The sequence below is a fragment of the Mastacembelus armatus genome, chromosome 21 (genome assembly GCF_900324485.2).
Source record: "Mastacembelus armatus chromosome 21, fMasArm1.2, whole genome shotgun sequence".
Lineage (NCBI taxonomy): Eukaryota > Metazoa > Chordata > Actinopteri > Synbranchiformes > Mastacembelidae > Mastacembelus > Mastacembelus armatus.
Window position 1 is genome coordinate 24,571,837 of NC_046653.1, and position 71,850 is coordinate 24,643,686.

Consider the following 71,850-nt stretch of genomic DNA (forward strand, 5'->3'; position numbering starts at 1 on the left):
GGTGCTGTTGTTTTTGGGTTCATCTCAGTGGGGAAAGTGTGGGCTGCCACCAACTCCAGAACTGTCTTGGTATAAACATAAATAAAAAGGTTCTTGACAGAAGCACAAATATCGTCTGTCTCTGTGTGTCAGGCCACCAGCCATCTCTCTGTAGCTGGAGAGAGATATTACTGTGCCGTGTAAGAAGGAAAGACCCAAACAAAGGCTGAAACACACACACACACACACACACACACACACACACACACACACACACACACGTTGGTACCTCCTTCCCGGCTTCAACATCCTACTTAAAAGGACGAGAGAGACCCTCACACACTTCTGAGAGAGAGAGAGCGGCGAGGTCAGAGACAGCTGTGCTGAGCAGCATGTGCATGGAAGCAGGAGGACGATGTCTGACCAGCAGGTAAACACACACAGAGATACAGAACCTCGTCCTCCTGTGGCGTCAGGGCACCATGGGCTCCCTCTGCTCGGCTCTGGACAGGAAGGTGGTGGTGGTGACGGTGGCGCCACATGAGGAGTCTGCGGTTCAGACAGTGACAGGTCAGATAGTCATTTTCTGCTGCTAATTTATTTTAAAAGAAAGAATTTGAGCTTTTCCTTTAAAGACTATTAAAGGCCCCCTCACATTCATAGTTGTGTTTGGCCTATTGCTGCTTCAGATGTTCTGTTTGTATGGTTCTCTGCAGGATCGATGACGTCATGACTAGTTCCTAACCAATCACAGTGCCGTCTGAAACTTTTCAGTGAAGTAGCACATCTTAAAAATCATATCAGACACGAATGATTATGACAAACCGATTTATTTAATGTGTCCAAAACAGAGGGATTGTCATGGTCTGTGTTTTAAAGATAAACATGGTGCCTCTCAGCTCTGCTCGTGTTGTTCTACTTGTTGCCTCAAAAGCCTTTTGACAAACAAAGACCTGAATATATTACTGAAACACACACTGTGCTCCAACCGCCCACGCAGTCGTCTTTAATTTGTCTCTTCAGTGTTGCTGCTGATTATTAAGAACCAATTAACAGTCAATTAGTCAGCTGACCAATCAGGCACTTCACGTGTCGCTGTGTGTTTACGACCACAAGAGTTATTCTGCTGGAGTCACGTGGACCAACATGCTGCTAATCCTGGCTCTCATCCTGAGGGAAACAACCAAAGCTCTCAGCAATCAGACAGGAGCTGCTTCTGGTCTCTTAACATCTTTCATGGTCCTTTGGTCTCTTCGTGTTGTCACCGCCCAGGGTGGGCCCCTCACAGATCGGGAAACGTCAACATGGAGGAGGGAGACATTTATGGAGAAGCTTCTGATGGAGCCAAACTGGAAGGAACATATGGGAACCCAGCAGCTTTGGAGGAAACTGTCCACAAATGATGTTGTTGTTCACATGTCAGTTCAGTCTGTGCATGGTGGCAGTTTAGGAGCTCAGGGGGTTCACACCGGAGCCTGATACATGTTGCTGTCAGAGTTGAACACTGAAGCCTGGGATGTGTCTTCTGGTCTCTGTTCTGGTCGTTTCTAGTCACGTTCAGTCTCTGTCCAGGTCACTTTTAGTCCGTACTATCTTCTGGGCTCTTCTGGTCTGTGGACTGATCTCTTGTTGGGTCTCTTCTGGTTTCTTTTGTTTTCTGGTCTGATCTTCTCTAGTCTCCATCATGGATTGTTCTGGCAGTTTTGTCAGTCTCATGTAGTCTGTATGGTCTTATGTCTTTTCTAATTTCTTCTGGTCTCTTAGCTGGTCTAGTCAGTTCTAGACTCTTACTTATTGGAGTCTATTTTATTCGAGTCACAAATAGTCTGATCTGGTCTTATATGGTGTTTTCAACTCTCTTCTAGTCTCTTGACAATGATAATCTGATCTATGCTTTATCTGGTCTCTAGTTTCTTTTCTGGACACTCTTTGAGTCTCTTCTGGTCTCTGAGCTGGTATGTTCTAGTCTGTGTGGGACTCTTTAAGTTGTTTATGGTGTTCTCTTCTCTTTATGGTTTACACAGTGTGATCCAGATTGACCCAGGTGAACCCAGATGTGGATCCTTGTTAATCCAGGTAAACCCAAGTTAGACCATTTAAAAAAACAAGTTCTTCCAGACTGACCCAGGATAAACCAGGTAGGACAGTGTGAATCTGGGTCATATAACAGTTTAACATCGACCAGCAGAGGGAGACACATTCTCACTAAACACACACACTTTGTTTTTTAGGTGAGGAATGAATGTTGGAACTGGAATCATCACATTTGATCCTTACTCACAACACTCAACCTCAGTGAGCTGAGTCAAATTCAGAACTAAAATAATTCCAGCACCAGATTAACATATGTTTTTGCCTGTTTTCAGTCTGCAGTGGGTCCTTTGTTGGGGTTCTCCTTCAGTCCTAAAGTCCTGTGATTTCATTAAAGAGGAGAGATGGACTTAAACGCACACATCTCAGTGGTAAAACAGCTCGGTAGCTGAAACTGTGAAACAACTTGTCCTTCCTCTCCCTCCTTTAGGTGGCTCTTTACAGCCAATCAAAACTCTGACTAGGCTGCCACATGCAATCAGGCCCAGGTGGAGCTTTGGGAGGTGTGCGTGTGGACCCAATCACAACTGTACCATGGAAAACCCCAAAATCTGGTAAGAAGTTCACCAGAGCACTGCAAAACTGTACTCAAGTAAAATGCTCTTTATCTCAGGGCCTAAAGATGTAGCAGGATTACTCTGCAGTGTGTTGGCAATATGGGATCTTAGTCAGAACAGACCTGTAGTTGGTTTGTTGTTTGCAGCTCGTGTGTCTTCAGGGTTCAGGTTCGGCTCTTAACTCTGCGATTTGTTGGTGACTTGATAAAGTCAGGCCCATAGTTTGTGGCAGATGTTTTGTGGAGGTTCTTCTTGGGTTTGTTTGTCCTTTCCCTTTGCCCTGTAATCAGCTCACATGCAGCTTTAGGGGTGGCTGATAAAGGACTGATACCACGTCTGTTCTTGAAAGGGGTCGGTTGTGGTCAAAATGAATCAATTAAGGAAGGCTACTTGTATTATTAGATTTTGATGAAGCATGTTAACCTGAGCAGCACCCAGAGTTTGGTGTTTCTGCTGAAACAAAATCGCAGCCATTGTTGAAACAGTTGAGAGTCCAGGATTTTCACATTGTGGTTGTGATGACCACTGCAGCCTGCAGGGGGCGCCAGCAGGCCTTTCCACTGAGACGCTGGGTCTGTCACTTGACAGGAGAGGTTGGTTGACTCTCATTTTCAGGAACATTACATCATCATCGTCTAAAAACCACACACACACACACACACACACACACACAGAGCTCACAGTGTCAGAGGCAGCAGCTGAGCGAGGGGAAGGTGCTTGTTTGTTGTTTACATGTGAACAGTAAAGTTATGTGTGTTTTGAATGTGGGGGGGTCGTGAAGAGGCGGAGGGGGAGCTGTCGGCTGCAGGATTCCATCACTCTTAGCAACCGTTGTTGAGTTACCACGGAAACGCTCTGCTTCTCCTTTGTCCTCCTCCATCGCTCTCCTCCTTCCTCTCTCTCGCTCTGGCTCCATCCAGGCTTTACTGCTGATCGACTTCCTGTGCGTTGCTACGGCGATGCTCTGGGACATTCGGCTGGATCAGTTTGCCGCCGCAGTGCTGGGGAGCAGAGCTGAACACTGGCACTGTCAGGCTGTTCCTGCTCTTCAACTTTCTTAAAAACAACAACACATGTGACCTTTAACCTCTGGACTCCCCTTCAGACATCGTTGCTTTGGATTGGCTGGGCTGACAGGTGACATCACAGGAAGTTGGATGAAGTTTTATTGAACCCAAACGGCCTCACTTGGTGTCGATGTTTTCACAACTCCATCGGTCTGAGGGACGTCGGGACGCTGCTCCGTGAGCACAACAACTAATCAAACACATAAAAACAAAAGCCACCTCCTTCTCCTCCTCCACCACGCTGACATGAACGAGGAGGTGGAGGAGTTGCAACTGTCCGAGGAGGTGCTGGAGGCTGAGGAGCAGGAGGAGCAAGAAGCGAAGGAGGCGCAGCAACAAGAGGGAGAACAGGACGAAGTGAAGGAGGTAGTGCAGCTACAGGAGATGCAACAGGAGGACGAGGTCCAGGGAAAAGAGGGAGAGCAGCAGGAGGAGGAGGAGCAGCAAAAGCAGATGCAGCAGGAGGAGGAGGAAGTACAGCAACAGGAGATGCAACAGGAGCAGGTAGTGCAGCAGGAAGAGGAGGTCCTACAGAAAGAATTAGGGGTGCATCAACAAGAGGGAGAAGAGGAGGGGGAGGCAGAGAATGAGGAGTTGCAACAGGAAGAGGAGGTGCTACAGAAAGAAGAGGTGCTGCAGGAGCAAGAGGAGTTGCAGCAGCCGGAGGAGGTACAGACTGAGGAGGTGAGGCAAAGTGAGGTAGTAGAGCCAGAGGAGGAGGTGCAGCAGAGTCAACTGGAGCAGCACATTGAGGAGCTGCAGCAGACTGAGGAGGAGGAGCAGCGGGAGGAGGTGCAGACTGAGGAGATGTCACAGATTGAGGAGCAGCCAGAGGAGGCGCAGCAGACTGAGGAGACACAGGACTTTGTGGACACTCTGGAGCAGAACCACAACCACCAGGTCCTGATCCGACTGAGAGGAATGTGAGTAAACACAGTCAGCTGGCTGATGATGTAATGTTGATGATGATGATGATGTGCAATAGCACTATTGATGATCTGTGATGATGATGTGAGGATCAATTGATCGCTGCCGGCTTTGGAATCAGACCGACAACCTCGGGGGATGGCATCGTGTGGTGGCCGGGTTGCCGTGGTGATATTGGCATGTACCGAGAATGGAGGGAAGATGAATGACAGAAAAGGAGTAGAAAACTGTGGGCGTGCGACATCCCTAAACATAAAAGAGAGAGAGAGGTGTGTGTGTGCGTGTGCGTGTGTGTGTGTGTGTGTGTGTGTGTTCGATCCGTCTGTCAGATTTTTTCACAGCAGCTAATGAGCTCATGTTGCAGCAGGAACATTGCAGCGTCTTTCTGAATTTCAGGCTGCAGCAGCAGATGTGAAAAAATAAAACAGCATGTCTTTTTGTGCTCCATAGTTTCCATGGTAACGGCAGAGCGTTGCGATGCAGCAAACTCTGCAAAGATCAGCAGCGAGATGGAGAGAGAGAGAGAGAGAGAGAGAGAGAGAGAGCAGGGAAAAAGACTCAAACTGAGCATCAAAATGTTGGATTTGACGTCCTGTGGATGATGCACATGTGCACGTCCATCAGTCCACACTGAACACACACACACACACACACACACACACACACACACACACACACGTCTGCACTGGATCTGAGCAGGAGAGCAGAGACGCCCATGAACAACATGTAATAACATTAAATCAAGGGGTAAACATCTCAGGAGAAATGCTGCTGGGGGAGGATGAGAGGCCAATTAGCTTAGCTTAGCATAAAGAGCAGAGACAGGGGAAGCGGCCGTCCTGGCTCACTCACTGATCACCATCCTATAGATTGTTTGTTTATTCAAAAAGCAACGTGTAAAAAAGAACAGTCTGTGGTTTTATGCTGGTGTTGTGTGCTGGCCAGATTCATACACCCACACACTGTTTTCTATCTGATTGCTTTGAGTCTCTTTATGGACGTTTTGTGTCTCTTGACAATTCAGAGGAAAAACCAAATACCAGAGTGAGATAGATGGAAATAAAGCTGAACACCTTCACATACGTCTGGTCTCAAACCTCAGTTTGGGAACCAGTGTCATGGCTGACGCACAGAATATCCTCGGGATCATTTACACACTAAAACAATATTCCTGGCACCAACAAAACAAAACATGAGTGTGGACAAACAAACAAGGTGTTTCACAGTCAACCATCATCCTCTGTGAGGATCCACCCCACGTTCTTCATTTTGCTGTAATTCTATAAGGAAACAGACAATATGGGCAAAAATGTATGGACACACAGATTTGGTGTAGTGAAAGTCTGGTCTGGGGCTGGTTCCCATGAAGACCAGTCATAAAGGTGCTGGGCAGTACTTCCACATATCTGACAAACATTGTATAACAACCTTGAGTGTCCCCAGGTGGAGCTGTGTGAAGGCAGGAAGACACACCTGAATACTCAGCTGAACTGGCAGGGGCCGGGTTGCATTGCATTGTGGGTAATGTAGTCGCCAGATTAAGACCAGCAAGGAGAATGTGTGTCAGCATGAATGTGTGCTGTGCCTGTTGCAGTAGCACCAGTCTGTGTATAAGCTGTTTCTGTGAAGATCCCAAACATCAACTGACACTGAAGCAAAGGATCTGGCTCTAGACGTCCACATGTACAATCAGACGCGTGTAGACATTTACGTCTTCATTGAATTAGCTTATCTTCACCTGGCACCAGCAGTGATTGACGTAATGAAAGTCTCTGCAGCAGATGTGAGAGAAGCAGTGAAACGAAATGTGTGTTATCGTTTCCGTAAAACATAACAAATACAAATTCGTGCCCTTTGGCAACTGCTGCTGTTTAACAGACCCTACTCGCTATAGAGCATCTTGTATTAGTAACCAGTTGGCAACAGAACAAAAGCTCCCAGGAAAAAAAAAACAACAAAAAAACAGAAATTTACCAGCAGCATGTTGGTTGGTTGGTGTGTTGGTTGAAGAAGTTGGTGCCAAGAGAAGTGTTTGATTTTTGCCAAATCCTGTAATAACTATTGGCAAGTGAATGTGTTATGTGTCAGCAGTGATTCAAAGCGAGAGAAACACCGAAGGTGCAAAAATAAAAACTCGACGCAGAAGAAATTCTACTAACCTGACATAACAGTGGTCAGAGGAAGTTTAGGGGGAACTCCCAGTCGCTGGGCGCCGTTTCACCGAGGCTCAAATCGTTTGAGCCGATAATCAATCAGCCAATTGACTGGGAAGGATCCAGTCCCTTAGAGTCCTGGTGAAAGGCAGGCAGGTCAACAGGCAGAAAAACAGGCAGGATGCAAATCAGGCACAAAGGCAGCAAAGCACATTACACATTTTTATTAGAGCTCCAACATGAGACAGATGCAGACAGATGCAGACAGATGCAGACAGATGCAGACAGATGCAGACAGATGCAGACAGATGCAGACAGATGCAGACAGATGCAGACAGATGCAGACAGATGCAGAGCTATATTCAACAGGACTCTGAGTGTTTGGTTGAGGGTGAATGTTTCTTTGAGTAGATCTGTTACGTTTTATCCAGATTAAAGAAAATGTGCGTTTAAAAGCAAAATGAGCTGCTCCACACTTTATTTTTCCCATCTGATTGTATTTTAAATCTGTTTATCTTATCTGTCTGTTGGTTCAGGTCTGTGTGGTTTGCAGGGAGAAGAAATAAGTATAGAGAGTTGTTGTTGTTTTTTTTTTTTTTTTTTTTTTGTTCATCCTCCCTAGTTTCCGTGGTAACAGCAGAGCATTTTGATGCAGCAAACTCTCCGCTGAGGCGAGAGAAAAAAGAGAATAGGGAGACTTTTATTATTTTATTTCTTGGTTAATGTGTATCGTGACACATATTCTCGCTACTTCATTTTGTATTCATTGTCTGTCTTTTCATTAACCTTAATTGTTTATTGTGATGCTTTGGTGAGAGAGTGAAAAGAGAAAATGTGCACCACAGAGTTCATCAGACTGTTTTGTGAAGTGGAAAATAGAAATCAGGTGCAGCTGTTCAGCCACTGCAATAACAATCACAATTAGAGCCAGAGCAGCTTGTTTTTTCATGTCCAGACACTAGACAAGACAAAATGCACTAAAATCAATATGTGCAGGTCAGTTTGTCCAGTTCAACCACAGCAGAAAGCAGTTTAATGCATCCGGTCCCAAATGATGAAACAAGGTCCTGGTCTGCAGCCTTGTTTCTGTTCTAATGCATTTATATGAGTGTGTATGAGTATTTAGCCGATTTATTTGCGTGTATTTATATACGCTGTGTTTGTGTGTATGCGCACTGCGGTTGGTTTATTATCAAGCTGCTTCATTTTAATGGCTGCTCTTCGGGGCCCGGGTGCTCGGTCTCGACGTAGGCGGTGTAACCTCTTAAAAAGCCCATCCTGCTGTGGTGCATCAAAACAGAGTCAGAGAAACGAGCCTTCTAAGAATAAATTAGACTCCACATCCTCAATATAAAGAAAACTTTTGAGGTGAAAGTATAAAACATATAAGGAGAGAGAGGCAGCGGGAGAAAACCAGGACAAAGAAAATGGTAATTGTCCCTGGAAAAGTCTTGGCAGAGCGGTGACTCATTCTCCAGAAACTCTCTGTTCTCACCTGCCAGTGCTGCAGCATGCCTTTGTTTTTGGACCAACAAGCGAACGCAGCAACCCGCTGCTGTTGCTGCTGCTCGCCGCACTGTCCCCTGCTGTCCCCTGCTGTCTAATTCAGAGCTGCTCCACCCACACAGGCCAGTGTACAATTACCAGTCGACCGTGAAATAACAGGTTCCTGCTGCCACTTTTCAAAGCTGAGACGTGTCAGAGCTGTGATTAGCCGTCGGGGTCACATCCCAGAGCTGTGACTGGATAATTTCAGACCAAATGAAGTGCTCAGATGCTTGTCATCAAATTGTGAGGTTTAAATCTGGTGCACGTATTCACATCCTGGAGCCTTTTCCAGTCCACATCAGTGAGCCGTGACCACACATGTCATAACTCTTGTGTTTTGTTGCTGCAGAATTTGAGGTCCCACAGACTCCACTGCTACACAACATATGTAAACTAACAATATTGTTATTTATGGCAGCGGACTCAAAAAACACATGTACAGCACCAGGCAAGACTTTGGATTCACCTTCTCATTCAGTGGTTTGTCATAAAGAATCACTGTGTGTAAGCAAGAAGCATGGAGACAAAACAAGATCCTACATATTTGAAAGCTGTGATCAAAAAGTGTTTACTTCTAAACAAATTTTACTTTTACACACTTTTACTTCTTCATGGCCGTTTCTGTGTGTGTGTGTGTGTGTGTGTGTCTGAACACATTCAGAACTGGTCCTACAAAACCAAATGTGGCTACTATGCAAAACTTTCTGTGTATTTCACCTTGACTCAGTTCATTCAAGTGACTCTGTCTTTGTTTTTGTTTACAGGCAGAAATATAAAAGTACATCGCAGAGGTAAGACACACACACACACACACACACACACACACACAGGAAGCTCTCAGTCTGAAGTACTGCACTGAAGAGGCTCTCACTCCTCCTACACACACCTGGCCTGCCGCCCGTCTCCCTACCTGTCTCTTTGTGTGTTTTAGTGCAGACAGTGTCTGTCTCACTGTCCTCACTGCTGCTCTGACTGTGTCCACGTGTGGTTTTGGTGGAAAACTGTGGTGCTTCTCTTTTATTACAAACTCTTTCAAACTCCAACACAGTCTGTCAAACACTCACACCCCTGTGACATCTGTCACGTCAATCCTGTCCCGTTTTTATCCAACATTTCACCGTCTCCTCGTCTACAAGCGAACCAAACCTTCTTTAAAGCAGAGAAATGTGTAGGTGTCAAGAAAACTCAAACGCCAACATGGTGACAAGCTGCCAGTCATTGTCTGAACCTCCAAATCAGCAGTGGGCTGTAATGGTACATTTACTCATGTACTGAGGTACTTATACTTTATACTCTTTTAAGAGTACAGTACAGTAGTTTATGAGAATGATTTTAGTTTTTTAGTTTTCTCCAGTTTCACACTGCTCCAGTCTGAATGAAGCTTCACATGAGAAGATGAAGGTCCATGTTTATCTTGGCTCAGAGCACGAGCACAAACTTTCTGGCACCGTATGGACATGAAGTGTACGAAGTCCAGAACACAACATGTTTATTTCCTAAAAGAGACTCCTGTTACTTACTGTGGGCGTCGGCTGATTGACAGCAGGCGAATGTGCCATGTGACCATCTGGAGGAAACAGATTTTCATGTTGTGGTTGTGCGATGCGGACAGGACAGCAGCTGTGTGGGTGCAAAAAATGAAGATGGGCACTTCGGTCTGTCAGGTAGCAGGTGTCTGAAGCCTGTGGGGAGGACTCCTGAGGAGGTTTCAGTGGATAACAGCACCGTGGAGTAGAATTCACAGCACACAACAACACTGTGCGGCAGATTTTCTACCTTATGGCTGAACCACAAGTTCACATTATCTGTGGTAACTTCAGCACCTGGAGGGTTTCTGTGGAATTCATGGTCCTAATGGATGAATCTTGCTTCATCGGGAGGATGTGGGTGTGACAGGATCACATTTGATTTGTCTCGTAACTTTAAATGTCATTAGCTTTTATTCTCAGGAAATTAAATAATGGCCACGTTTTTTCAGCTGAGGCTTTTCAACTAGTGTCAACAAATAACCAGCAGGTGCAGCAGTGTTCATGTTATATGCTGCACCTCATAACCATAACATGCCGACTGACACGTGACATATTCCTTTAATACTGGATTCACTTCCAGTTTGGATTAAATATGAAGATCCATAAATACATATAAATTTCCCTGTTGCCTTTGACTGAACCATCAGACTGGCCAACATGTTTCTTTCCACCATGAAGAAAATAAGATTTGATCAGTTATTGTGTTGATGTAAGAGATTCATGACAGGTCACTGAACTCATGAGTGTACTGTGTGTGTGTGTGTGTGTGTGTGTGCGCGCATCAGGCTGAAGGGGGTCCTGGAGCAGATGGACCATGGTGTCGTGGACCTGCAGGAGCTCCGCAGGAACCTGGAGCTCGCTGCTGCGATGTTGGAAGCTGTTTACACTGATGAGACCAGGTGGGACAGGTGGAAGGAAGGAAGGAAGGAAGGAAGGAAGGAAGGAAGGAAGGAAGGAAGGAAGGAAGGAAGGAAGGAAGGATATGTAGAGATATTGTATTTAATTGAAAAAAGTAAATAATTCAATCAAAGTCATTCTATTGACCACTGAAGTAAGCAAGAATTAATGCTATTTGGAAACAGGAAACAACTCAGCAACATAATCAGTCAGATTTCAGTCAAATCAAAGACTTTTCTTATTGGAAAGTTTCACTACAGCACAAAGTGTTTCTGTCTGAACTACCTCCATGTCCAAACTCTGATCAGAACTGCTGTCGTCTGTAAACTAATAAGTTACTATATACTATACTATACTACTATATACTATACTGTAGTAAAGAGGCTGATGACGATTGGTCCTCCTGTGAGTATTCTGACCACTGATTGGTTCTTTGCAGGTAAAAACCTATTTATCAAAGTTAGAGAAGATTAAAAGAGATTCTAAATAAACTTGTCCAATATGTTAATAACTTAAGAAAGAAGAGTTTTGCATGAAAACCAGGTTATGAGGTGTTTGTTTCTCTGCTCTCCAGGCGCCTGTTGGACACTGAGGACGAGCTCAGCGACTTGCAGGCGGAGTCGGTGCCCAGTGAAGTACGTGATTGGCTGGCATGTACCTTCAGTAGGAAGATGGGTGTGGCCAAACGTCGTCCTGAGGAGAAGCCGAGATTCAGGAGCATTGTCCATGCAGTGCAAGCTGGGATCTTTGTAGAGAGGTAAACAGAGCCCCTGTCAGTGAGATGGTTTTAGTCAAACTGTATTTGGTACCTGGCATCAGTGCTGAACCTCACTAATGCTCTGAGCAGGAGCAAATCCCTGCAGCTGGTTCAACATCTGCTGGAAATGCTGCAGAAGAGCACACTGATGCCCCCAGTTTAGAAAATGATGACACACAGGTGGAACGTTCACATGTCTGCAGACACCAGGTCAGTTAAGAGGAACAATAAAAAGCAAATGAAACTGCGAGTCCTGAACGTCCAGTCGTCATGTCATGTAAAAGAATGACACTTTCAGATGTTCACTGATATTTTTGTCCTCGGAGTCTGAAGAAAGAACAGAAAACATCCGGCCGACTTCACTGCAGATGTGATTACAAGGTTGAACGCAAAGTGTAATGATGTTAGCGTGCGGGTGCACAGGAGCTGGAGGTCGTACAGGAAAACTATGAGGTCCAATGTCATTAGAGTGTAAATGAGTCGCAGTGATAGAACGGTATCAGTTCATCTGCTGCAGCTTAATGACGCATGAAATCAAAAAATATCTGCTGCGCTCGCCCTGTGTGTGTTTAGGAGACGGTTACCATGGCAACACACAATCCGTCCTGGTCACAAACTGTGGAGGAGGTTGGCTCTGGGGGGTCCGTGTGAAGAATGTTTATAAGCATGCATCTGTCTCTTTTTATGTGTGAAATATGTGCATGATATTTTTATCTGTGTGTGACATCAGGATGTACAGACGGACGTCCAACATGGCCGGACTGACCTACCCTCCCACAGCTTTGACAGCTCTAAAGGTAAACACTGCTTTACTGCTGCGGTCCCACTGGGAGGAAGTGGTATTTTATTGTGTTAAATCTGTGTTTCATTAGCAAATAATAGTTTTTAAAAATATATATAATCAAACTTACACCAGAGTTCCGACACATCTCTTGTCCAGAAACCTCAAACTGTGAAATATAAGTAAAGAGCTGAGGTAGAAGAAAAGAAGTCACAGACTAAAAGAAGAAGGAACTAATGAACTGGAGGCAGAAAAAGAAATAGAGGAGGCAGAGAAATAAAAAAAAAAGTCCAAAAGGAGGCAAATGGGAAAGTAGGAGATTTACCTGGACAAGAGGAGGTAGGGAAGAAAACGAAGGAAAGGAGGACACATAGAAGGTAAAGAAGTAGGAAGTAGGTAAGAGAAGAAAGTGAAGAGGCAAAAGAAGAAAAAAGGACACAAGAAAACGTGGAATAGGAATGGAGCAAGAAGACAAGGACGTAATGAGCAACAGAAACAAAGGTCTTAAAGGAAATAGAAAAGGAACAGAAGAGTAGAGGGATATGGATCTGATAGGAAAGGAGAGAAGGAGGTTAGGAAGCAGTTTAAGAGGAAATAGAGAAGGGCAGATAAATATAGATGAAAAATAGGAGGTAGGGAAGGAAGGAAAGACAAAGGATGAAAGTTAGAGGGCAGCATAGTTGGAGACTGAAAGAAATAATAGAAGGAATGATGCAGAATCTAAGGGAGAAGGAAAGTAGGAGATAAAGAAGGAGGTAGGTAAGGAAAGTTATTGACCAGAGAAGGGAAGGAGGAGGAGAAGAAAAGGAAAATGTTCAGTTGAAAGGAGGAAACTGGGGAAGGAAATGAGGAGGCAAGAAAAGCAGGTAGTACAAAAGAAAGAGTTAAGGAATTAGAGGAGCAAAGGAGATAGAGAAGGAAATAAGGCAGCAAGGTGAGACCTGAGGATGCAGAGAAGAAAAGAAAGAGGTGGAGTTAGAAATGAGATTGTGTCTTTAGTGATGTGCAACAACATTTATCCCCCTCAGGGCTTCCTGAGAGGGATAAACTCAGGAATAAAATTCAATTACATTACAATTATTCTGCTGCTGTTTCTCATTTCTGCTTCTGTCATGGTACAAACACAGAAACAATACAAAGAGTGTTTAAAGACAGAAATCAGTCAATTAATCATAAACATGATCAACTTCAAGTATTATTGTCATCTAATAATTATAACCATTAATATAATTGCATCCACAGTTTCACATCCTCCCAGTGTGAAACATTATCCCCCTGCCCTCTGCTGGCCAATACATGACATTACAGCGCATCAGCCTGAAGCTGAGGATTAACCTGTACCGTCTTTGACGTGTCTTTGTGGTCGTTTCCCAGGAAGTGGATCAGTGGTCTTTTGATGTCTTCACCTTTCACGAGGCCACCGGAGACCACGCCCTCAAGTTCCTCGTCTACGACCTGCTGACCCGCTATGACCTCATCAACAGGTTCAGGGTACTCACCGATTCATATCGTTAACCTGGGGGGTGGAGGTCTTCCCGATCAGAACCCAGCACATGGAAATCCTTCCTGAACCTAAGTTCACTTCCAAAAAAAGAAAAACCCTATTGAACACAGCCAGCCCCAACCCAAGTCCACCTGAGGATAATTAGACCCTAAAGGGGAACAGAGAACAGCACCAGAAAGCAAACTCATCCTTGGGCCACATATTTTTGTATGTTTGGGTATACTCCTACTAGGTGCTCCATCCCATGTCCAAACACTTTTGACCCACATAGTCCAGTTTGTTGTACTAGTGTGATTACAGCGAGAACAGAAACTTAATCATTCTAAAGTCTTAAGAATCTATATCAATACAAACTACAATAACTCATATTAAAATTAGTAATGTCCTGTTCCCACCCTTCTCAGATTCCTGTGCAGGCTCTGGTGCAGTTTGTTGAAGCTCTGGAGGTCGGATACAGCAAACACAGGAACCCCTACCACAACCTGATCCACGCCGCTGATGTCACTCAGACCGCGCACTTCCTGATGTTACACACCGGACTGATGGTAACACACACACACACACACACACACACACACACACACACACACATACTGCACTTGGTAATATCACAAGACCATGTAGAAACTATTGACTAACAAAGTGTGTGTTTCTCTTTGCTCTTTGTGTGTGCGTGTGTGCGCGTGCGTGTGCAGCACTGGCTCAGTGAGCTGGAGATTCTTGCGATGGTTTTTGCTGCAGCGATTCATGACTTCGAACACACAGGAACCACCAACAACTTCCACATCCACACCAGGTAACAGAGGCAGAATCACATTAATAACATTATTTGTGTTATTAAAGAATCTGTTTGGACCTGATGCAGGAATTATGAGATAATAGTAACAGGAAATGTGATATAATATTCTCACACTCCTAAATGAGCATTTGGTTTCCTCAAGAATGACCTTAATTAATGTTAAAGTTTATATACAAAAGTCTTAAATATTTTCTCTCTCAACAAATATTAAATTTACTGTAATAAATAACAGAAAGAACAGTGTTTGACACTGGACTTGAAAAATGATTGAAACAATAATTCATCAAAATATTTTCTAATTGATCAATGATCTAATCACTCCAGCTCTAATAATCGATAATTAGAGACCCTGACTGGTCTATCATGAAACAAGCATTAAATGAATTCTTTAAATTCATTTCTAATTATTGTTATGTTGCCTGGTAGGAATAAAAATCTGGTATAATAGGAAACGATTCTTTCTGGAGGCTCTGTGTCATGAGTTCTGGGTTAGTATTACAATAGTGAAACAGATAATAAAGGTCTTTCTTAAGTTTAACCGAGTGCACAAGAATCTATCACAAACCAAAGGACTGAAATCAGATTTTGACCTGAAGTATTTTGACCACAGTAATAGAAGTTACTGAAAACCCATCCTGACAGGAACACGGATGCATGAAGCAAATTTAAGGGCAAACCCCTCGGTAGTTGACATTTCGCTCAGAATCACAAATGTCAACCTCATGGTGACACTAGATGGAAAGTGAGACAATCAGCAAAGTCACAATGAAGATCTGAACCAGATTTGGTGTCGGTTTGGACTGAGCATCATCCCTGAACACGTGGTTGGTGAAGGGCGTCAGCAGACGTCGGCATCTGATTGGATGTTGTGTCTGTCCGTCAGGTCAGAGGTGGCCATTTTGTACAACGACAGGTCGGTGCTGGAGAACCATCACGTCAGCGCCGCCTACAGGCTGATGGCCGAAGAGGACATGAACATCCTGGTCAACCTGAACAAAGACGACTGGAGGTTCACACACACACACACACACACACACACACAGATCATGGATTAGCTGCTTCTTTATAGCATGAGGGTCTGGAAGTGATTAATCTTGTGTATTGATTATTGACAGGGAGCTGAGGTCTCTGGTGATAGAGATGGTGATGTCCACAGACATGTCCTGTCATTTCCAGCAGATCAAGACCATGAGGAACGCCCTGACACAGACACACAGGTCAGTGCTGACTATGACCTCTGACCTGTGCAGTATTAAATGTATTAAATGTATTTTGTTGGTGTGTTTTGATGAACATTGATAAGTTGCGAAAGAGTTTTGTTGCTAATTAGAATAAAAAAAACTTGGAATATAAAATTCATGCGGACTTGAACACTGCATCCTGGCAGACAGTGTGAGGCTGGTGAATCTGACAGATCATCAGTGGGTGTTTGGTGAAACGGCCAACATAAGGTCCTGCAGGCTGCTGGACCAGACTAGTCTCTGCATCCCTGTAGGGGCTTTCACAGACCAGAGCCCAGCTTCCCCCCTATGGCTGCCAGCGCTGCTGGAGGTGGTGGGGGGGGGGCGGCTGACACGCTCATGCTTGGATGACATTTTTGGGAAGATGCTGTCATCAGCCTGTCGACGTGCTGGTTCTGCTTGTGTTGCTGCAGCAGCTGTCTGCAGAACTGTACCCTGCACACTGAGCGAAATACAAAATCAAAGACACTGCTCGCCTAACAAACAGGAGACTGCTGCTGAGCAAACACGATTCGAGTCCTAAAATATAAGTTTTAAGCTTTTTATAAGCAAAATGTCTGCCCTGTCACATGACGGAATCATTTCTAACATGACTTTTTAATTCAGTTAATTCTCTCTCTCTCTTTCTGCAGCATAGACAAAGTGAAGGTTTTGTCCCTGATGCTTCACGCTGCAGACATCAGTCATCCAGCTAAAGCCTGGCCGCTGCACTACCGCTGGACTCACAGTCTGATGGAGGAGTTCTTTAGACAGGTACATGCTTTCCATGTTTTTCTGTCGATTCTGACGATCTCTGTCTCAAATCAAGGACCTAATGTGATTGGCACTATAAAAAACATGTGTGCATCAGTAATTAAAGGGGCTTAGCTAACAGTCAGGATAAACCAATGTGGGATGAGATGATGGATGCGTTTTAATTTCCAGGGGGATAAAGAGGTGCAGCTCGGCCTTCCTTTCTCTCCCCTCTGTGACCGCAAAGCCACCATGATCGCCCAGTCACAGATAGGTAAGAACAGGCCCAGGTGAGGAGGACCATAAACTAGTAACAGCCGTGTTTATTAACTTTGGATCAACAGTGACACCTGCTGGTGCTTTGAAGGACTCAACTCTGATGGGCCTGCTTACCATTTCTTTCAGAAGAGGAACAAATTTTGATTCTTTCTACTGATGTTTTCATTCTCCTCCTTCTCCTCCACTCATGTCTGATCCTCGGCTGGTTACAGGTTTCATAGACTTCATCGTGGAGCCGACCTTCAGTGTTCTGATCGACACAACAGAGAAAGTGATCGGTCCTCTGATCGAAGAGGACAGGAAGGCTAGAGAGACTGGTAACAGGAGGTCCAGGTACTGCTACTACCACTACCACTAGTACTACTGGTACCACTAGTTGTGCACTCCACAATGAGTGTATTAGAGTAAAGCTGCATGAATAAAATTTCCACACAGACTAAGTGCAGGTTTTTCCAACATCTGGTTGTCACTTTGAACCTCCAGCCATGGAGGAGCTCTCTGCAGATAAAAGTGGCTGCCAGTTTCACACCACTGATACATATTATACCATAAACTGTAAATACTCTGAGTATATTTACATTTTGATTAATCTTAGTCCCTACCTGAGATTTTGGCAGAAACCTGATAAATCAGAGGACATTGGATATTGGACTAAAAGCAGAATATGTGACTACAACACAGTGGTTCTCAATCCTGGTCTTCAAGGACCCCTGCCCTGCTTCTGCCCTACTCAACGCTGATGACCTGGATCAGGTGTGTTCAGTCAATCAAAAGTGGGAAGGGCAGACATAGTTTCTCAGAGACCCTTGAGGACCAGGATTGAGAACCACTGCTATAACTCACCTGGTTAGGACAATGTTGATTATTTTGGTCTGCTCTAGTCTAACAGGAAGTGGCTCAGTTACCGTGGAGTCAGTGCAGAGACACAGCAGCAGTCGCCATGGGAACAGTGATGATGGGCAGATGGACTTTTCTCTGACAGCCATCGACCTGCCGGCTCTGAAGGTCCACCTGTCCGGTGTCATTGCCAGCAACAAGGACCGATGGAAAGAGCTCTCTGTGCATGGTACACACTGGTTTTTCTATAGCTGTGAGGACCCTGATTAACTTAATTATCCTCTAACCCTAACCCTCACACTCTAATTTCAGTCACACTGAATGTCTACCCCCAACCCCAACTCTGACCCTGACCCTGACCCTAACCTAACCCTAACCTTGACCCTGGTTATAGCCCAACCCCTGAAACCTGGACTGAACCCTCAAACGCTTTGAAGGTGTGAGGACCAACATGGACACTAAAACTAAAATTGCTAAGATGCATAAAAAGACATGGTCACACACCAATGCACAAGCAAATCTAAGCAACTTACACTAACATTAATTAGAGCTAAAACACAGACAAAGGTGGATGTAAAGGAACAGGGAACTCAAAATCATCATCATACTCAAAATCTAAAATGTTCTTGTGTGTCTCGTGCACAGAACTGGCCAATAAGGAGCAGGAGGAACAAGCAGAAGTGGTATCCAGCACCAACTCACATGCCTCACCCACTCACAGTGTCTCTGACGGACACACCTCTGACCAATCACAGATCTCAGATGACTCCCATCCTGATGAGAAGCACATCAACAAATCACCTGACCACAGACCTGCAGACCACCTGACCTGGAACGGTACAAACATGACATCACATTCAAACACCTCCTAGATACTCCATTGGTCACTGACCATGGTTTCCATGGTGCATAGTGGTTGGATGAAAGGAGATATCATTACATGCAGTGATGCCTCTTCATATTTCAAACTAATCTGCCCAAATAAAACTCACACTAACATAAAGTGGCCTGTGAAATTCTAAATACCTTGGCTTCCAAAATAAGCCCAGGTGAGAGGAGCATTTCTGCTCCGTGTATAGGACTGACAGTAACTGGGTGAACGCACTCAAGGTGGCGCCTGATGCATGTTCATCTGTGAAAGCAATAGGAGTATCCACAAAATAAAATCATAACGTGCTGAGTTTTCAAATGATTTTCAAAATGGCAGATGACAGACGTGTATGGCCATAACCCTGTTACAGAATGGTGACCTGCAAAGACCCACTTCACAGACTGGATATGTACGAGCTTATGGATCCATCCCAGATCCCTTAACTGATCATTCCTCAGTCGACTTGGAAGTTGTTCTGGTCTGCTATTTTGAAGACCATCTCAAAGCTCTTATTCCTGCTCTGAGGAGTGAGGAGGATCCTGGAGGAGACATGAGTGGAGACACAAGAACCCAAGTCTTTTACTGATTGACTGGTCCCTAAATCACATGGTGACTGGAGATTTCAGATGATGGGTCTGAGTAAAGGACATCTCATGTCTCAAAATCATTTCCTTGATTCCTCTCTCCTTGTATCTCCTTGTATCTTCTCCTTGCATCTTAGATGAAAGATACAAATGAAGGAAACAAATAGTTAAGGGAATTGAGATGCACCCACAGTCTTTTGCTAACCTGACCTGTGGTTACGGTTACAGGGGCAGGACCAGGGGAGGAGAAACACGAGGATGAGGATGAAGTGCCTGAAAACGCCTGACGACGCTCTGAGGCGAACTCAACACTGTATCTGACTGTGGCAGGTCACCGTGGCAACAGGCAGCGCGATGCAGTGACGATGAGAGTGCAGACTTCTCTGTTTAGACGCAGCAGCTGACTCAATGGCCCCTCAGTGACCCACAAAGGGCCACCGGACCTTATGTTTACAACTCATTATGAAAATACCACACACTTATCAGTTCACAGCTTCTTAGCAGCTTCATGGTCCAGTCACACTGGTGACAGTTTTGTGATTTTATTAGAGGCTCAGAGAAACGTTGTCAGTGAAATAAGTGGAAATATCTCATTTTTTAAAAATAGTAAAGACCAGAAAAAACAGGCTAAATGTCCATCACCTGGTGGAAGGAGACATGGAGCTGTTAAGAAGCAGGTGTGGGGGTTTTGTGATTGAAGCTGAACACAGGTGTGTTGTACACTTGTAATGAGCGAATCCTGCTCTGGTCTTTTGTTCTGGGTTCAGTTTATCAAACATGTTGTGTTTCTGGTCACATCCCAATCTGTGGCGTCAGCACTGTCAAACAGAACTCCTCAGGTCATCAGAGCTGTTTTTAGCCATTGTAGCTATGCTATTAAATAAAAGTCCAGCCCTCACCTCAACCTGCACCCTCACCTGACCCTAATGTCAATACCCTCCTCACCCAGACCCCAACCTGGTCCTTCCCTGACGCTAACCATAACCCAGTACCATTCCTATCCCTAACCCCTTACCCAAACCCCATCTTGACCCCACCCCTAAACTGAACCCCATCCCAACCCTAACCTGAACTCCTTCCTGACCCTAATCCTAACCTCTCACCACCCCTCTCCCTCCCTCCTTTTCCTCCCCTCAATCCACATTCCCCTTCACTTGCACCCACTCCACAATCCTCACAGGAATATACACTCTTTAAACAACCTGCCTTTCACCCCACAGCGCACATTGCCAGACCAAAGCGGAAAAAGACCGGTCTTTTAGGGGAGGGAGACCAGTCCAAATACTCGGCGATTCAAACATCAGCCAAATACCCGGACATGATAACCTGGACTTGGGGCTGGACAGCTACCTGGGGGCCAATATTTTCCATTTCTGGAAACTTTTCCAAAAAGCACAGCCTAACAACACCAAAATATTGATAATTTCCATTGGAATAAACATTAGAGACCAAGATCCCAAACTTACCTCCATCAAACAACTCCGAGCCTTATATAAGGAAGCCAGGTCTGCCTTTCCGGGAGCAGACATCTACTTTCCAATAATTAATTTTTCAGAAAAACCTTCCTCAAAACAAAATCTCACCATATTAAATAATTACATCAGCACTTCTCTTCCATCCCTTTCACCATTGCCACAGGAACAGTTCATAATAGAAAAGGACAATATACATTGGACCGCAGCCACAGCCAAGGCCATTCTAGAAAATTGGCATAGACAATTAAATTTATAATTCCTTATAAGGCTAACCCAGCACCATTAGTAACCCCAATGTTTGGCCAATCCAACACTTATCTAAACACTTCACACCCACACCCACTCAGATTCAGCTGCTGGAGAGGGGATTATCATTTATACCACATCCAACCAGACTCGACAGGGAGGAACTCCATAGGGACCTACACCAGTCCCACCGTCGAATTAAACTCAAAGACTACTTTCACACTAGACCCAATTGTCCTAATGTTCCCTTTACTAATGCTTCTAAATGGGAACCAGCCACGTCCCAAGTACACACAAAAATACAAAAATTCATCCGATGGAACTCCAGACAGTACTCCAATGTACTCTGCATCCCAAAATAGACATTCCTGATAACCTATCAACTTCAGAAAGAGTAGCCCTCCATGATATCATGATTAACCCTAACGTTATTATTAAACCTGCGGACAAGGGCTCCAAAACGGTGATAATGGACAGACAGCAATACCTACTAGAAGCTTACAGACAACTTTCCAGTCCTGCACATTATTCACCACTCTCTGCTAGTCTTCAGCCAGAAACTCAGCTACACATTAAATCTATAATTGATTCTCTTTACACCAAAAAATACATCACTTTCAAACAGAAAGAATACTTATCAGGTCCAGACAATCTACGACCAAGAATATTTTACCTCCTACCCAAAATACATAAAGACCCAGCCACCTGGACGATCCCATATGAAGTTCCCCCCGGCAGACCTATTGTTTCAGACTGTAACAGCACCACTTACAATGTAGCGCAACATATAGAGACTCCTTTCTCAATCCCCTCTCCAGCAGACATCCCAGCTATATTAAAGACACTTACCACTTCCTGGACATAATCCGACCCATGGCTGTTCCTAATAACACTCAGCTCTTCACTCTGGATTCCAATATAAACACAACCCTGGGCCTCCAATCAGTCAAAAACTGTTTCTAGAACTCTGTCTTCGCAACAATGATTTCACATTTAATCAAAAACATTACCTGCAAATCAGTGGAACAGCCATGGGCCAGAGACTTGTCCCATCATACGTGAATATCTACTGTATATGAGTGAGTGGGAGCGGGAAGCCCTTGGCCCAATGCACTCTGCGTCCACTTTTTTATTATCGCTTTCTGGATGATATAATAGGTGCTTGGCCACATGATCCCTTAACCTTTCCACATTTTGTCCACACACTTAACTGACCACCCAGGAACAGACTTATCATAATCATAATTCTATAGATCCGGGCTGTTAAATTATCTGTATACAATAAAAAGAGGTTTCAATATTTTTATAATTTGTTATTCCTGAATTAAGGGACTCCCTGACTAATTTTTACAATCACCCCGATTAAATTTATATAACAGCTTTTTTACACTTCCTCGCTGTTGCTGGACCCGGTTGTTGAACCCGGCTCCTCCGTTTGGAAGCCATTGCTCCTTCCCCTGCAGCACCATGAGTCCTAACAGTTGGCCCGCGCACCTAAGTTCATCACAAAACTCACCTGAACCCCAACCCGAAGCCCAATCCTAACCCTAACCCCATCCTGACTACACCCCTAAACTGAACCTCATCCCAACCCTAACCTGTACTCCTTCCTAACCCTAATCCTAACCTGCTCCCTTTCCCAACCCTAACCCTATCTGAACCCCATCCCCATCCTGACCGGTAGCTCTTCTTGACCCTAACCTCTACCCGATCTTATCTTCCTACCCTATCCCATCCTACCCTTCACCCCATCTTACCTTGCCCTATTTCCCTGGGACCAAGTGGGAGGTGAGGTGGCAGGGGGTGGACCCCTGATGCCAGTGCACTAAAGCTCACAAAATGGCAGTTAAATAGAAAAACGTTTTTGCCCTAACCTAACCCTGACCCTTATTCTGAAGGCCAAGATTAGTGTTAACAATAACCCTGACATCAACCCTAAACCTGACCCTTATTTTGAAGGTCAGTTGAACAGTTATGTGATGGTGTCAAACATAAAGAAGAAATTATAAATATACAAAATTGTTCTTGGAGAAGTCTGTTGATGACTCATATTAATTCATTTGCATAAATGTGTCCCATTCAATGTGATTTGCAGCGAGCTCATCGTATAAAAGCAGCTGGTGGGTGGTCGTGTCATGCTGAGCGACATGATGGAAGGACATCTCCAAAGATTTGTGCATTTCTCGCTCATCCTTATCTAAAAACACAGTACCTGTACTGTAGTGCACCTGTTGTGATGTCACTGGGGAGGGGCGTGGCCAGAGGTTGCACATGTTTGACACAAGCACCCAGAGGAGCAGCAGCAATGACACAGTTTATCTTGTTTTTCACAACATGGATGGTGTTGTTGTAGTTTTGCTCGACACTCACAGGTTAGCGAAACATTTTCTCTGCATTGTTGTAGAAACTGTGGACACGAACACTCGGATGAAAACAGACATCAGAGAGAGTTCAGGCAGCTTCTGTTGTTTCTGTAACATGTTACTGTCACTTCCTCCATGTTATCACCATGGTGACAAAGGCAACAAAAAAACACCAGTTTCTATAGCAACGGCCAACCAGGTGGAGGATGGAGCTAACATGGCCGACAGTGAAAACTCTTTAGATCCTCTGAGCACTGTGTTTGTTAATGCGATGTGTGCTGTCGTCATTGTGTGCTCTTTGGCTGTGTGTGCGTGTGTGTGTGTGTGTGAGAGAGAGAGAGAGAGAGAGAGAGAGAGAGAGAGAGAGAGTGAGATTTTGTGTGTGTGTGTGTGTGCGTGTGTGTGTGCGTGTGTGTGTGCACACTGGATATTGTACAGCTGTTTTCTGTTTTATTGTATTAAACATTCAGAACAGCATTTTATTCCAGTCTTGTTTTTGACTGAGGAAACTCCAATCAGTGATTTTCAAAAACAACCCTGATGACCACATTCTTCTGTAAACCAAACCCGTCACCAAATGATGTTTACCTCAGTTTTTCAAAAGTAATCGACTAATTTCTTTATGTTTATTTGTAGTCACATATTGTACATACTGATTCACAGAAGCACAGACACTTTCCCTTCTTTGCGACGCAGCAGTCAGGCTGAAGGAATTTAGAAATGAAGATACTGAAAAGTTCTGGTAAGGAAATAACGATCAGGTAATGTTCAACCTGTGGCCAATAAGGATCCTTATACTGAGTCACCTGATCCAACTACTGTCTGAGCTCATCGATCACATCAGCACAGGACATGTCGAGTTATTTATCATTTTTACAACATCAAACTTAGTCATCAACTCAGTATCCACCTAACTAGCTGGAAATTAACTTTAGGCTGTTTTCAGGCTGTTTTCTGGTTATTTTCTGGTTATTTTCTGGCTGTTTTCAGGCTGTTTTCTGGTTATTTTCTGGTTATTTTCTGGCTGTTTTCTGGCTGTTTTCTGGCTGTTTTCTGGCTTTCAGCAGCTGGAAATCACCTGTTGTGTTCTAACTGTACGACCATCACAGTGGACAGCCTGAGGATGCTCAGCTCGTACCTGAGTGGCCCAGTGTGGGAAGAAGGGCGACAGGAAAAGCTCTGAGTGAGTGTCGGCTTTATAACGTGCCATGAGAGGGACGTGCCCCGATTCAGCCACCAGCTGAGTATCCACAGGTCGCAGCTTAACGGTTTCAAAGGAGGATGCTGCTGCTCCAGTAGGCAAACGTCTTCCCTCTGAAAGGCCTTTTCTTCTTCACACTGTGAGTCAGTGGTTTGAGCAAAGTCTTAAAAAAGGGGGAGTCTGAAAAGCCTTTTGTCACCAGGGAATCCTTTTATCTGAAAGAGACCCGCAGCACAAAGGCTTTAAATCTCATGCAGGTAACAGGAATATATATCTGCTGCTCTGTGATTCTCCCTTCAGAGCCCAGCCACTGTTTCTCTCTCTTTCTTAAGGTTAGACTCAAAAATACACAATTGGAAGAAGAAAATCCACATTATGTATGAATATATTCAATTACCAGCATAGAGGTCACATGACTGTCAAAATGGACCAGAAAAACACACTCCTGTTTTACTGGTTAGCAATCTGTGCTAACTGGAGCTACACATCATGTGACCCACCAGCAGAGGGCTCCGTGCACCTTCCCTTTTACAACATACTGTACAGTGAATATACGTATTTGGATTATTTGGGACTCAGACATGTTTCTGTAGCAGCATTTTGGACAATGTTCACATCTTTAACTCAGTAACTCAGCTTTGCCTTTGTCTTTAGAGCCACAGAGAGTTTTGGTTAATATGGCATTCATCCATTTAGATTAGGTAACCAATAATAAAGAGTACGGCCAAAAGTATGTGGACATATTGACAACAACAAAACAACAATCCCCCTGTGCACAAAGTTTTTGCACAGAGCCCTGACCTGAACCTGAACCCCATCCCCCCATCCAACAACATTGGGATGAACCGGAACATCAACTGTGATCTGGACTTTATCACCTGCATCAGTACCGACTTCACTGATGTTCCTGTGTCTGCAAAGGCACAAGTCCCTGCAGCTGGTTCAACATCTGGTGGCAAAATCAGAAGAGTGTAGGCTGGTTTGTATGCTCAAGTATAACATATGTCTGGAACGGTTGTGTGTCCACATACCTTTTTTTTGTAAACGTATTTTTAGTAAATAAAAACTGACCTCTACGTTTATTAGGAGCTAATTTAATCCTAACCACTCTGCAATAAATCCTGCCTTTGTGGAGCTTTTTATGTTCAGGGTCTGATGAGACTGTGTCACAGGAGTTAATTAAAGCCTATGGTCATTTTTCAGCTGTAGTTGGAGTATTAAACTGCTTTATACTGAGAGGTGCTCACTGTCCCTGCTCCTCTCACCCCTGAAATAATAATCTGATGCCTCATAGCCATAAACCAACTGTTACACCCCTGAAATCGAGGCACCGGTGCTCAACTCCTTTATTACTGTGCTGCTGCAGGGTGGAGACTTTGAAATGAGAGAGTGGAGGAAACTTAAATACAGCAGATGAACAAAGGAAAAGCAGTTTCAATGAAAAGCCCACTGGTCATTTATCAGTTCAGATGTGAATGAAGTGTCTGTCTCATTGCAGACGCCCAGTGTGTCCATTCTTCATGTGGGTGAAGGCGTGACTAATGCCATCAAACTGAGAGGAAGAAGAGGTCCTGCCACACGGCGGATCATAATAATTGGATTGTGAATACAGTGATTTAGTTTGCTGGATGAATGGGAATGTTATTAACTGTGTTTGCTTCATCAAGCAAACCTAATCCCTGTTGCTGGTGAACAAGAGGTGCAGCTGCACAGAAATGACACTGGACGGACACAGTGTGAAAGTGGGAGCTGATCTTGTGGAAAATCCATATTTCTTTTCACAAAAAACATGACATGTCTTTCTCATCAATAATATAAAAACTTATCCCAATTAGAGCAATGAAACTTTCTTCTTTTCCTTCACTCAGTCAACAAAATAAACACGACGCAATACAGTGACATCGTCAACAGGCTGAACACAACTCAACACAAAAGCGTAGAGAGAATATCTCAGATAATAGTTACTAGTGTTAAAGTGCTGAGCAGAGAGGCATCTTTGTGTTTGGATTACAAACACATTTAAGATGACACATTAGTTTATTCTGCAGCACAACGCGCCTCATTGTGGGAAGATTGATAACAGCCTCATATCTACAAAAAATATGATGCGACAGCAAACAGCTGTGATTTCATGGAGGGTTATTTGCTGCTTTCTGGCTGGGCCCTCAAGTTCTTTCACTTTCAACAAACAACATATAATGTGGTCATTTATGAGCTTTAGAGGATTTTAAACCATTTCACCTGTCAGAGCCAAACCAGCTGATTCCCTGTTCTTAGTGCTAATGATATGAGAAAAGTATCGATCTCATTTAAGTGTTGGCAGAAAAGCAAATAACCATTTGTGGCAAACTGTTCCTGTAAGTGGCAGTAAATTTACTGTAAGTCCTCAGCCACAACACAACACTACCTGCACGTTTGTCACCACTTGACAAAAACTGCAAATTACCACCTGTCGTGTTAAATAAAGTGACTGTGTTTATGGCAGCATGCATGTGTCAGCGTGCACGTGCAGCAATGCATCTGTGCGTGTGCGAGCGTAGAGAAGAAACTCTGTGAACACCTGAACTCGTTTCCTCGGAGGGTTTCTGCTGTTCTTCAGCTTCACCTGTGAGCTGAATGTTAATACTTTACCGCCTGGCAATGAGCTCCCAGACGTGTGTCATATCCACGTTCACCGAGCGTTATGAGTAGAGAATGAAGTGCTTCTGTGGGAGTCGAGGGCTGTAATGGGGACGTGATGGATACAGGAGATATGGTGAAGAGCTTCGGTCTGGAGTAGATTGAGATTTTACATCCCGGCTCCTCCTGAAATGTTTTTCTGATGGGGACAGATGACGGAGAACAGCCTCTAACTCATCAGTTTTATATTCAAACCCTCCATGAATGCAGTATACTAAATAATCTTCTCTTCCATCACATATTTATTATCTTTCCCTTATATGCTCAAGTCCCACATGAGACAGAGAAACGGAGGGATAATCAAAGCTGATTGAATTTGTAATTTGGTCCCTATCTCGGGTAAATTCGATAAGCCTGTGCAGTAACTTGGACTGAATAAATGTAATGAAAATGGGAAATCATCTCCCCTGAGTGTGTGTCTCGTTCTTCGCAGGAGAAATGATCTGTTTTCTTTGTGCAGCTCAGGAGGAAATCATGATGCAGGCAGGTTGTTTCGATACCAAGGTGAGATATGGCGTCCGCTGTTTTCACACCTGCAGGCGGCGAATGAATCTGAATTTGTTCTTGGACATTTTATGTTGTAGTGATGCTGCAGTGAAGGCTCGCTGTAAAAATATGTTTATTGCAGCATATTAAAAACAAAGTTTACAGTTTTTCTTTCAGTTACATTCCCAATGATTAAAAGAAAAGGAAAAGTGAGTCGACACCATTTCATGTCTTTGTTTCCTCCTTTAGTGCTGTTGTTCTTAGAGTATCATTTAATTTATTGTGCTGGGGCAGACACATAAAACATTAGTCAAAACCTCTGAACTTTACTTTAAATGCTAGTAACAATCCCAAAGCTTCCAAGACTATCAAGGCTCAGTTTTGGGGAAATGTAGATAAAATGATGCAGAAAAAACCTCAAATATTTCTCTTTGTTGCTTTGCTCATTTGTCTGAATCACGTTGTTAAATACTGTCAGAGTCCAGGCTTAGCAGCTGTGCGTTAGCAGCTAATGTAGCTAATGCTAACTGTAACACTGTGGGTACAGCTAATGCAGTTTTTGGAAATTATATTAATTTTGCATGTGTTTTTTAAATAATGTATTTTACTGTAGATCATTTGGTATCATGTATGTTATACTCCAGATTTATTAGTCAGACATTGTTTTTTCCTTCCTCATGCAACAAGTCCGGACCGCTCACATACTTTATTAGTCCCTGTTCGTGTGGAGACTTGATACTAGCTGCTGAGTGTGACAGGTTCATGAGGCCTGACCTGTGTTAAGCAGTGACACACAGGAACATCAGGAGTTTTGTGTTAAATCATCAATCTCCAGCTCATTCTTTTTGCAGCACCAGCCCATGAAGCAGAATAAATGACCGTTTCGTATTTGTAGCCCTCCCTATAACCTCATCTGAAGGTTGGGAGTTATTTCCTGTCAAGTCAGCCTGATTTCTCCATGTTTTAGAGCCATTATCAGTGTTTTTAAAGCACCAGGCCCCAGCCCTTATCTTTCACCACCACTTGGCAGCTACATGTGGGTTCATAATTGGTATTTTTGATATGTGACAGTAGTGTGCTGTAAGCACTTTCCACAGCCTCAGACATCTTTAAAGGCACACATGCTGACGCCAACATCACTTCGTGCATTAGAATAAAACCACACTGAGACAATGACCTTTGAAAGCCATGCAATCATAATCATAATGATGTCAGCTTGTAATTTTATGCTGGGAAATCCGACAGAAATGACCTTCCACTGTGGTGGACTCTCCCGTCTCATCTAATTTTGTACCACACAGTTGTGAGCGTGACTTGGAATCCCTCTAAACACTTCCTGTTTGTAGATGGCTCCAGCTGAGGACTCTTCTCACAGCAGACGTCAAATGCAGGCACATATTCCTGATTTATTATTTTCACTGTGCACTTCCAGAGCACAGCAGCTTTCCAAAGCTGTAAACTGTCCTCATTAAAGTGTGCACTGCCCACAGTGTTTTGGCATCTAATACACCTCCAATAGATCTGTCACTGGACTTCCTTTGAGCCCGTTACACCTAATCTGCAACACCTGAGCTGCAGCATGAGCTTTTCCTCTTGTGTTTGTTTATGAAGTGTTTTGCGAATGAAAACTAACGTCATATTTGTGAGCTGTGCATGAGAATGTGAGCGCTCTGCAGGATTTGAACATTTGTCAGCAGAAGTGAACTTTATTTCTAAAATAGGAAGCAGTCTGGAAACGTCTCTGTCAAATAGTTTTAGTGAAATATTCCACAGGTGCTCCATCAGTAAGCACAGCAGCGCTGAGCAAACGTCAGACGTGGGCAATGATTAAAAAGACAAACTTGTGAGCCAGCATGCACCATGATCCTCAAACTGCAACTTTAAAAAGACCCTCTAATAAATTTGTACAGACTTACACAGACTTTAACCTTTTGCAATATTTCTTTTATAGTCTTTTATGAGACAAATGACAGTCTCCACAAACACTGTCACTGCACAAACACAGTAGCAGAAGCATCTTTGGCTTCGTGTCTTGACGACTGCACATCATTTCTCCTACGATTCACTAAAACATCCTGTTACTGTCCGTGTTGAAGATTCAAAGCCAGATATTCATTTTTGAGTGTTGGCTGCTGTTTATCGAGCAATGAAAGATCAGGATTCTCTGTTTACCGACACAGCGTGAGTGAGTGCTGAGGGAGTAGTCCTTTAATATTTCATGTTGTTTTCTGCAGCTTTCCTTTCATGCAGACACTCACAGCTGTGATGAGAAGTTCCTCGGCTGAGGTTTTTCCACGCAGGAATCATCATTGGGATCCTGAATATTTAACCACACTCTGTCTGTGGTAGGTCGCTTTTCTCTACATTTACAAACAAACTAGCTGATTTGTTTTAACCTCAGACTTTAGTCAGTTACCGTCTGAACATTCACTCACAGATTAGTGACTTTTTACATCTGCCTTTATCCAAAAGCTGCATGAGGACTATTGTTTTGATGCCTGTGTACTGCATTTGTGCCAAACTGACCTTTTTGCGTTGCTAATATTTGTGCTGAGAACAGTTTCACTCTGAAGGATTCAGGGCATCATTGGTATTTCTGCAGGGAGCACAAAAGCCAAATGCTTCTCAGGAGGGCAAGTCAAACACGTCCCTGGGGGAACAGTAACATTTTCAGAGAGAGATCATTTTCCCTCCATGTCACAGCTCCGTGTCTCCAAACGCTCAGTGGGACTCCTGTGTTGGACTGAACAGTGATTTAGGTCATGTGGTCCCTCCCAACACATCACCACCTCACTGCAAATACCAACCTTATCTCCAGCAAGACGTGATGTGACTGATGTGTTTTATGAGACGGAAAGTTCATGTTGTACACGACTGCAAAACATTTGCCATCTGTGTTCATTTGGTTAAACGCCAGGCTTTGCCTCCCTCAGGGTCAATCAGCCAATCTCAATTAGCTGATTCCCAACTGGTGCACAGGTGTTCACCTCTGATTGGCCTCTGGAAACCCTGACGCTCAGCTCTGTACTGGAGACCCTGGTGAGAAGCTGGAAATGAGTCGACTCCTCAGAAAGCGTAGAAATTCAGCTGCTGTGGGAAGTTCAGGGAAGCTGTTTGTTGTTGTCCCAGAGGTTGGTGTTCCTCCGTTTGTTTGGCTCCTTCCAGCATTTCTCCCCAAGGAACAGCTGGAACTGGCATCTCCTGCAGGCTGGGAGCTGAGTCAGGCTCTATTGTGCTTAACTGGCCTGAACTGCACACAGGAATTTGCTCACAGAGACGGTGTGTTTGTACCATCTCTGGTACACAGTGTCCACTTGAACCCTGCAGAGTTTCCACTGAACGGTCTTCTAACAGACTGGAGGTATTTATTGGTTTTATTTGATCAGATATTCACATATATTATATATATTATGTTTGTCACTGGGAATCTGTTGGTACACCACAGAAATGCTTTAATTTCCTCATTGGGAAACTGTGCATTCAAACCACTGTGGTTTTTATTTTAGACTTCCTGCGATGCACCTGTCAGTAAAATGTCTCTTTCTAAGCCTGAAAAATTGTTTTTTGCTCGTGCACAGACTGTTTTCTACTTTCCTATCCCATCATTCATCTCCAGACTCTTCAGATCTATCTCAGACGTCTCCTTGAACACACCAGCAGCATATTGATTGTGATCTTCTCCTTTACAGACAGCTGTTTTGGCAATTCCTAAAATAAAATGAAATGAAACCAGTTTTACGAACGTCACATCAGTCTGATGCTAATGTCCGACTACAACACAAACAGACAAACTTGACCTTGCACATTTTCCAACCAGAGAAGTTTCTGTGCTTCACAGTGAGTTTAGTTTGGTTCCACAGTGTCTGTGTTCACGTTGGAGAACCGGCAGAAGGAGACACCACAGTTTGAGGCCTAGTCTTTGTTGACGTCGTTTTGTTTACTATTGCTCAGTCAGGTCGGCCTTTTGTCTCCAGTCTGCCCAACAACTCAGACTCTGCTGCTGTGCCTGCTGGAATATTCTGCAGCGATGGCTCCATTTGTCTCGTGTGTGAACACGTATTACGAAACCACATTCATTTGATGTACGTGCACCGTCGTCAATCTGCCTCAGAGCCTTTAATATCACACCAGCATCGTTCCTGTTTAAAATAAAATGCAGATGCCGTTTATCAGGGCACTGTCTTCCACCAAATATCACACCAGAGCTTTTGATTCTGGCTGCTCACTGTGGAGATAAAAAATTACTTGCATTCAACACCATAAACCACAAAACTATTTGTTGAGGGCTCTGAGTGATGATTCATGTAGTAGCTGCTGGATCTGTGCATGTGTCAGGATGTGGCTCCAAGATGTGAACTCTGATTGATTGCCGGAGCCCGAGAGTCGATCAGTCCCTCCATTTATCACACTAATGATGACGCTTAAAACCAGTCGGTCAGATTTTGTACTGGTTTGTTTTTAAGCTGGATCAAATATCTCGTCCAGATGAATTGTAATGACATTTGGTGCACGGTGCCTGGAGGATTAATATTTGTGGTTTTGGGGAAAATGTCCCAAAATCAAGTCATGAAATTAGTTTCAGACACATTCTGAGGATGAAGTGTAATAACTTGTAGTTTTACCCAGCAGTGCCATCAGGAATGAGACTGTCCAGTGTAAAACAACAGGGAATTTCTCTCTCATATTAAAAAACAACAAAATAAGAGAATAAAAACAGTGAAGACGCACAAGGCCGAACATCTCATAGTGTGACAGTTACTAGACCTGTGGCAGCCGTAACAGCTCACTCTATAGGGATATACATAAGATTATATATATATAGAAGGAGATTTTCAGAGATGAGCAAGAAAAACATGTGACTGACACCATCTTCATTCTGCAGGTTAATGTTATTGCTGCTTATGCTGTTTAACAGCAGCAGGTGACAGAGTCAGCATGTCCACTGTTCAGGGTAAACTAACTCAGCCTTTAATGCCCTGATTTGATCTCCTCCTTATCAACACTGGGAAATTCAGCTGTCGTCACTGTGGGGAGCAGTTTCCACAGTCGGACCAGAACCTGGATCAAATGATTCTATTTGTTTAAGCTGCTCGGTTTATTCTCGTTTTAGACCAAATACCTGTGAAACTAATGTTTCGAGACATAAACCAAAATTTACAGCTTTAACAGCACCTGCTGTATTTTTCCCATGAATCATCTGTCCAGTGTCTGTCCAGTACCAGATGATGGACTGGTTTTAGGTTTGGGTTGATTTTCTGTTTCTGAACTGCAGGTCATAAATTATTCTGTCTAACACTCTGAAGTGATTAAACCTCATTCAGGCCTCACTGGTCTCCCTGAAATCAGCCTCCTCTGTTAAATGCAGTGAAACTGGACTTGACGGTCTTTGAAGCTGAACAGTTAACATGAGCTCTGGCCATGGTGTCATTTCCTCCACCCCTCCACAATAATGTTCTGCACATGTTCGCTGCTAAAACAAGTTTTCCATAAAACATTAAAGTGCTGCAGTGTTTTGATGAAACAAATCCATCCTGAGCTGTTTGGGCTAATCCTGACATTTAAGGGCCTGTTGTCTGCTTTATACTGGAGGACTCATCTGCAAAGTGTCAGACAAATGTAGAATGAAAAGCTGAATATTTCCCTAATAGTAAAAATATGAAGTTCCTTTAAACCTGTACTTCACCACTGGTCCCATAATGGACATGAAAGTTGGGACCAACTGGTTGATTTTTTTTTTTTGGTAACTTTTATTTGATTTTTAATTATATTCTGTCTGCTGATGATAAAATAAGGGTCTTGTGTGTGCAGGCCGAGGCGTTTGCACAGCAGTGACATCATGTGTCCCGGTGAGGCCCCTCCCTGTCCGGGTGACATCAGCCGGAGCTCGGCTGCTTTGCTCCGGGAGGACGCGCTGGCTCCGCGCACACATCCAGCAGCAGCACCGGGGAGGGAGATCCACGGAAACCGCGACTGCTCCGCTCTGATCTCGGGTCCAAAGCGAGACTTGTTGTTCTCCAGGTAAGCTGCCGTGTTCCTCTCTGCGTCTCTTTTCTCCCCTTCAGCGCTGAAGCGGTTTCGGGGAGCGCAAATGTTGCGGACGCTCCACCTGGAGCGCCAATGTTCATCCTGGAGCCTGTAACTTTTCCCTTCGCGGGGGCTGAAAAACCACGACATAAACCGGGTCCGGTGTGGATCTGGACAGTTTCTGGAAAGTCCCCAGTGTTGCAGAGTTTCTCGGTGGAGCTACATGTGTATGTGTTGGAGCGTTTGAAGCGTTTTTGTGCGGCTGGAAGTGGCTCCCACCGCCTGAGAAACTACAGAACCGCTGTTTGGGCTCGGAGCCAGTTTCTCTTTGCTGCCTTTATGTTGTTAGAAGTGTTTTGTGGCCCGTTAGGTCTCAGTGTGCTCGGACTGTGGGGACCCTGGTTTCCATGACATGAACTAACACAACTCAGGACCGAAGATCAGGCTGTGAGGAGGGTGGTCAGCTGGGGGAGCCACAGCTGACATGACAACCAGCACCAACTTCGATCCACACTGAAATAAAAAAGCACATTTCTCTGATTTCAGCTTGACAGACGTGAATATCTGCCCCCTGTCCACAGGTCTGACAGTGGAGTCCACATGTTTGGCTGTTTGCTTACATAAAGTGAGAGAAGCATCATTTCACTGGTGCTTCTCCAGGGTTATAATCCACTTATTGATTAAAATATCATGTCAAAATACATGAAAGCATGTAAGACCTTTACTGGATGACAGTGTTGGAGAAATATCTAATGGATGTGTGTCTTAGTTCATGTACGTGATGGACACAACCAGTCTGTTATCAGAGAGCGTGGTAGCTGTGCATGGCCAGGTGAGTCACCTGTGCACATGAAGCACCACAGTCCTGTTGTACAGGCCTGCTATAGGTGGTCTACAGGGTCTGTGTAGACCACCTGCTGGGTTTGTCCCACTCACAGCAGTCCTCGATTTCAATTCATGTTTAAAGGAACATTACACTTATTTTAAAATAAGTTTATTCATAGACTCGACCATTGTTTTCTTCACGTCCCAGACTAACTGGAGGAAGTTATGACATCGCTGGGATTGTTTCAGGCAGCCAGGATGTAAACAGACCTTTGAGCTAAACCAAATTATTTGGAAGAGAAAAATGTAAAAATAAGTCTGCCACAGACCGGCTTCCTGGTTCAGTTTAGACCTGCTGTACTGGCTGTGATTTTGCTCAGTTTTCCAGTGAGGGATTATTGTGCACAACTTTGCTTTCACCTCTGAATGAAGCGGATTTACATAATCTGGCTGTACTGGCAGCTTGTTTCCAACCTGTTTAAATGCATGAGTTCCTGCTTTGTAGGAGTCTGGTTGCCCCCTGATGTTCCTCTGGTATGACGTTAGAACAGTGTAACTCCAGTGATCTTCGGATTTCACAATTATGGGCCATCAGAGCGTCAGGATTTTTAGCTGGACTTTTGAGTTTAGTGCTAATGAGCACGTGACCACTCAGTGTTTTAAAAAGCCACAGTCCTCTACCTGCTCAGCAGCAAACAGCAGACAGACCCAGTCAGAGACCAGCTGGGTCAGAACATGGTGGATATTTAGCAGCTAAAGAGCCAGAGGTTTCCCTCAGGAGGTGGTGGAGACCAAACCCAGAGCTCAAACTGAGGGAACACTGAGATCCAGCAGGTGTGACATTAGCCCCTGTTACTCTTCATTTAACTCAGCAGTTTTTCTACCTGCCTGTTCTGTATTAAAGGTACAATATGTGGGGGGTCAGTCTTGACCTTCCAGGATAGGGCTACTGGTATTTATTATCTTTTAAAGTTTACTGTAAATTACAAAAGCTGCCTGGAAGAAAGGTCAACACAGAGGCAGCAGTTTGCCCTGATCTGCCAGTTAATGTTCTGATTATACTGGAATAAATGGAAACCAGTTATCACTGAAAGAAAACACGTTGGAAAAACTTAGTCTGGCAGCAGAGTTAGCCCTGGGCTGTAGCACAAACAAGTCATGATCTGACTGGATTCCCAGCATGCCAGACAACAGCAGTCACGCTGTGGTAGATTTGATTTTGGATGTGGCATCATAACCACAGACTGTTATTTACTCTTGATATAATTTTCATTCTGAATAATACATGAATACCATATGTTTGGGTTAAGAATGTCTGTGCTGCAGTGAAAATGTGCAGAGAGCTGGACACGGCACCGAACATGACTCAGACCAAAAAGAACATTTAAGTTAAACCTTCATTAATGTGTGTCCGTGGTTCAAACTGGCTCTTTTCATTCTCGGCTAATGATTCATGGGCATTTTAATGAAAACTCGATTACAGGAGCAGTAATTACATGTGCACATTTATCATGCTGTTCTTGTCTCAATGAAATAATGAGTCGCTGTGAAGGACTGAGCAGGCACAACTGTGATATTACACACATCTAATGCTTTCAGGGTTTTATTAGACTAAAACCACATCAGTCAATGTTGCTGCATGTGCGTGAAACGATTACAGGATTAATCAACTAGTCAATTGAATCTATCAGAATCTATTTTGATGGTTGAATAATAATTTTTAGACGGTTGAAGCAGAAAGTGTTAAATATTTGTTGTTTCTGTAAAGTGGATCACACTCAGCTGTGATTTTTCAGTTTATTCTAGAGACCAACAAATTGGCAAATTATTCAGCAATGTTTACTCAGGAGTTTTCACTTGGCAGACTTATCTAAAACACACGTCTCATTCTCAGTACAGTTATCCCTCTGTTTTCCCTCCAGATGTTCTCACATCTGCACTGCAAACACCAGGAAGAGTAACACTGATCACAATCAACACATTTAACACTTTAACCTGCCTCTTTTCTGAGGAGTCTGACGTCAGTCTATGAATCTGAATCTGGATCCGTTTCATCACTCCTCCATCATTCAGGACCAGGTCTGGCATTGTAGCTGGGTGTGGGTAGACCATTCGAATGAATGCGTGTGATTCCTGATAAGCACCCCCCCACCCCACCTCTCCCCCTCCATCCCAGGCGAACGTGCGTGTCCTCGTGTCGCTGGCACTCAGCTCCAGCTGATTACAGCACGAGTTATAACAGCGAGGGCACGGCTGTGGTTGACATCAGGCATCAGCTGCCCCCCCACCCCCAACCCCTCCACTATCCCAGGGCCAGCAATGTCACGGACTGAAACCAGCATTATAGCTGGGGTGAGTCATTGTGGTGCTCAGTCTTTTCCTAACAACCCCCCACCCTCCCATCCTTCATGCATCAGCTGCAGTCCAGGGTGAGTGTTCACTGCTGCCTACGAGTCAGATCCACCTGTTATCAGGACGGAAACACGCCGTGTATCAGTTTGTTTGGCAGAAAGCTCCATGACGAGGCGTAAACACTGCTCTCTGCGAGTGTTTTTGGAAATCAAATCATAAGAGCAGCTTCATTTTTAACACACCAGCTGTGTTTGTCAGGCCAGAGTGGGGATTTCTGGCTCAGGTTCACAGACTTACGAGGTGCCTGGAGAAGGGAAAGGAGTCTTCAAGGGTCAGTACTGCAGCAACATTGCTAGTCTGAAGAGTTTCTATATTTGGTCCAGACTGAAAAACATATAGCAGCAGTTTATTAAAAGACATTCATGGTAAAAAATATCAGGATCCTTCTCAACCTGCTGGTTTCTGGCTTCTGAACCTGGACTGCTGTGTCCTCAAACACAGTAGTGGCCAGTTTTCAGTCTCTAATCATTATGGGTGTAGTCAGGTAGGTCACTACCTTTGCAGGAAGAAGACGTCCTTGTTCCTGACCCCACCTCTGAAGGTCTTATTGAGCTGCTGAATAAATTAGAGATGTGGGCTGTGAGCGTTTGGCTGCATGTTCAACGCTGACTGAGGCTGAAAGTGTTTTAACGAGTTGTCAGGGAGGAACAATGCACAAAACCTTCACGCAGCAGCTTCTGATTTTCTCTCCCAGGTTTGACCAGTTAAATGACAAACCCCAGCAACAGGTCACCATCAGCAGCTACTGATTAACATTAATTCAGTGACAAACTTGATCCAAGGCCAGAATTACACTTGGCTCATGTTGGGCTTTGTGGGGTCTTGTGCTCTGCCAAAGATTGTCTATCAGGTAGAAGACGCATCACTCTGCAGCACCGATTGCTGTATAATTTATATAGTGTTTTTATAGTCGCAGCAAGTCCAGCAGAGTGATGCATCTTCTCTCTGGCAGTTAAAATTTTATTAGCTCTGGATCGGCCCTTTAGGCATATCAGCTTTATAGTTTTGAATAGTTTGGATTAATTAGTTGCTGAAAAATAAGTTGGGCAGAATTTCGAAGGCTACAGCTGTTTTTTCAGCGTGTAAGCATCAGATCAGAGTCAGTATCAGCAGACAGTCCTGTTTTAAGGGCTCTGGTCCTCTGGTGGGTGATGAAGATGGCAGCTTCACATCTGTAAGCCAGAATGGCTGCAGGATAGTCTTGTTGAAGGAGACAGTGTGTGTCTAGTGTGGGTGGTGAGCCCGGGGGATAGGGGCGTTTGTGTAAAGACATTGTTTCTGGTCCGTGACAAGACTGACAACAACGAACGCAGCCCAATGAGTTTCCTGATAAAAGCCCTGAATGACAGTTGAGCGTGATCTCTAACCTCGTCTTTGTCGACTAAAGAATGATAAGTTTTCTATTTCTTTTCTGCTCCTTCACGTGAATAATGCATGATTTCATTTGGAGCTTGGCATTCCTCACATTCCTCCTCACTTTATCCCTGCAGCCCTTCCACCTTGGTGTGTTTATATTGAAAGTAAAGGAATGACAGATGTCTGCAGCTGCTGCTGCACCAACTCCACCACACGGAAGACGTTTAAAAGAGGAAACAAAAACCAACTAAACTGGCGTCTACAGCCGTAGCATATTTAACATGTTAAATATGTACTCAAGCAGATAATCCCACTGACTGTTTGCAGCCAAAATGCTTCGACGTTCACAGTTTATTGCCCCTAGTCAGCAGCAGCAGCAGCAGCAGCACAGGGCTCTGAGGAGCTTTTAAGTCGATAAACACAGAGTGTGCATCTTAGAAAAAGGAAGATGCTCTGAAAATTCTTGGCCTGGGTTTGTGTGTTTGTCTTCCAGCTGAGTGGACCTGCAGACTCCTGAAGGCTCTTTGCAGTAACACTACTCTCGCTGCAAGTCCTTATGCTGTCCTGCTCTTGGTAAACCTCACAACAGATGTCCAGCTGTGCACGATGTGAATGAAGCTGTGTATGTGCTGCAGCAGGCGGGTTTGTGTTGTGTCGTGAAGTGAATCATTTGCTGTAAAGACTGAAGAAGCAGCTACTCAGACCAGCTCAGACCTGCTATGACTGCATGCAGCTGTTAGACTTTTTCTAGAATAAAGGACTAATTAAACAGTGAGACATCCCTTGATAATGAAATAAATTCTAATAGTGAAGTTTTGGACATTTAGCAGCAGGATGCTACCAACATGCTAACGAACACAGAGACGCCTGTTATCATGTAAACACTGATGTAAACACTGATACAGTTTGTTAAAGCTTCATGAGAAGGAAAAGACATTCAACACTAAAAGTAAACGTGAGTCGTGACTGTTTGCAGCTTTAAATATCGGTTGTGTTTTAATGAGCGGCTGACATGTTGAAGTGCGACCCTGCACATGGACAGAAGCTTTGCTCAGTGTCCTTTCTCTGGACACACTGGAGCTTTGTTTCCAGTCAAGGCCTCAGTGTGTTGACTCAGGCTGTTTGTGTTCTGACGTGTCTCACTGACCTGAGAGCGCAGCACCTGGTGGCCCTCGCTATCTGATGAGCACATTCAAGGTCTGTCACTGCAAAGCAACCAGATGATTCTGCATGTCTGTGGCTGAACTGGGATCAGTGTAATACAGGGCTCTTTTTCTTTATAGAACCACTAAATAGGCTGCAACAGTCCGACAGATTGATTGATTGATTGATTGATGATTATTTATGGATGGATAGATTGATAGATTACTTTTTAATCCCTGAAGGTGATTTGTTTTGTTACCATCACGAGGAACACAAAACATTAGCTCTTATATAATGAAAGCTAATTGTATATAGATAAACAGCATAAAATAAAAGGAGGAACTGAGACTAAAATGGGGGAGAATAAAACAATCAGATGTCAACTCTGAATGTTGCATCAGTTCACGTCCGTTTATTTATTTTAGAAACTCTCCCTGTGGTCAGCTGAGCACAAAGCTCATCATCCACAGTATAAAGTTGTTTAATATCAGGTCTGTGTATAGAAAAGTGCTCCTGTAATGTTCACTTCTGTGGGTTGTGTTGTTGTAAACAATCAATCATCCTCAGTGAAGAAAACTGTGTGTGTGTGTGTGTGTGTGTGTGTGTGTGTGTGTGTGTGTGTGTGTGTGTGTGTGTGTGTGTGTGTGTGTGTGTGTGTGTGTGTGTGTGTGTGTGTGTGTGCTGTTAAGGCCCAGCTATGTTCAGTGCATTTCTTCCTGGTATTTTGAAACCTGCTTCATTCCACATGAAGGTGAATTTATAGTTGATGAAAGGAGATAACAGAAATCCTGCTGAGGGTCGGATGCTGACAAACCTGTAAGATGTTTTTTTTCTAGAATCAGCACAAACCAGGCATTGACGTCAAGAAAGAAAGTTTCTAACAGCATCCAGTTTTAGAGTTTTTGAGACTAAAGTGATGGACGGGAGGAAATTTGCATTTGATTCTTTGTTGGTGTTCCTGCGTGGAGATGAAGTCCGTACACAGAATGTGGTGCTTTGTGTAGTTAGGTCTTAAGCATCCTTCTGGAGACGAGAACAATGCGTTGGAGGAAATGTGCAGGCAGGCAGGGAGAGTCTCACAGATCATCACAAAGGCATTTCCTCCTCAGCCACTTCCTGCTCAGCGGCAGTCATCCTTAAACTCCCAGCAAAGCCTCGGCCTGCGCTGATATGGAGCCAGTGTTTCAATCACCGGGATGCTTTTATTGCTGCGGGGTGAATGTTGTTGTGTCTTTTATCTTGTGCGGTGACCAGTTTTATAGCCCAGGCCCCATTAATGTTGTTGTAATGTAGACAGCACAAATCTGACATGTTAAATCTGGGGCTAAATTCACAAAACTTTTCTGTGAACATAACTTTAATATGGTCAAAGTGACTTAGTGGGCTTCTAATGAAGATCTATCATCACCTGATGTTTCATGTTTCATGTTTGCAGCTAATAATTCAGTCAGTCTGTGAATGTCCATCCCAGGTTCACCCAGTCGAAGATGCCTTCAGATGTTGTTTTGTCTGATCAACAGAAACTGGAGCCAGAAAATCTTTGGCATTGATTATCAAAATAAAATCAAGTATTTTGATTGACTAACAGACTAATTATAGCAGCTTAGTGTTGAGATTTTCATGTCAGTTATACAAAAGAACCTACCTTGAATCTTAGTGTGATCCAGATCTGTAGGTTCAGTTCCACTGATTATTATATTCAATTCTGGTGGAGATGCTCAGATCCAAATGCCAGACTGACAGAACAGGGAGTCTGGGTTTGAACATTTCACTGCATGTGAACATTATTAACAGAGACCTCGAGTGAGATGAGAAGAACATGGCACCATTATCAGATCAGGTTTCAACAGCGGCACATACTTTCATCACAACGTGCATTTCCATGAGCGTGTCTGTATGTGTGTGTATATGGTCCGAAAATGACTAATTGTTCTTTTACTGCTCTTTGCCAACAGACTTTAAAACCACTGAGCACATTAAATTCAGTTTTATAGTTGGAGAAAGAAGCACTAAAGCTCTAAATGATTTATGCAGGACATGTAACAGGCTGCAGCTCGTGCAGTAAACCTTGATGCAGTGGGCTGTTCTGCAGACTGTGAGAAGAGAATTTGGTCGGATCCTTTATTTGAAGAGTTTTTTGATGGTACAGATCCACCGTCAGCCCTGAGGAGGAGGCGGCTCTGTTGTTTTTATGGCTCCTTCGTACTGTCAGGCCTCTCCCTATGCAAACCAAAGCTGTGAATATGAAATGATAATTACGTCTGCCCTTGTCTGACCTCTGCTCTCATTTCCTGTCTGGGCCGTGAGGTCGGGCATTGCCAGGAGCGGCGGCGTGTTGACCCTTCTGAGGCACCGAAAGCCCATTTCCACACTTCAGTTCACTGCAGGAGGCTGAAAAAGATACAGTCACTCAGCCTTTCCCTCGCTGTCTGTGCAGAGGAAGAGCTCTGTGAAGTTTTCTCCTTTTATTCCGCAGCTCGTTTCCTCTGGGGGGGGTCCCAGGATTAGATTGGTGCCAAATGGTTTTTCATTACAGACAGAAAATAAAGCGTCTTCATTGCTCACCTTCATCTGAAACCTCCAAAGGTTTACAAATATTGAGTTCTCACAGTGGCCTTTGGTGATAACGTAGAAAGCGTGGACACCCAGCACAGCTACTTATCTCATTACAGCAGTGTCTGAGGCACAGGCAGCACACTGGGCTGCAGGAGCAACTACCATAGTAACGTGAACCTGCATTAAACCAGAATGGGAACTGGCATAAATCCTGTACAGAGTACCAGGTCTTACTGTCACTGTCTTTAAATATAAAGACTGAATCCGTGCTTAGATCTGGTTCCTGTGATGCTGAGGTTCTGGGGAAAGTACCAGGGGCACATGAAATACAGCGAACTGTTAATTCAACACTCTGAAAAGTCTCTTCTAACAGGCGAGTGGTTAAACTCTGCAGAACTGTTCTTGGAGATTCCCAGAGGGGGAGTTTGACACGCTGTTTGCAGAGAAGCTGGCTGAGCCTCATTACAGCTCCTCCCCGCAGCTTATTACCAGGCAGCATGTGGTGATTTGCATGACAGAGTTTTGTTGTTCTCGTGTTTCCTCAGATTTACATGCAGAGACGTCCCCACCCACCATTGTTCCGAGGTGGGTGTTAAACAGTGCAGGGTGGTCGGGCTGAGGTTTGGATAGCTGTTGCTGCTGCAGACCACCCAGAGTTTTGGCCTGACCTCACCTCACCTCCCACAACACCCCCTGCTTTTAGAGAGATGAGGTCCACACGTCGGCGGACAGAGCTGCTGCAGGGTCTGAGGAGGAGTCATGGAGGATTAGATGTGATGCTAATATTTTTAGGTCAGAGGTGTAAGGTCACAAAAACAAAGATTACATGCAAATACAACAGGTGAAATAAAACAAATGAATAAAAACACAAAGAAACTAAAAGATAAAAATATTAAATATGTTACAGGCAACAATTATCAGAAAAATAACTTGTTTACCTGCACACGTTTGTTAGTTACAGCTCTGGTTTACCATATACACAGATTCACACTTGCTTGAAAACCAAAATTAGATTTTTGATGCCCAGGGAATCATTTAGCAGAAGCTGTAAGCCTCTCAGTCCGGATGATTTCTCATCATCATCTTAGTTTGCAGGTGATGCATTGAACAGTAGTCAGAGTTTAATAGAAGACGTGCATGTGTAGACTGAGCAGGCCGATGCAGGTTTATGGAGCGTCCTATAACAAGAGGTCCCTGCAGATCCTCTATATTAAAATAATAATTCAGCACTGGCGAATGGGCTGAAAACAGAATAATTCCTCTAAGTCCTAAATGTCAGCACAACATGTGGGAAGTTGTTGCATAACTTCTTGTTTTGCAGCTGAAAACAAACACGAAGCTGCTTATTTCCACCTTGCTGCCCTTTGTTTCTGATGCAGTGCATGTGTGAATGTTTTACTGCAAGAGGAACAACAGCACAGCCTGTGGGGGGATGTTAGGGAAGTTAGTTCAGGGAGCGTGACAAAAAACAAGACACCGTAGCACGGGGCTGTCATCTGCTGCATTTAGACACAACAGCGCTCAGAGCTGAACCAAGCTGCTCTCAGTGATGATGCCGACACGCTGGTGTTTAGCAGGTGGAAAGGTATCAAGTTTTTAACATGATCGTCTGAGTCTTTATGATGATAACGTAACGATGGTTGCTCATCAGGTTGCTCCTGTGTGGAGGTTTGTCTTTGGTAAATTGTGTGTGTTGTGCTCGCTGTCTTTCTTGTTGACAGTGGTTCATTCGGTTAGTAACGCCTGTGGATTCCCTACGATGACAAGTCAAGACTTCACACTCAAATCATCAGTGATTCTCACACTAACTATTCAGTTCACTCACTTCTGGATCCTAAATTTAGATGTTTACAGAAGCTTAAACATATCACACATACAGAATCCTCTTCCCCGAGGTGTGGTTCTATTTGTATTTGGCAGGTGTGTGTGTTGTCTGTGTCCTGCTGTGGAAGTGTGTCAGCAGGAAACTCTCCTCAGCCTCTTCCTCTCTGTGTCGTCCCTGAGCTGATGAGCTTATGAATTATGGATTGAAGGGAAAAGCCTGGTGTCTCTCAAACCACAGCATGTTCCACTGACCCACATCTGCTGCTCTGCAGTTTCCAGTCCTGTTTGTTGTGTATTCTCCGTGTTTACATTTACAACAGGCTGCTGTGGATGTGTATCTGTGCTTAGACAAATTAGATCAGGAGCAGCTAAAACATAACTGTGTGGGACTGGGATGGCACAGCAACAAAGACACACACACACACAGAAAGACCTCGGGTCCACTGGGGTTCAAACCCATGACCTTCTACTGGGAGGAGACAGCCCTCACCACTTCACCACCTTCCCGCCTCTGTGACATGTACAAACTGAAAACAACCAACAAACCTGTTATTCCAGTGGAGGATGACACCAAAGAACAGACCTGGGTTGTTGTAGGACACTGAAGATATCAGGGTGTCTCAGGGACCAGACTGATCTTTCCATGAGGTTTATTACTAATAAGAAGATCTACACTATCACCAGGCTTTGTCTTAAGAGGTTCATAGGAATCACTGACTTTGATCAGTTGTGTTTATATCAAGTTCTGGGACAAAGAAGAGCAAATATTTTGGCTATTTATGGACGCTTTGTGTTTACATTGTGTTCCTGCACAGTTTCAAAAATAGACTTAATAATGTACTTAATCATATGTGGCAAATGAGTTAAGCTACTTTTCAAATCAGAAACATAATGAAACAAACATTAATTACATACATTAGAAACAACACAAAATAATTGAAATGTTGATACATCACTTTTCCTATTTCCTCGATATGATGTATGAAAGTGTCAGTTAAATAGGCCTGAATAAATAAAATGATCTACGAGTATTAATGAAACATCAGCTGGGAGTCTGCATGAAAGAACTGATTATTCTGTTTGTATCGATTTTCTAATTCTCCTGTTGATGCATAAAGATCCAAACTGCTGAGACGAGGCTGCAGGATCAAAGTCATTTACAAGAGTTTAATCACTCACATATTTATGCACATCCACTTCACGTTGCTTAGTTTGATGTGCATTTGTAGCAGCAAACTCAGAAACGTCTCCAATTAAAAATGATTACAGCTCGATGAGCATGATCAACATCAACAACATACATCTCAGAAGGCGAGACAGAACTTGGCCCTGTGGAAACAGTCACATTTCTTCAGCGAAGTCTGGTTTGATAGTACAAACCGCTGAAAACAAAACAATTTCACATTCACATAAAAACAGAAACATCTGTGTCTGTGCCCTGAGCACTTTGGCGTTTTTCATTGTCAGAACTGAGGAGCTGATGCACAAAAGAAGAACGTAGCTGATTTAAATTTGAAAAGCGTTTTGGAGACTTTGTTTTTGACATGCAAGAATTCTCTTTGATTATGTTACAAGAAACATGTTCAAATGTATGAAAATATTCATTTCACAGTAACAAACTGAAGTGTATTTATTACACTGGTGATTTGATTGTTAGTTAAAAACACGCTGTCCATGAGAGTGAGCTCGTCGACAACTTGTAAAAAAAAGAAGAACATACAAGAAAACTTAGCAAACAAACTATTTATTTAGTTTTTAACTCTGTAACTATGATTTTCTGTCTTGCAGAGATCATGGGAGGCTGTTGACCTCCGCTTGGCCACTAGTTAAAGAAAATCCACTGCAATAGTCCGAACGCAGCGGCTGGTGCACAGCGACGGGTCCGAACATGGCCGCCCATCGAATCAGAGCCACCACCAACAACAACACTTCTCTCCCACGCTGCAAGTCAGAGGGGACGCTCATCGATCTGAGCGAAGGAGTGTCAGAAGCCAGTCTCACTGATGTCAAAGGTCAGCTGCTCAAACATCCTGTGGAGCTGATAAAGACCCTGAAACTGCAGCTTTTTCTGTGAAATTACAAACAGCTGCACAGTTTTGGTTGTTTTGATGACAGGTGATGTCCTGTGCACCAATCATGGTTCACTTTTACAATTAAATCTGAATTTACTGGCAGTTAGGGATAATGCTATTAAACTGTGTCAAGCCAGTGTTTGAATGATCTTTATGCTTCTTATCTGGGTCCAGGTTTTATTTATTTATCTATGTGCTATTAAAAATGTCTTTGAAACGTGTCGTCTCTAACGCGTAAACCTGTTCAGTCTGTGACATTAAGTGGATGATCTGTCTGTCAGTCAGTCTGTCTTTGTGGTTTAGTCCATGTAATCATCATCTGACATTGTTTTTTCCAGTGCCTTCTCCCAGTGCCTTACGACTGGACACGACTGCCTCCTTTGGCACTGCCAGGGAAGTTGTTGCCATTAAAGACTACTGCCCATCCAGCTTCACCACCCTGAAGTTCTCTAAAGGGGACCGCCTCTATGTTCTGGACTCTTCAGGAGCAGAGTGGTGGTACGCCCATAACAACACAGAGATGGGTTACATCCCTGCAGCGTATGTGCAGCCCATCAACTACAGAGACTCGTCCTTCAGTGACAGTGGGATGATTGACACTGTGGGAGACAGTAGCGAGGAGGGAGCTAAAGAAATGGATCTTTTAGGAGAGTGGGCAGGAGTGATACTGAAACCAACCACCTTCCCAAATGGAAACCCTTTTGCAACAACCCATACCTCTACAAACCCTTTCCTACATGGGGGTCCTCAGAGCTCACTCGATCAGAACAGTAATGATAAATCAGTTGACCTCCTGCTGTTTGATACACTCTCTCCATCAGTGCCCAACTCCACCAGCAGCACTGCCGACGTCAATGGTTTTGGCAGTGGCATTTTTAACTTGAATGCCCTTAGTCCCACTGTAGGGGCGGGTCAGACACTGCGCAGGGACAACCCGTTTTTCAGAAGCAAAAGGTCTTACAGTCTGTCTGAGCTGTCCATCCTTCAGGCTCAGTCTGACACCCCTCAGGCCTCCAGCAGTTTCTTTGGAGGCCTTAAAGCCCCAGCGCCAGAGCAGTTCCAGAGCAGGGAGGATTTCCGTACAGCGTGGCTAACCCACCGTAAGTTAGCCAGGTCCTGTCATGACCTGGACTCGCTGGGTCAGAACCCAGGCTGGGGCCAAACACAGCCAGTGGAAACCAACATTGTTTGTCGTCTGGACAGCTCTGGAGGGGCTGTCCAGCTTCCAGACACCAACATCAGTATCCACATACCTGAGGGTCATGTGGCCCCAGGGGACACCCAGCAAATTTCAATCAAAGCTCTGCTCGACCCACCGCTAGAGCTAAACAATGACCGCTGCACCACCGTCAGCCCTGTGGTGGAGATTAAACTCAGCAACATGGAGACTAAGACCACCATTACTCTGGAGATGAAAGTGTCTGTGGTTGTAAAAATGGAAAGCAGGCAGACGACTGAAGTCTTGTGTGTCAGGAGTGATTGTAAAGAGGGGCCTTACACTCCCATTCCTCAGGCATACATGTATGGGGACACAGTCCAGGTGTGCCTGGATAACCTTGAACCCTGCATGTATGTGTGTGTTGTGGCTCAGTCCCAGTCCGTGTCGCCAGACTCCACAGTTTGGGAGCAAGTTGTTAAAAAGATCACCTTAGGAGTGTATGGTCCCAAACACATTCACCCGTCCTTCAAGACAGTTGTGGCTATGTTTGGTCACGACTGTGCCCCAAAAACACTCTTGGTGAGTGAGGCTGGCAAGCAGGCGCAGTCTGCCCCACCAGTAGCACTGCAGCTCTGGGGTAAACACCAGTTTGTCTTGTCCAGACCGCAGGACCTCCGTGTTGGAGTTTACTCCAACATGGCCAACTATGAGGTAAAGGCCAGCGAGCAGGCCAGAGTGGTCCGAGGCTTCCAGGTTAAACTAGGAAAAGTCAGCAGGCTTGTCTACATCATTGCTTCTCGTAACACTGATGATGTTTCTGATTTTACCTTGAGAATCCAGGTCAAAGATGACCACGATTGTATACTGGCTCAGTTTTGTGTCCAGACACCAACACCGCCACCCAAAGCAGGCCCAAGATCCTCCGGGCAGCGGCGCTTCCTGAAGAAGAAGGAAGTTGGTAAGATAGTCTTGTCTCCTCTTGCCATTGCCACCAAATATCCTGTTTTTCAGGACAGGAAGATAAACAACCTGAAGTTTGGAAAGTTAATCAAAACTGTCATCCGACAAACAAAAAATCAGTACTTGCTTGAGTACAAAAAAGGTGACTTTGTAGCTCTGTTGAGTGAGGAGAAGATCAAGCTGAAGGGGCAGCTGTGGACAAAAGAATGGTACATTGGTTATTATCAGGGCAAAATAGGACTTGTCCATGCAAAGAATGTGCTGGTGGTTGGGAAAGTTAAGCCCATTTACTTCAGTGGGCCTGAACTTACGACCTCATCGCTACTGGAACAGATCCTGAAGCCCTGCAAGTTCCTAACGTACATCTACGCCTCTGTAAGAACTATACTGATGGAGAACATCGGAAACTGGCGGGCGTTCGCGGACGCCCTCGGATACGTCAACCTGCCTCTGACACATTTCTGCCGCGCAGAGCTGGACAGCGAACCAGAGAGGGTCGCCTCAGTGCTGGAGAAGCTGAAGGAGGACTGCAACAATACAGAGAGCAAAGAGAGGAAGTCCTTCCAAAAAGAACTCCTGACAGTAAGTTACAGCCTTGGCATCCTCCTCTGTTGCAGTGACTTAGCATTTTCTCCAAGCCGCCGATTTCACAAAAATGCAAATTGTTTTCCCCTGTTTTGAATTTTGAGTTTCAGTTGCATGTGATTTGTCCTTCATCTGTCCAGTTACATGGGGGTTTGTTTCTGTCTCCATCCTCTCACTCACTAGGAGATTTCTGTCACAGTTCATCCTTTACCCTGTTATCTGCCCACAGCTGCTCTGCTCTGGGCTGTAGGCTGTGGTCCAGTCTGCTAATTCTGCTGGGAGTGCAGTCGATAACTGCTGTGTAGGCATCGAGGTCTAATCAAGACGGTGGAGAGCAGCAGAGTACTTCATCCTCATATGAGCAGCAGAGAATTCCCATATCAAAGTCAGAGTTTAATGAGATCTTTAGTCCTGCATTTACAGTATGAAGTCATTTTTGAACTGAGACCACAGTAGTGTAGCGTAGCAGTGTCATGTGCTGTTGGTGAATATCTTCAAACTATATCCACAGGTGCTAATCCTGTGCAGAGCGGCAGCACATTCACAGCATAACCCTCCTCTCTTACGTCTGCTTTTCCAGAAAGCTTTAACTGGAAAATCAGATGTGTATCCTGAAGCCAAGTTCAACATCAGTTGGGATTTTATTCATATGAGTGAACAGATGTGTCCACAACAGATGCTTTTCTCATTTGGCCTTATTGAGCCGCTGCATCTCCCAGCACTGAAATGTAGATTTTCAGTGTCACCACAGGGAGACAGGACAGCTTCAGCTCCTAAACAGCTAATCCAGTCTGACTTGTGCTTATGAGCAAATGCTCTATAAAACTTTGCATATTCAATTTTATCTTTTTTTTGTATTTTATGTGTGTTTGAAATACTGTGACAGTTTCCCCCTGTATACCACTGTTCCTACACTTCATTTCTCTGTCAGTTTCTCATCCTCCTGAGAGCCTCTGTCAGAGGTCATGAACACGCTACAGCTGCAGCAGGAACACTGTAATTTTGTTAGGTTGTAAACACTAGTTAGAACCATTTATAGACAGAAAAACTACAGCATGGAAAAGAACATAATAAAAGGTGGTGAGTGAATATGGCCTTTCTGTGAGACTGTACTGTACAATTCATTTCTGAACGTCTGTTTTTGTGTTATTTCTGTCAAGATTACCTAAACTACTAGTTATTGTGTGGACCATCAAAGCGTCCAGCAAATCTGAAATCACGAAAGTGTTTTGTGTAACAGACATAAATCTGTTGTTTGTGCAAACATCTGATGTTTGTTTTCTGTTGGGAAGTGGATTTGGTTGCGTGTGTGGGCCTCGGAGTGAGAGCTTGATGAGGCTGTCAGATGAAATCCTCATCTTCCTGTCCTCTAGCAGAGGAACAGTGTTCTGTGTTAGAGAGGACAATCCTTTTGATTTGTTGGTGTATCATTTGACATGGACAGACGTCTATTTTTAGAAGATGGAGAACCAAATCAAAAGCACTGTGGTCGCAGCAAAGAGCTGCCTTTGTGTTTGAATGTATGAATCCATTCTGGTCGGCTTTGATTACTGGTGGAGAAATGGACCATCAGCCGAGCATGTGCACACATACGGTTCATTTGGCACAAACATGGATTGTTTCCCTTCACTCTTGGCCCTAATTAACTGGCTCTCAGGCTCAGGTGAGTGATATAAGTGAGATATAAGCCTGTTAATCCAGGGAACTAAAATGTGAACTGAGCTTTTAATGTCCTGCTGACACAGTTCGGTTTATTCCTGTGTTGGCAATGAGAGCTGAACGTTAAGAGGCAGAATTCAGGAAAAAGCTGTTGGTGGTTTGTCCACTTACAGACTCAACTCTAGATTTTGTTTGGATTGATTCTGCTGTCATGTAAACCATCCTAACAGAGCAGGGGAGCCTCAGAATCACAGAGAGCTGAACATCTCATCTACAAACTATCTCAGTAGTGACTGGACTGACAGTGAAGAGGCACCTTCCTGCTCTGCAGATGCTAAATACTGGAGTATTTATTTCACAAGACGTTATTTATTTTTAGACAGAAGCAGCAACAATAGTCCTTGTTACATAATACAAGTTCGTAGGCTAAAGATTTTACAATAATCAGTTGTCAATCCTACAGTCATAGCTTAAGGTGATTATTATTTATGTTTACAATAATTACTTGTGTTTCTAGGTTTGTACTGAGCAACAAGCAGAAAGTGTAAACTGGCAAAATAAGGAGCAGCACAGGTTTGGATTTATCACCATGTGTCGCTGGATCGATGCCTCTTCCAGACCTGTTTTAAAAAGCCCACATCTGTGGGGAAGCTGAGCAGAAGGGAGCTGAGTGCCCCTCCAGTCCCTGTGACATCTGATCAGATGTCTGCATCACATTTGCACCGCTAACCTTTTGCCATGCTGTTCTTTTTCAGATATTCAGCTTGTTCATTTCAGAGGATTACAGCAGTTAAATCATTCAGTCATTTTGTCTGAACATTTCTAAAGATTTGATCGTTATCTGTCCACGTTTTGAAGGACTTTGTTTATTGTGCTGTAAAATATAAGCACTGGGGTGAGAACGAGGGCCCTGGGATGGGCGATGACATTCAATAACAAAACCAGCACAATGCAGTTACATGGTCAGCGTCTTAAACCCTCGGCCAACTGGGTGAATTCTGTTTGGAAACTTGGATCTAAGATAATGTGTCAGCAGGCTGGGACCAGCTTCAACTGATGGTGTCACTGCCCAGTCACAACAGAGCACTTCAAGCTAACAAGCTCTCTAGCATTGTTGCTAATATGACGATAACGTTTGATGCATACACACATCTTTTACTTAAAGAAAAGTATTTGTACAACAGTTAATTATTAAGAGTATGGTTTCCCATAAACCATTTACTAACTGTGGAGCACGTCATACTCAGGAGAGGGACAGAGGAGACCTCAGACTTGATCTTATCAGAGGGGTTGTTGAGCTGTTTTTATCCTTGGGTCAGGCGGAACTTTGTAAAATTGGATTCGTGAACAGAGGAATTCATAGCAATGCATCCTAGAAGCAAATTAATAATAATCCCGACCCATTTCCTGCTGCATGTATTCATTCTGGATGCTTCCATCAGAACATTTTGATGAGAGTCGTGTTGTTGTTGTGTGAGGAGCTTGTGCTGTTGTTGTCAGTGGATGATGGAAAGGCTCCAGGTTGTGTCTGTGGGATCTCAGGTCTACAGATGTTTCCTGCTCATTGTTCAGAAATGAAACAGAAGCTTCAGTTCTGGACCTGCAGGCGCCTGCAGACCATGCAGCCTCCATGTCCTTCCCATAATCCTCCTTGACCTAGACCCCTTGTACCAGTAAGACCAGACCCCTGCTGTAGCCGGCATGTGGTCTCTGGCAGGCGAAGGCTGCTACACAGATAACAGGTCATGGTTTTAATGTTAGTGCAGTGCTACACACAGAGAGACATTCTACATCGTTCACTTCAGTCTATGGCTGAGACAGCTCTCAGGTTCTTTTAAGGCCCCTGATTTTATCGTTGCTTTTCTGTTTAATTAAAATTTTTTGTGGTATATGTTATTTAATCTGTAACTCAGTCAGGTTGTTCTGGTTATTATTTCTGTAATAACTATGGATCATATTATTATGACTAATGTGAAACTGATCACACGTGTCTCAGTGAACTCACCTCTGTGGACCATCTTTTCCTGAAGGCCTTGTTTGGACCACATCTGTTCTGGTTTCCTGGTTCTGGACCTCAAGAGTTTCAGCAGCTGTAAAAAGACACAGTCCTCTACCTGCTCAACAGCAAACAGCAGACAGACACAGTCAGAGACCAGCTGGGTCAGAACATAGTGGAGCATTTAGCAGCTAAAGAGCCAGAGGTTTCCCTCAGGAGGTGGTGGAGACCAAACCCAGAGCTAAAAGAAAAGTGATGAGTGAGTGTCTACAGCCTGTTTCTGCTGCCACTGATGGACATTAAATACAGACAGTGTAAAATATAAAATGACGTCTCTGACTTCACTTAGTCCACCTCACAGGCAGCGTATCATAGAGAAGAATAGGTGTAAGGACATTTTTCAGTCAGATATGAGATTTCAGTGCTTTTGTCGTATCACATTGGTGTTTCCTGTGAGGAAACTACACGATTTCACCAAAGCGTACTGCACAGACTTGAATCATCCTGGGCAAGCCTTTACAGGTCCTCTCCACCTCCAGCTGCTGCTGACTCCTTTTGAGGGTTTAGAGATTATTAAAATGGCAAAATCAAAGTAACCCAGTTCTGTCTCCACGTGATGTTCTGACATGTTCAAATACCATGTTTGCCAGTAAAATGTAACTGCGAGGTAGTTCCTTACACAGCTAAATGCTCTGAATCTCTTCCAGACAAATGAGCAACAGCTTTTTCTTTTGTTTTTCTCTTTTTTGGACTGATTGTTTAGTCACCTGATCGCTGTATTTTCTCGAGATGCGTTTCCCTCACTTCAAACTTCAGCACTGAGAAGTTGATCCTTTCTGTTTTCATATATGAGAGGAGGTTTTGCACTGCAGATTGGACAAAACAACACTTTTAAACACATCCCCCTGGTTTATAAGGGACCTTTTTATTATACTGTGAAATAATCGACTGAGAGCAGAACCACCACATTAGCTGATAATGTAATGTTGTAATGTTGCAGTTCTAAATGAACCAGTTCTGTCCTGCGACTTCAGTCTGGATGCCTCCAGCACTACAGTTAGTGAAGAAAGAGAAGCCTCCTCCTCCTCCCTCCTGTGGTTCCTCCTCTTGTAGACAGACACCCACTGCAGATTCCATGAAATTGTGAAGCAGGAGGCCACAGAGGTGAAACTTTAGTTGTTTCTCTGTGCTAAAGGGGATTCTCATTTCAAAGCTCTCAGTCAGCTCTGCAGCAGAGCATCTGACCCTCCTAAATTATTTGCAGGGAGATCAGTGTGGCAGATAGAGCCTGGGAATAATAATAACATCCTATTTCTGGAGGAGGGCACTGAAAACTGGAAAGGCCACCCGGCCCATTATGTGTGATTAGCTCTCTGCTTTGCCATTTTTGTACACAGATCAACATTTTTTCCTCCTCTGTTCCCTGCCTCCTTCCCCTTTTTCATCCTCCACTTCCTCCTCTCCCCTCCTTCAGTGGTTGGGTGTGCCGAGCGGCTGCTTTTGGAGTAATTTACTGAACAACAGATCAGTCACTCTGCAGAGATTTAGCTTTCCTTGGGGATGTATATTTCTGAGCTGGTTTCTGAAGAATAGAGCGTGTTCATATGTAGGGTAAAAAGTGAAAGGCAGCAGACACAGTCTTTATTCCCTCTCCAGAGTTTGGAGGTTGTTTGTGAAAAGTTAAAAAGAGGGTAAAGTGGCTTTAAAGTAAACGCGGAAAAAGAATGAAATTGCAAAGCCGCAGATGGAGAGAGGAGGCTGCAAATGGGAAAGGTGGAGGAAGTCAGATGGAAAATGAAGATGGGATAGAAAAATAATAAAGCAGAGATTGAAGTGGAGAGACTGAGTGTCAGTTTTGGGGCTCAGAAGGAAAATGAAAAAGGATGATTTAAAAAAAAACAAACAGTTTATCACAAATCTCAGTGCTGGTCATACCAGGGAGTAGCTGGTTCTTTGATTGTGAAAGCAGAGATGCGTGTGTGTGTGTGTGTGTGTGTGTGTGTGTGTTTTGGTGGTGATTGAACCTCTTGCTTCGTCTCTGCATCAACGTTATCTCTAAAAATATGTCTGCAGGAATTTTCTTCCCTTTTTGACAAGCGGATGATTTATGCAGTTGGGGGAGCTGCAGGCCTTCAGAGAGCTGATTGCTGAGCTGGTGAAACAAACTCTGTGGCATTTAACACACACACACACACACACACACTCAGGGTCCCATAACCCGTCCAAATAGACCAGCTGACATTTTAGAAAAACACGGCGCAGCATTTCATTCCTCCACAGTGGCCGAGTATTGTGGCGGCGTGTGGAAGCCGTTTTAACTGCGGTAATGACAGTGCACCCAGCTCTGTGTGTTGCAGCCATCGTTAGTTTGAGATCAGGCTGGAGACTCACAGGGCACCACGCTCAGTGATAAATACTTTACAACACGCCATCAAACATTTACAGCAGCCAGAATGTTTCCCCCAATAAGATGTGCCAGGAAAAGACAGAAAGTGCAGCTTCACTCAACGACTTCTTAAAGCTGTGGCCAGTGAAATGGACCTGGTATGAAAAACGAACACACACTTTCATAAACCTCCCTGTTGTGTGAACCACCAGCCTTAGTCCCGAGTGTTGTATCTCATCGTTAAACCTGGAAATAGTCATTTAACATGGAGTTATTAGAGAGCAGGTCCCCAGACCGACCAGGAAACGGCCCCATCCTTCGTAAGGAGCTTAGTGAGGCTGTTTTTTCTGTGACACTAGCTGCTCATTTTGCATCTGTTTGTGTTCGTTATGACTCTGTGGTTGTTTTTCTTCTGTGAGCCAGTGACATTTTGCAGGTAGGCTCCAATGACCTTCAGTACAACACAGATATCAGATAGAAGTAAAGTGTTTCAGGGCTGTAAGGAGCTCGCTGTGTAAAATGAGTCAACACATTGTGCCACTCCTATTTGTTTCTTTTTCATTCTGTGTAAATAAATTTAAACGTCCACTCCCATCATGCTTTAGGGGATTTTTCATTGGCGTGAGTCAGTCAGTCAGGTGTGGACTGTGCTGATGGAAGAGGTTTGTGTTTAGATTTACCTTCAGGATGATGCCTAACACCAGCTGTAGCCATGAAAAGAAGAATGTTTATTCTGCATTGAAATGTTTGTGCTGAGTAAACAAAGCTTGATGTCATCACCAAGCAGCACTTTTGTCTGGCGGACACGTCGGAAATTATCACCTTTAAAACAGGCACCTGTTTATCTTCCTGACTGCCCGAAGTTCAGATACAGTGGAGTCCGTCCCTCAAAGTCCAAATCAAACCTAATTTGTAGAATCTGTCCAGCGGAAACTGGTCTGATCTGTCCGCCGCATTCCTGGAGAACAGGCGTCTGATTGGTCCACAGCCACTGTTATCTCATCCTGGGGTCTCGTCTCAGAGAGAGCGAAACTGCTGGAGCGTTACATTCCTCAGCCCCTGCCCCCGACTCCTCCATCCATCCTCCCCCCTTCATATCCTGTCGTTCCACACATTCCTGCACGTGGGAGTGAAGCTTCAGCTTCACCTTCGCTCTGTTGGGTCTGCATCCGAGATTGTGTGTGTCTTTGTTTTACTGAGGACCTTTGAGCTGTTTTTAGGTTCCTAATATACAACCATTAAACCGGGCAATGAATAGTAAAGTGCGGGGACATTTGTTCAACACTTAGGACATTTTAAAAAGTAACGAGGAATTTTATAGAAATTGAAGAGATTTTTGAAAAGTGTCTTGTAAAGGGGGGACAGATTGTAAATATGAGAGAATCTTGGGAAAGTGGGGACTGAAAACATTTTAGAAACTTTTTTGTGTGTGCATGTGTCTCCATTAGGTGAAATGCTTGTGTATTTGCATGTGCCACATTTGAATGTGCAAATCCGTTGCGACTCGCTGTCTGCAGCAAGAACAGTCTGAGTCTGAGCGTTTCCTCTTCCCGCTCCAACAAACAGCCATCGCCTGGGCAGAATTGATGCAGACAGAGAGGTTACAGGGGATGATGGGAGGAGCCGGGCTCCTGTCCAGACCGGTTAGATCCAAACAAACAGGAGCCACTTTGACACGTTGCATTTTTGCCTCGCTGTTATTGGAGCCTGAGGATGGAGATGTTGTTGTTGTCCAAACTTCAGTCGAGAGCAAGAAGTCTTGCCAATTATTATTCATTACTGACTCTGTTTTCTTGAGCGCCACCCTGAGGACAAACTGTAGCTACACTCTCAGCATGCTGCTGTTAGGGGGGGGGGCGAACAGGGCTGTGGACTTTAATCTGGTTGGACACAGCAGTTGTTCTGTCCTGGGGTGAATCATTGTCTGTTCTGTATCTTCTCAGCATCAGTATCGATTACCAGGCGTTTTCCTCTCTTCACTTCAGATGTGACATAAATCCTGAGTTCTGCTGCTGAAGCAACACCGGGCTGTTATTTCTGTTCCCACCTGAAAGCATCTGAAAAATGCACACAGCCGAGCTCTGCAGGGGGATTGAGGAGGCAGGCTGTGGAGAATAACACAGGATCGGGGCAGTGCAAGGAAACCTGTAGACGTACAGCTACTAGTCTCTTTGTAGTTTGTGGTTTTAGTCCATCTTCACTGACTCCTGCTGTTTCCATCTTCACTAGACTCCCTGTTGTCCTCTCTCTTACCCCGTCCACTCAAATTCATCCCTGACCTTTCTAGAGTTCAGGCTCCACAATCTGAGTTCCTGATCTGCACCTGGCTCTGTCACTTCAGGCTGTAAACTCTTATTTATTCATCTCAGTCTGAAGTCCACGTGTCCTTCCTCTGCAGGCTCTGTTGAAGATGGACTGCCAGGGTCTCGTGGCCAGACTGGTCATGGACTTTGTCCTCCTGACCACGGCCGTGGAGTTGGCCGGGCGATGGAGGGAGCTGGCCGAGAGGCTCGCTAAGGTCTCACGCCAGCAGATGGACGCTTATGAGGCACCGCATCGCGACAGGAACGGGGTGGTGGACAGCGAGGTACGGAGATAACTGTTGTCTCAGATCTTAACATGGAACCTAAGATGGAAATGGTTTATCTGGTTTATGTACAAGTTAGTGGAAGAAACAGAAAAGACAAAATATGTGATCTGTGTCTGAGCTACAGATTCTTACATTAGTGTCAGCTCTGAAATGTTTGTGTGTGATTTTAGCCAAACTGGCTGGAAAATCTCAGTTTTATTGTTCCAGATATTTCATATGGAAAGAAGTTATTTTTTATGTTAATCCATCTGTTTATCCAGGTCCAGCTCATTTTAATGATTAGTCAATTCTATTGACAGGCATTATTGTTACACAGAGCTGGGATGTACCGACTGTGGACTAAATCCTTTATCATGTCTCTTTGTCCACTGTTGTCAATATGTTTGTCTGTCAGTTGCCACAGATACAAACTGAATTTCCCTGAAGGATAAACCATGAAACTAGTCATTGTAATAAAACTTCAGTCTCTGTGGGATTAAAAAGTGAAGTTCAAACCTGTGCTGAGCTGTTTCCTCTGTCTGTCTGTCTACAGGCAATGTGGAAGCCGGCGTACGACTTCCTGGTGACGTGGGCAGCCCAGATCGGCGACAGCTACAGGGACGTGATCCAGGAGCTGCACATGGGCCTGGACAAGATGAAGAACCCCATCACCAAACGCTGGAAGCACCTGACGGGCACACTAATCCTGGTGAACTGCCTGGACGCCCTGCGGAGCTCCGCCTTCAGCCCTGCCACTCAGGACGACTACGCCATCTAACCTCTGTCCTCTCGCTCGTCTGGAGGGCGTTCATACTGTTCCAAATACTGCGTACCGGCTGTCTGCTCGCTCCAAATGCCGCCGCCCCTTGTTGTCCTTTTGTTCCTGCAGCGCTGCCTCGTGTCCAGGTGATCGTCACGAGGCCGCCCCATGTCTCTAACAACCCACACAGTGCTGCACGGAGCAGTGTTCTTCATAAGGACTCTTTTAATAGTTCCTGTCCTGCATAGTTATGTATTTTTGTACTCGTATTACGGCACAGCCTTTTTTAAAGCAACACTCTGAACCCTTTTGGTTAAGAACTGTGGATTGAATGCCAAGAAAGACACTTTTTCAACAGAAGTAACTTTTAGATATCGCAGCCTTGTCACATGTCAAAGCTGTTCATTTGTTTTTATATCACAGAGAAAAGCTGCTTGTTGTTCTCTTCATCAGCCTTTTCTCTTCCTGTCGTCCTTCTCATTTCAGAGATCCAAATGTTCTGCTGCCATTTTTTAAGGCCTGGCACTGAGGAAAACAGAATCATTTATTAATGTTGCACATCAAATTTGTCATGTTACAGAAAAGGAACCAACAACAGATTTAACAGTCGTATTTGATTCATGGTTTGCTGTGACACACTGTGGCTTCAGCTCCTCAGATGTTTGCTGCCTTGTGTGTTTTATATCTGTGTAAACTGAGTGTTTGGCCTGTTAGTTGGACAAAAGCTGATATTTAATAATCGGGTTGGACGTTTGTTCTTAAACAGCCAAATTAAATCTCATTGGTTCTGGTACTTTTCACCATATCGCACATTCCCCAGCAGCAACGTGAGGTTGCACAGCCATCACTAAACTGCAGGTGTTGGTCCACAGTGGAGACAAAGTGTGGAGTCATGGGCCAGTAGCTGACAGTAAGATTTTATCTCCATTAAATTTCCATCAGCAGTAAATATCACTCCTACCAGGAAGTGATGCTGGGCTGAAGGACTGCAGGGGATGTTTTTAGAGGAGATCCATCACACAGCTGAGTGAGCCATGCTGGACTCGTCACAGATGGGAAGTTGTCCTCACACACCGACAGAGAGGAGGGTGGAGGACAGGTTAGGGGAATTCTGTGGTCTCACAGAATCATTTGTCTCTCAGAAACCAGAGATAACATCCCACAGACGTGGCTACAGGCTGCATTCCTGTTACTGGTGCACATTTATAAATGATATATGTATTTAGGAGCAGTATTTTAATACAAGCAGCAGGTTTAACATAGTTTTACATAACTCAAGGTCGTATGAGGTGTTAATCTGCTGAGGAGAGTCATGTGATATGGTTGAAAATTCCCGAACAGGTGAGTCAACCTTGAGTTTATTAATCTGCTCAATATTTTTTTGACTAATTGATCAAAAACTGTTTGAGCTGCATGAAGTTCAGCCACTGTGTTTTTCTTTGTTCTGTAAAAAGGACTTTTTACCAAAGCTTGCCAAAACTGAAACCAGCTCCACACATGGACCTTGTACAAAGTTGAGACCACTTCTGTAATGACACTGTCAAAGCTTCTGGTTTGTCTCAGTGCTGTGTAGCTACTGTATAATGTGCTAATCACACATCTAGTGGTCACATTTTGTGATTGGATACTTTTGTGGAAAAGACAAAATAAAATGTAAATATTTGTACACACCGTTTGTCACAGGGTCCCTGCTTTGGGCTGCAGTCTGCTCCCGTCATTTGTCTCAGTAAAAGCAACAAACAACATCGCAGTCAGGAGGTTTTCTTATCTGAAAGCGGGTGACAGGTCGCCATGTTTCATGCGTTATCAGCACTGTTTGTGAAGAACACCCCCAAAAATACACATGATTGGGCCCCAGGCCCTGTGAGCAAACAGAGACACACAACGAGACGAGGAGTCTGCAGCATGGAAGATGCATGTCCAGTTATCTTACAGTCTTTGTTGTGAGGAATGAATAGGGGCTCTGCTTTAGCTTCACTGATAAACACTGACTGTGAGGAGAGCAGCTCTGTCTGTAGTGAAATCAGTAGTGAAAACCTGAAATGAAGCTGCAGTGTCATATGTGAAGTCATTAGAACTGGGCGCACAGTGTCATGTTGGGATGCAGAGATCTGGACACGGGCCATGTGGCTACAGAAACAACGCTGAGTGGAAGTGAGAGGGTCAGAGGTCAGAAGCTGGGCACCTGCTTCCTCTCTCTGATAACTGAGAGGATTTTTACTCAAGATTTGTCAGAAACCGACTTGGTCTTATGTCATTTTTTCTGCTTTCTCTCTCTCTGTGCTGTCAAAGCAAGCAGAGCTTAATTAAATACACAGATTAACAGGGGAGAAAAAAGAGCCAAAAGGAGTAGAATTAATTCCAGCAGCGTACAGGCTGACGTGCTTCAAATCCCAGCCTGGAGTGGTGCTAATGAGCTCCCCCAGGGTGCTCGCAGAGCAGCACACAGCCCTGTACTCAGCTTCCAAATCCAGGGCTAATCTGTACAAAGAGGGGACTCAGGGGCCGCTGGTTCACATGTTGACTTGTTATTGTTTTGTTCAGTGTCCAGGCTGTCACCTCCTGAGATTTGAACACTATGCTGATTTGGCTCCCTGCGTTAGTTTCCACATAAAGGTCTCGAATATTTCACTTGCTAATAATGCTGTATCATGTTTGAGTGGATTATTGTTTAAGCCTCATAAAGAAGCCACAGGTCTGGTTTAGTTCATGGGTCATGTCAGGATGGAAAATTTTAAAGCTCCCTGTTTGTGCTGGTTGCACATGCTGCACATTTAGAAAGTCTCGCTGTCTGCCTGCTGAATCATATACTTCTATTTCCATAAGGCTGTTTCTAAATTTGGCTCTTCGTGGTGACCGAGCGTAAAGCAGAAAATCAAAGTTGCCTGGAAATGCAGAGGCCAAGCAGGTGTGTGTGTTCCACCTGCGTCAGGTCAGAATCAGATTTTTAAAGCAGATTTCTGCACCTATTTTCAACCAGAACACTGAGTTTGTTTAAAGCTAATTGATTTCTGACAGACACGGTGACTGTGCTGTTGTGCTCCTTCAGTCAGTGCCGAACTACAGCCGAGACTGTGGCAGAAGCTTTGACATCCCTGCCGGCTGAGGAGGCGCTCGGGGCAATTTGAGTCATTTCTTATCATTGTGCTGTCATTTCACTGTGGCAGCTATCAACAGCGCCAAGAAAAGGTCAAGCACTCAGCCCGAGAGCTGCACAGGCGCCTAATGGAACATTTTCTTTTATTTGTTCCTGAAAACAAAGAGAAGAATCATTGGTTCCCATTTCATCTGGGGCGTAGTTTAATACGTTTTGGAAATAGCCTGATCTGTGACGTGTTGGAAGAGCTTAGTGTTGCTGTATGCAGGGCAGAGTCAGAACAAACACTCAATATTACAGATATTAAATGATTCATGGTCTGTTTATGTTGGGCTTTGGCCTAACACACACTTCCTGTCACAGCTTCTTGAACCAAAAATACTGAAAACGAATTCAGGTAGTGATGAACATCCAGAGACCGACAAGCTGAACCTGGAAACTTTAATGTTCAGGACTTTGGTGAGTACTGAGCCAGCTTTGGATCAGTTCTGATAAATCATTCTGATTTCTGACCTCTGACCTTTCATAACATTTAAGAAGCAATCACCTTTTTCTTGCCCACAAATTTTAGTTAAAATGTAATGATGAAACTTCAGATGGAAAAACAACCAACACTGCAAATCTCAGGGTGAACGTCAGTTTTTAGAAAAACTGATTCCCAGCTGACATGTTGCTTTTTTGAGGACTTGAAGAAACTCAGCAGCTGTTTGATGTTTTCTCTTCACTTTCTTCAGAATCAGAATAGACTTGGATCCAACCAGCTCAAACGTTCTGAAATCCTGAGAGCTTCAAATGCAGCTGAGAGTCAGTTCTAAATCATCTACTGTGTTTACATTTATCCATCTAGATCTTTAATATCTATTTAGTACGGACTTGTACGGACAGTCTCTGCCTGCCTTGCTTTATGTTGGCCTGATTTCAGGAACACGAGTAAAAAACAGGTGAGCTGTTTTCTAGCGTAGGAGTTTGTGTCGTCACTGACATGAGCAGAACAGACATCTGTTTGTTCTCCGATGAGAAAGGTGAGTGAGATCAAAACCTGGCAGGGAGGCCGACTCTTTCTGTGTACTCAGCACTGCCAGATCCCTCCCCGAAGCAAAGCTCCTCTGTTTCCCCTGTGTGAAACCAGGTCGACACATTTAACCCTTTATGTGGAGCTACCTGAGAAAAAGCCGTCGACACACTCACGAAAACAAGACAGGAGGCAGAAGCCACCACCAGCCCCAGCCAGCTCTCTACTATTCATGTTGTCCTGGTCTTTGTCTCCTGTTGTGGGTCGCGTGTCCATATTCTTCATATGTACATAGAGTTATCATTTCATCAGTCTGATTGTCTGTTGCTCTGTTCAGTACACACAGGACATCTGCTGCTGGTCTGTCCCTCGGATGCTCTTCTTGATGTCTCTTTTGGCTGTTCTATGGAGTTTTTCCTGGTCTGATTTTAGGGTCAAAGTGCAGAGAGAGTCATTAGTGACACTGCTCTTGTCTCTGCTCCATGTTTTCCTGGCTCTGTTGTTTCCTGGACTCTTCTATGAACTGTTGTTCCTGTCCAGTGTCCATCTGTCTCACGGTTTTCCCTCTAGTTCTGCCCTGCACACCTGCCTCCTATTCCCTCATCATCCGGCCCTGACTCTCACACTTATTTAGTTTGTTTTTCCTGGTTGTCTGATGTGTTTGCTGTACTGTTTACCAGCCTCAGAGGTCTTCCACTGTACTGATTCTGTTTCTGGGTAAGCTGTTTGGTTTTTTGATATTTCCTTATGTTTGGACTCACCCTCATCCCTGTTCCACTGAATCCTTTACTTTGTTTGGAGCTTTTGTGTTCATCTGACCCTATAGGCACTCACATTGTTTGGGCTGAACTCTGACAGTTTTGTCAATCAATCAAAATATAAATTAGTGCAGGTTTAATTTGCTTATTGTTATAATGGAATTTTTTTAGGTGGATTTGTGTGTGATGTGATACATTTATTCCAAAATAGCACTGAACATAACAGAGAGTTTCAATGAACTGCATGTTCTGCAGACACAGTCCTCGGTCTGAGGGGTTTGAACCTTTGGTGGATTTTCGGGGGATTTGCTGTTGAGAACAAGTTGTGAAAGTGAAACTGGAAAGAGGCCAAACAGGCCAAAGAGAAAAAGATGGTTAGAATAAATCACTTTTAAGTGGTGACACCTTTGTGTCTGAGGGTGAGTGTTGAACAGATACCAGTTCAATGAAAGTTGCATTTTCCATCTCTCCTGTTAACAGACAAGAAAACTGCACTGTAGGTGATGTTTGTCTCCTAGGAAACCTCTTCAGTGTGAAACCCACTTGGCTCCACAGAGAACAGGATTTCCAGAGATAACGATGTTTCATCAGAGTCACACGGCTTAAAAAACCTCTGCCTCTGCACAAAACCTCTCACAATCTTAACTGTGTTTCCTATAACAATGAATAGAGGTGCAGAAGATGGGCCCCTGGGCAGAGACAGGTGAAAGGCCCCAAGACCTCCTTTTTTGGGACCTTGAGACCGAATGAGATACATTATTTGTTATTATTTTTTTAATCTGTTTGTAACTGTTGTGCATTTTTTGTGTGTTTGTTGTCACATTGTCTCTGTTTTTGCTTGTTGTGTCTCTTGGCTTTTGTATGTTGTGTTGTGGTTTTTTCGTCCTCTTTGTGAGGCCCCGACCTCTTGTGTCCCTGTGCCTGTTCAGTAATCCCCCTATGACTCTTATTGTCTTATTGTGATACCTCAGACTTTAGAGATGAAACTCTGGCTCTCTTCACAGAAACTGTCAGACAGGAGTGTATATTTAGTCTCAGTAACAGCAGTCAGGCTGGGCTGAAACAGGTAACAAACTGAAACAAATATTACAAAACCTATGGTAAGATAGAAAGTCATTTCATGCTATCGTCTAAAACATAATATGTTTGTTCTGCAGGCTCCCTAACTGTCTTATAATATACACTAAAACACAAAGGGACGTTTTAGATTTTCAATGCATGGACCGCTTTGGTTTTCTTCCTATCTGGACTGCAGCCTTTCTTCCTTCAACCTGCCTGGGTACTCTACTCAGCAATCAGCCACTCCGGGGTTGTTTTCAATCATCAGATCATAGATCAACCTAGAAACATGCCCCCTTTTCTTCACTTGGTGTTTCTCCCACATCCTCCTCTTCCTTCATCACAGCCATTATGGCCCAGTAAACCCTGTAAACGCTGTATTCAACAGGCGTAGGTTCCTCCAGTGGGGCGGCTGCAGGAAGCGGAGAGCACCAACAAGACTCTCTGCTCTTGGTAAACACTGGTGCCATGGCAACCTGCAGAGCACAGCAACCAAATCTCCATGGCAACCATCGTGTGTTTGTGTGTGTGAGGAGAGCCGGTGAAGGACAACAAACAGGAGAGAGGTAACGTTTGAAATCTATCAAGACAAATGAGTGCAACAAACAAATATAGTAGACACTTCAGCTCTGACTGCAGCATCCGGGAGATAAACGATGAGAGGACGAGAGCGCTGAAGGGCAACCAAAACAAACAACACAATTTCCTGATAGCAGACACCTCTTAAGGGCTTCTTGTAAAGCATTATCTCAATGGACTAATTATAAAATACGTGATGTTTGTGCAATAATGTTTTAAAATTCCACATCACAAATTCCTGCATTATTTTAGTGGATCACTGACGAACTAAAGGAGAATCCTAACATGATTGATTGTGTCTGCAAAATCAGCCTCACATGTTATTCTTGGATTCTTTCAGAGTCACTGCTGTGACCTGTGGCAATTCATTTTCAATCACCGGCTCTCCCTTGTCTCCAGCTGGAGGAGCTAATGATGAATATCTGGCCTGTGGTGCAGCATGTGCAGATGTTTGTTGAACGAGTTCACAGACAGCAGAAGAAACGAACACTGATCTCAGAGCAAACACCACACTTTGATGAACGTGTTCAGTGTGTACGTGACAGCGTGTGCAGTGGACACAGCTGCTGTTAGCGAGACTCAGTTTCTATGACACATCCCTTACCCCAATCCAGTCCAAACCACGTCCCATACTTCCAACACTAAAGAGGGCAAATGTTAATCATCTCATTAAATAACTACCATAAATATTCAATCTGAATGTGTGCGCACATTTTGATGTGTAATTGCTGGAAAGACTATTACACTAATAACATTAATAGCAATAAATTTAATATGATGATTAATTCATAACTAATTCTATTTCTAATTGATTCTGTGGGAACCATGCATGATTTTGTACCGGCTCTCATGTCTCCTGGAGAATTAAGCTGTTTTACTCTGTCAGGTGGTTCAGGCCTCACCTGAGATCAAAAATCTCAAATTGACCAAAGTAAGAAAGTGAGAATGACTCACAGGAACCACAGACTCATTCTCTCGTCATATCTCTGATTGCTCTGAAGGAAGCATGCTCAGATACGCTACATTAAATTTGTTCTGCTTCGCAGCTTTGTGCTTACACACATAGAAACACACTGAAAGCAGCACTCCACTTCAACCAAAAGCACTTGAGTTGAGATGTGAAGCATGAAAGTAGAATTCAGGACATGTTTCCATCTCTTTCATATTGCCCCATCATTCACTACGGAGTGTGGACGCTCTGTTCAGGAGGCTGTCCGTTTCCATTACAGCTCGGCACAGACTGACCCAACAATACTGAGTGACGCTTTCATCTCCCAAAAGGAGGCTGAAGGAGCCTGTAGGACAGAGCTCAGTGCTCTGCGAGGTTGGATAACGCACCACCTGCACATCGAGCAACAGCAAGCAGCCTGCTCCATCAGCACCAACCTGCAGACTGTTCACCCAACTTTCTATTCAGCTCAGGATGCACCAAACAAAATGTGAAAAGATTATAGAGCCTTCAAAACGACAACAACAACCTGCAGACTGGTTTAATTCTGGGCACTTGAAATTTCTGGACTCTTCAGTCATTCCCTGTTCAGTCTCCAGATGCCCCTGGACTTTGCCTCTGATGCTGCTCATCACACCTGTACATCATCTCCTCATTGCACAGGCCTCACTCCCGCCACACCTGCCTCCACTTCCCTCATTAATTCTGTTAGTATTTCTAAACTGCATTTCTGCTCCTGCGCTCACTGTAGTCTCAGAGCTCTGGCCTGTTCCTGAGTCACCTGTTGGTTTAGGCTTTGCCTGTGTTTGGACTCTGATTACCTGTTAAATTTCCATGACCTACTGAAGTGTAGGAAACTGAACCTGCCTGTTTAAGAACGGCAGTAATGGTGGGTGAGAGAGCAGGGTACTGTGTCAGAGCAGGAAAAGGTCAGTGCTCACTTGACTAATTAATGATCACAGCCTGAGCTAGTCTGCACTGAGACCAGGCGAGTGCAGAACCTCTTTGCACTGGCTTCCTGCGTGTTGGTGAGTTGACTCTAAAACATTTCTGCTGTGTTTAGTGTTTTACTGTAGCTGCACATTAGTTGTTCTTTGCTCTTTATATAATACACGTGTTTCTTTTATCCTTTCCCACTGTTTTTGGCTCAATCTTGCTTTTGTTCCTTTGTTATGAAAAGGTGGAAAACAAATAAAGCTGCCACCTCTCCATGACTTCAGAGGCTACAGTCATTTTTCTAGCAGCTACATGAAATTTTTCACCTGTCATCTAAAAAAGGAGACAAAGATTCAGCAAACATGACCGTAAAAGGTGAGTGTATTTGTTGATGAACAATTACTGGTGGGATTTATCTTTTTGCATCAATGTAATGATACTTTTGGATTGTCTATCTGTTGGGTTACTTCATTAAAAACCCCAGTTGGTTTTGCAGTAAATGTATTATGACGTCAGGTCAGAGGTTAATCTGAATAAATGCCCAAGTATGAAAGTGACACTAAGACCTGTTATCATTTTACATGGACATCCATCCATCCATCCATTTTCTATACCCGCTTTTCCTAGCTCAGGGTCACGGGGATCAGCTGGAGCCTATCCCAGCTCTCTTTGGGTGAAAGGCAGGGGTCCACCCTGGACAGGTTGTTGACTAAACAAAGAATGGCAAATTAATGGTTTCACATCATGTTTAATGGATAAAATGAATCTGCAGTAAAATGCTAGTTCACCTGCCGACAGAACCAGCTCAGCCGTCTTCCTGTCGTCATATGAACCGACACAAGACTGATATTTATTGTCTCATCTAACTCAAGAAAGCAGAAATGTTGAACTATTCCTTTAAGATTTGACTAAACTGCTGCAGACCCTTTATTCTTGTTTTTCTTTAAAGCCTGTTTTTATATCAGTGGGATAATCTCAGAACAGTTTGTCGTTTCTCTGGAGACATTCCTGTCTGTTTGTGTCTGCTCGTCTCCTGATTGGTGATTTTTACCTGTTAATGTGCTTTGTTTCCTCCTGTCACTCCAGGCTGGTGGCCTCATGTCTCCTGGCTGATCAAGTGGGAGACAGATGGAGGTTGGGGGGCACAAAATTTACTGATTTGTTCAATTGGCAGGGTTTTCAATGAAATCTGACTTCCTGATTGAAGCTGAGCCCTGAAAGCCACAGGCCCACGAGTCATTTAACATAATTTCACGGCCTCAGCCCTCAGTTGCATCAGTCATTTTTCAGGGCTGCCATGGTGCTGTTTTCTACACTGTTTCTGTCACTGGACAAAAAAAAGCTTCCAGCTTCAAAAATGTGAGCATTCAGGGTCATTTGGAAAGTCTGCATGAGATATCAGCAGATCAGAGCCATGTCTTTATGGACATGAACTCACCGTTTCATCTTCCTCCATTAGCCATGAATGAGACATGAAGCATTAAACAGGCACAGTCCTGGCTACACTTTTATTTACAAGCAGTTCTGGGTGTAAAGCAGCCGAACCTCCTGTTTGTGCTGATGTGACCTGTTAGCTTCATATGTGAATGTTTAACAGCAGCACAAACAGAAGACTCTGTGCTGGTCTGCATGTAAACAAGCCCACCCAGATAAAAACTGCCCCCATCAGCAGATTAAAAAAAGTCCCACTGAGAGGCTGCTGGAAAACATGTTTAAACCATTGTTTTCAATGTTTGGTTCACACATGTGGAGCAGGCAGAGCAGAAAATAACTTTAACACATCTACAAATCTGACAAACCAGTTAAATCCCTTAAAAATATGTGAAATATTCAACTAAAATATCTGAAAAATAATCAGGTACCTTTTTCTTCCAAGAGCAAAAACTCTAAACTTAATTCATTTTGGGGATATTATACATATTTTGTCATATTTTTCTAAGGTGCTATTGATATTTCTTTTGGACACTTTACAGGTTATTTTTATTTATTATAATTCTTTGTTATACAGTAGGTGTTTAATATTTAAAGAACGTTTTCACTGGTATATGTTTTCAGCCATTTCTCAGTTTGCTCAATAATTTAGTTCTGGTTTTTTATATTTACCTAATTCTTGTAAGACATTACTAATGTTTTCATTAGTAATAGTAATATTTTTCAGTATTTTAGCAGTAGTAGTTCTTAGTAGCAGGTTTTAACTTTCTTTTTTGGGCATATTTTACTAAAACCTTTCTGAGGTTTTGGGGAAATGTTTTAATATTTTTGCCATCTTGAGTAGAGTCATGACCAACACACAACACTTCACACAGTGCAGTGTTTCATTTCATGGCATTGTGTAAAGTATATACTGTCAGTGCATCAGGAGGGTTAGTTTGTTTTTGTGTAGGCGGTGGGTTAGTGGCTCCTCTGTGCTTTCTGGAAGATAATATCCAAAAACATAAGAGCAGCGAGATCCTGAACACTATTTCCACCTCAGACAGGAAGGTAAATGGAGTTTATTTATGTTTACCCTCTGATACAGATTTCAGGTAATGACATCTCTGGAAATGAATCAAGCTTCAGAGAATAAAAGCAGTCAGAGAGGGCTGAAATGAATGTGCGTGAAGAGGAATGGATTTCCTGGGAGAGCAGGGGAGGTGGGTGGAGCGGTGCTCCTGCAGGTATCCTCTCTGGAATAGTGATGAAGGAGAAAGTGAAGAGGCTGCAAACATGTGCACATGCTGTGACTCATTTACCTGAACTAAAGATTAAAAGTCACATTTTATCTCATGTTCATGCTGCGGTGATGAAATCAAACCATCTGACTGTGAAGGAGGGAGGAAACAACAAAACTGTTTATTGTTGGATTGTGCCATCTAGTGGATGGAAGCGGTACAGCACGTTAGTATTTATAGTCATGTTTCTTATTAAGGATCAGTCTGTTTATTTTTTCTTCAAATCTGTAATTTGAGTCCTGAGAGAAATTTACAGGCTTCAGCTTCATTAGGAGTTTAAGTAGTAATTTAACAGAAACCAGTGTGAGTCCTGTGGCTGCCACAGGTCTGTGTGCAGGTCTCTGTTCTGACCCTTGACAGTGGAACATCGCCTGCTGAACCTGGACCTGCCTCTGCTCTGACGTCTCAGTGGGCTGCTCACACATCAGCTGCAGAAAGAGCAGCAGACTTCAACCTCTTTGTTTCTGTCCCTGACACATGAATATTCTGCTTTTTATGCCTTTTGTGAATTTTAAAACTTTCCCACAGGTGATGCAGAACAGGAAGTCCTTATATGGTGATTTTAGGGGATCAGCTCATTTTAATGAGCAGATCTGGTTAACAGGTGTAGTTCATCAGTCTGAGCCCAGGAAGTTTGTGCAGTTTGGTGAATCTGACAGAGAGCAATCGCACAAACAAACCTCAGAGAGAAGTGAAACTGTTCTTTCATTAGGGCTCAGTGTGTAAATGAATTATCATGTAGCTTCAAACATTTGGGAGCGTTTGGATCTGAAGCCACCAAATAAGGTAAAGACTAATTCAGATTAGTTTGTGTTGCTTGAACTATGATGCTATTAGGACCAGTGTTATGGTTGTTATATTAGGATCGTTATGCTGTTCCACAGATGTTTGTTGTGTATGTTTTCTGTGTTTATTTATGGATAAAGCAGAAAACACCAGTTGGAGGAGGCGATGGACATGATGGGGGGTCGGCACCAAAGGTCAGTGAGGTACATCCTGTCAACAAAATGTGGGCTGGTTGATGCACCAGTAGTGTCCATGTTTACTTTAGCATTATTTTAAACGAACTATAATAAAGATTGAAATGAACATGTCACTTTGTCTTCACACTAGTAGTAAATACCTCAGTACAAACCAGGTACACAACTTAAAGTACAAACATTTCAAAACTATATTTGAGTATTTGGTTTTTTCTTTTTTTAGTCTATAACTCAGTTAAAACAAAATATCACTGAACAGCTGCTGTTCAAAGATATAACATCTGGATTTATTAGTCAAAACACCTGGACTGGTCCTGATCTCACATTTTTGGTTGCTGGAATAGTCCACTGGTTACTGTGACCATTAGTTTGGATTTCATTTTCAATCAGCGGGAAAGTCCCAGGTCACGTTGGTTGGACCGAAGAATAAAGATGTTGATGTGCAGCAGTGACAACAAATAAAGGCTCAGTTTAAATTTCCTCCAACTCTTTCACTCCATTAACTTCTTCCCTGTATGTTCTTCATGTTGTTGGTCATTTGGACCAGCAGGTGGCGCAGTTGTCCATGTTTGGTTTCAGTGGGTCTCCATAAATACAGACCCAACTACAACATTTTCATTATTGTCTGATGGCGCAACACTCGTTCATGTTTGTTTGTGTCTGACCAAACACTCAGATAATTGATTTATTATTCACCTGTTGATTCGTGTAATTTCATCAGTTTAACTATTTAGTAGTTGTTTTTTCAGACTGGCCGCTGCTTAGGTGTTTGTTTATTTTATTCAGAGCTTCCTACAGGATGTTATAAACCAGTTGAAGGGTTTTTTAGTTGTAGTGCTGCTGTTTGTAGGAACCGGATGCCGACGCGCGCTGCCTCATTGGCGCACGTCCCGGCGGGGTGGAGCGTAGCGCGGCTGCCTCTTGTTTTCTCCGCGTCACAACAGTGCAGCTGCAGCGACCGTCGGAACAGGAGCATCCGACACGAATCGGGGGACTGACCGAACCGGTGGTTTCCCTGTGGACGTGGTTTACCCGGTTCACCCTCCGGAGCAGGACGCAGCCAGAATCTTGAATTTAATCGAGCAATTTCAAGGAAGCGGTTTGGCCGTGGGGCGGACAGAAACGCTTCCAGAGGACACCGAGGACTTGTTCAGACCGGTGACTCTGATCATCGGTGCCCGGCGCTGACACCGAGCACCCTGGAGGAGTGTTTCAGCTCCGGAGCGTCTTCGTGGCCAAATGGATGTGAGTGCGTGAGGAGATTACTAATACTGCTTCCTGCCGAGGCGCACCGCGTCCCCCACCGCTGCTGAGGGCCACGGCACGGCCGATCGGTCAACCAGAGCTCAGAGGAATTTTACGCCCCCAGTCCAGGATTTAATGAGCGGCATCTGAGCGCTGTTTTATCTCCAGAATCGGGGGGGGGGTGGATAAATCCCCCGACCGCTGCAGGAAAAATACGCCAAAATGGGCAACAGCTTCTCCAACATCTCTGCCTTCCAGTCCCTGCACATCGTCATGCTGGGTCTGGACTCCGCAGGGAAGACCACCGTCCTTTACAGACTCAAATTTAATGAATTTGTCAACACGGTTCCAACGATCGGGTTCAACACGGAGAAGATCAAGCTGAGCAACGGCACCGCGAAGGGCATCAGCTGTCATTTCTGGGACGTGGGCGGCCAGGAGAAGCTCAGGCCCCTGTGGAAGTCCTACAGTCGCTGCACCGATGGGATCATTTATGTCGTGGACTCCGTGGATGTTGACAGGCTGGAGGAGGCCAAGACTGAGCTGCACAAAGTCACCAAGTTCGCGGAGAACCAGGGCACACCACTGCTGGTCATCGCCAACAAGCAGGACCTGCCCAAGTCTCTGCCCGTGGCGGATATTGAGAAGCAGCTGG

At 44.1% G+C, this 71,850-nt stretch overlaps 3 protein-coding genes across 3 annotated transcripts in view; all 3 read left to right on the top strand.

Moving 5' to 3' along the window:
- Positions 1-3,940: 3,940 nt before the first annotated feature.
- LOC113123555 (phosphodiesterase 1A, calmodulin-dependent) lies at positions 3,941-20,138 on the top strand. The gene is made up of 16 exons (XM_026295734.1): positions 3,941-4,617; positions 9,087-9,113; positions 10,637-10,750; positions 11,323-11,505; positions 12,236-12,302; positions 13,661-13,777; positions 14,195-14,335; positions 14,486-14,586; positions 15,473-15,598; positions 15,705-15,806; positions 16,463-16,583; positions 16,755-16,836; positions 17,054-17,174; positions 17,723-17,907; positions 18,324-18,515; positions 19,362-20,138. The coding sequence occupies exons 1-16, from the start codon at positions 3,941-3,943 to the stop codon at positions 19,418-19,420; spliced, it is 2,415 nt and encodes an 804-aa protein (XP_026151519.1). The 3' UTR covers positions 19,421-20,138.
- Positions 20,139-33,467: 13,329 nt separating this feature from the next.
- Positions 33,468-59,539, top strand: LOC113123582 (SH3 domain-binding protein 4). The gene is made up of 5 exons (XM_026295771.1): positions 33,468-33,601; positions 45,512-45,735; positions 46,134-48,496; positions 56,939-57,127; positions 57,663-59,539. Exons 2-5 carry the CDS (start codon positions 45,612-45,614, stop codon positions 57,885-57,887), a joined length of 2,901 nt encoding a protein of 966 aa, XP_026151556.1. The 5' UTR covers positions 33,468-33,601; positions 45,512-45,611; the 3' UTR covers positions 57,888-59,539.
- An 11,070-nt stretch (positions 59,540-70,609) lies between these two features.
- The window catches only part of LOC113123896 (ADP-ribosylation factor-like protein 4C), a 1,956-nt gene continuing 715 nt past the window's right edge, over positions 70,610-71,850 (top strand). Inside the window, exon 1 of the mRNA XM_026296260.2 lies at positions 70,610-71,850. This exon is cut by the window's right edge and continues 715 nt beyond it. Within this exon, the coding sequence (XP_026152045.1) occupies positions 71,418-71,850 (433 nt within the window). The 5' untranslated portion in view covers positions 70,610-71,417.

Bases quoted from the DNA above. Each gene is read 5' to 3' on its own strand.
- LOC113123555 (XM_026295734.1), top strand. From the start codon at position 3,941: ATGAACGAGGAGGTGGAGGAGTTGCAACTGTCCGAGGAGGTGCTGGAG. The intron at 14,336-14,485 runs GTAACACACACA...GTGCGTGTGCAG, and splicing joins TGTTACACACCGGACTGATG to CACTGGCTCAGTGAGCTGGA. The intron at 17,175-17,722 runs GTACTGCTACTA...GGTCTGCTCTAG, and splicing joins ACTGGTAACAGGAGGTCCAG to TCTAACAGGAAGTGGCTCAG.
- LOC113123582 (XM_026295771.1), top strand. From the start codon at position 45,612: ATGGCCGCCCATCGAATCAGAGCCACCACCAACAACAACACTTCTCTC. The intron at 48,497-56,938 runs GTAAGTTACAGC...CTTCCTCTGCAG, and splicing joins TCCAAAAAGAACTCCTGACA to GCTCTGTTGAAGATGGACTG. The intron at 57,128-57,662 runs GTACGGAGATAA...GTCTGTCTACAG, and splicing joins ACGGGGTGGTGGACAGCGAG to GCAATGTGGAAGCCGGCGTA.